At 48.6% G+C, this 66,653-nt stretch overlaps 1 protein-coding gene and 1 long non-coding RNA gene across 2 annotated transcripts; both read right to left on the bottom strand.

The window, feature by feature from the left end:
• Positions 1 to 11,488: 11,488 nt before the first annotated feature.
• Positions 11,489 to 16,611, bottom strand: LOC112952710. Its single transcript, XR_003250457.1, has 2 exons — positions 15,782 to 16,611; positions 11,489 to 15,680 (listed from the first exon to the last, which is right to left on the bottom strand). It is a non-coding gene; the product is annotated as an uncharacterized LOC112952710 (long non-coding RNA).
• Positions 16,612 to 16,876: 265 nt separating this feature from the next.
• Positions 16,877 to 63,559, bottom strand: DAGLA (diacylglycerol lipase alpha). Its single transcript, XM_026045610.1, has 20 exons — positions 63,341 to 63,559; positions 46,768 to 46,906; positions 46,010 to 46,221; positions 43,741 to 43,842; positions 43,069 to 43,207; positions 40,257 to 40,344; positions 36,481 to 36,615; positions 35,767 to 35,844; positions 34,020 to 34,144; positions 32,516 to 32,672; positions 32,142 to 32,225; positions 31,934 to 32,011; positions 27,779 to 27,859; positions 26,119 to 26,261; positions 24,442 to 24,510; positions 23,274 to 23,346; positions 22,220 to 22,416; positions 21,849 to 21,978; positions 21,061 to 21,242; positions 16,877 to 18,795 (listed from the first exon to the last, which is right to left on the bottom strand). Exons 2-20 carry the CDS (start codon positions 46,860 to 46,862, stop codon positions 17,868 to 17,870), a joined length of 3,096 nt encoding a protein of 1,031 aa, XP_025901395.1. The 5' UTR covers positions 46,863 to 46,906; positions 63,341 to 63,559; the 3' UTR covers positions 16,877 to 17,867.
• Positions 63,560 to 66,653: the final 3,094 nt, after the last annotated feature.

Genomic DNA, 66,653 nt, shown 5'->3' with positions numbered 1-66,653 from the left:
CTCCGCCCCGCCGTCCCGGTCCCGCTCCGCCCCGCCGTCCCGCTCCGCGCCCCGGCAGCGCCGGGCGAGGCTCCCCCCGCCAAAACGCCCCGCGTTTCGCCCAGCAAACGTGAGCCCCGAAGGGGGAACGGGAGCGCAAACACTGTCCTTAAAACGTGCCCCCTTTTCCGCTAGAAGAGGAGGGAAAAAACCCACCCCGGCGGCGGGGGGAGGACAGGCAGTTGTGTTTCCTTCCCCAGATGTGGCCACAATCAATAATAATGCCTTAAAAAAAATAACAGTACAGTATCTAAATGAAGTTACAGTTATCTCACCACAGTTAACCAAGCGCAGAGCCCCTGCCAGCCCCACACTGTGGGGCCATTCTCTTCGGGGCAGATAAAGCGCACAATGAGGTTTTGTCCATCCCCACAAACCAATTCAGAAGGGCAGATTCTCTTATATATATAAATATATTTTTCTCTCTCACACAGCTGTGCAGTGACCAATTCTTCTCTGGGGAGGGGAACGGGGAGAGGAGGGGGCTGATGTTTGGGATAGTAATAGGTCTATTATTTCAGGGTTGGAAAGAAAGAGCTCAACAGCCTTTTCTTCTTCTCCCTCTCTCTCCCTCCCTCTCTTTCTATTAAGACAATTGTTATTCTCTGTTACCCCACACCCCCGTCCCTACATACATATATCACATACACACACGCTCATCTTCCCCAGCCCCCCAGCTTCAGACACAAGCTRGGAAGGAAGCAAAACATCTCTCCGCTGAGATTTATCTTCGCCGTGGAGCCTGTAGCTAAGCCAGGTCTAAATCTGGTCAGTTCCTTTGTCTTTGTTAGATATTAGGCCTCTATCCCACAGTTAAACTCTCCCAAACGCAATAAGAAGCCAGGGCAGAATCCAAACATAACCAGGGCTAACTCTGAGGACTGTGTTTCTCTCCTCCTGCGGAGTGTGCCCAGGCATCCGGGGGAACTATTGATAAGTTTAGGAACACATTGCCCAGAGAGGTATGGAGTTTCCTTCTCTAGCGATACTCAAGCCCACGCAGACATCATCCCGTGCAATGTGCTCTAGGTGGCCCTGCTTGTGCAGGCGGGATGGACTAGCTGATCTCCACAGGTCCCTCCCAATCTCAGCCCTTCCGTGACTCTGGGATTATCCGCAGAAAAGGCCCTCTTGCCCCCCTGCCGGTCCAGCAGGGTTAGTCAGGGGACACCAGGGAAGTGGAAGCCATTCTTCAAGTCATAGGAGGAAACATAAAATTCTTTGGTGTTCCAGGGATGCAAAAAATCCGAAGATAGGTGTTAGGAGAGGGAATATCAGCCTGATCAGGCTGCCGCATTGCACTTCCACGCTCCAGGTCCTACCACGAGCGAGGCTAGGCTTGTGTTGTCTGTTCACACACACAGAAGCACACACGTGTAACGGGTATATGAGACTGGGCGCACACACCAACACGGACAAACATACTCAGCACTCCCACAMCCTGTTCCAGTGACCCTATCCTGCTGCCCTCTCTGGTTGATCAGGGGAAGGCCTGTCAGTGGRACATACATATACGCTTATGTGCAATGTGGGGCCCTCTGCTAGCTGGGCTTAGACACACTTAGTCTTCCCAGTAGCTGGTCCCTGCATCCTGCGTCTCCCTCACCCAAGTTCACARGATGGCTGAGGTTGGAAGGGACCTCTAGGGATCATCCAGTCCAACCCCCTGCTCCAGCAGGGACACCCAGAGCACGGGCCACAGGGTGACATCCAGGCRGGTTTGGAGACCTCCAGAGGAGGAGCCTCCCCAGCCTCCCTGGGCAGTCYGTGCCAGGGCTCGGGCACCCTCACAGCCAAGTTGAGCCCCTGGACGCCCGCAGCCCCACACGTGGCTGGGACCGGCCTCCTCACGGCCTCCCCTCCACCCCACAGCCTCTCAGGTCTCATTGCACCTCCCAAACAAACCTTGTCATCTCGGGCAGTTGKGCAGGAATCCCCCGATCCCACCAGTAGCCTCTAACCAGCAGCCCGACTCCAGGCTCAGGATGCTGGCGCTCAGACACACCTGCACGCAGGAAAGACTCTTTCMCACAGGAAAACAGAAGAGGAATCTGATAAGAAGGCAGAACAGACTGCGCTGATCAGGCACAGGGCCAGTCCAGCTTATTGGCCAGCGACCTGTTTAYAAGTGACAGGCCCTTTCATCCCCCTTTTGCTGTTTTCCCACATTCTTTCTTCCCCTAAGCTTGATCTCCCATTCTCCCCCTCTTGGCTTCTTCCCCCAAACATCCCATAATAGGTCAAGCAATAACTCGCTGTCTTTGGGCGACAGCACTAGGCTGGCCAGATGTATGTGCCCAGCACATCCACACGTAGGCTTGAAATGCTTCTATCCGTGTACACGTCTGACACCTTTGCCATGGTATCAGGCATTTCAGATTGCTCACAGATGTCACTCCCAAGCAGCATTCCTGCTTGTCCAAATCCGAGCAAGCCGCCTGGGAATCCCGTGCCAYGCTTCCTGCTCCCAAGCCAGTGCCCGGTGACTTAGAACAAGCCTCTTCCCTAGGCTGGGTTTATCATCTCCGTTCTTTCCCTAGTATCTGAATCAAGCCAGGTACAGATCTCCTTTGTCCCTTTCACCTTACTTGTCTTAATACATGTTTGTCTTCCTGGAATACAGCTCAGATCTCTGTCCCRAAGAGCTGGTGTTTCTGTTTCTGGACCTAATTAAGGAAGAAAGGATTGACTGGGAATACACTCCTGATGGGTGTGAGGTATGCACCCACCTCCATGCCTTTTGGACTGAAAGAGGACATTTGGTCCCTTATTGAAACCACTGCAGCAGTTAGATTTGTATAATCCCACCGCAGYGCCCTATTTGCGCCCCTTTTCCTTGTGACGTCTCCGTGCTGCCATTCCCGCTGCCTCTCTTCCTCTGGCCCCATCCTCCCCATTCCCCTCGTCTCTCCCCCGGCACACACTCACTCCCTTCCTCACTTCCCCGGGTCCCGCTCCCTGCAAACAACGACTCTCTCCGCACCGTGCGGCCAGCCGGGAGCGCGAGCCAGGGAGGGCGTGGAGGAGCATTACTCACGGAAGGTGTGGGTGCTGCTCCCTCCGGCGCTCAATTTCAAAGTCCATTTTAAAATAACAACAAAATAATTGCACTGTTCTCCCTTGCCAGCCCCAAAACCCAGCCCCCGGGCACAGTTAGGCTTTTGAGACACAGCGGTGAGACTGGTTGTTGCCTTTTTATCTTCTTGGCACCAACTGTGGACACCCCAGTCCCTGCACCAACGGGACTCCCTGGTAACTGGGAGTCGGACACCATATCCCATGGGATACTCCCAGAAAAGCTAACCCTATTCCAAGCTGGGCGAGAGGAACTAGATCTACCAAGCCAAGCCCATGTAGACACATGCACCCGCGGAGAGACTCCTGGGCTTCGCTTTTACCTACAAGCGAGGCCGGATTGTGAGAGCTGCTGAAAACAGGCAGTGGGAAAAAGAGATGATGTTTCCCTGACAGGGACCTGCTGTCCACGGATCTGGGCACACAAGTACAATTCATCCTATTTCAAACAAAACGTCTCATTAATGTGGCTAGCATGAGATTCAGCTGAGCAGAGCACAGGGGTCAAAAGATTGCTCCCAATGTGACTCTGCATTGAGCTGACCAACAGGCTGCTTATTAGTTTTTGGAGATCTGGCAATACTGAATATCTTGTATTAATAGTTTGTACAGATTATATTTTCTTAGTGTTCAAAGATATATTTCTTAGGGATCCTAAGCACATATCAGTTTAGATTTTGATCCGCAGCCCATTAAGGTCACTAGAAATTATCATTTACCTGAATTTCACTATTGTGGAAAACAAGGTGCAGCTAGGGTTTAAGCGTCCATATCAAAGGTAGCTTTACATCAGCAGTCTTCATTGCTATTCTTTGGTTTTCGCCTGTTTTCTTCAGGAAACGATGCTTACAGAATCACACTGTGCGTGCAGCTGTGCCTCGCTATCAAACTTCGGGCTGCTCTAGCCAGTCTCCTCTGCGTTTAACACAGGGGCAGGCATCTGAAAGACGCTTTTCAGAAACTCAGTTCCTAAAAGGTTTGTGAAAACAGAGGGAAGGACAAGATGATCACTGTCTCGTGAAGGCAGAAGTCATGGTGTCAGCTTCACCTCTAGCAGGCACCGAGCACTTCCCACTGCAGCAATCGGCACTACACCAGTGAGGATCTCTGCCTTTTCAATTCAACCAGGACTTGGACTTCCACCACTCCCATAACTTTCTGGGACAACTGCGTAGGGGTGAACTCACCGAAAACCCTGCAACCAATAACACCCTAAGGGACAYGGGTCCTCACAAGCTGCCGGTGTGAAGATGGACAAGGACCTGAAGGGAACATCCACAGCAGCCGGAGTGGCTCGTTTCTGCAAGGAAAAAATGCAAATGTGGGCTTGAATCTTCCCAGGGTCAATAGAAAAGACTTCTATTGTCTTTTCCTTTCTATTGCTTATACCTATTTGCTTATATATTGATATATTGCTTATATCAGCTTATACCTGTCCCAGGGTTTGTAGTCAGCTCATTCTCAGAGCTGATATATTCTGCTTAAGTGCAGAACTTGCATATTGCCCATTATTCTGCTACACAGGGCTACGAGGAAGCTTCTTTCCTTGACTCCACCCGACTTCCTTGGAAGAGTCGATGGTCTTATCTAGTGCGACAGTGCTCCTCCGAGCCTGCCCCTGACCTCAGCACGAACACGCAGGGAGCAAAAAGTCTGCAGCGAAAGCTGAAGTTCCTATGAGTAACTCCATGGGAATGCAGTCAGTGACACCGGTTAGTCAATGGTTAGGTGAGCGCTGCCTGAGGGACAGCAAGAACTTGCAGACCTTGGGGCTCCGCTGTCCAAAGTCAGCCTTGAACTTGGATTGCAAACCAGCTCCAGCAGTCACCCGTTCACAGCAGCGCCTGCAGCTCCAGCTGCTGCCACCAAGCAGAGCGCAGCACCCACAAACCATCACAAACCCTCACAAACTGAGCAGGTATGCCACAAAGACAGTGCTGTGCATTGAGCAAGGCCTACTCATACGTGACAGAGGGAGGACACTCTTACCTCAGCTGCATTTCCTAGTTCTGAAARTGTTGAGTATGTTATGGTGAATTTTATGGTGAATGAATCACCTTAATTCGGGGCAGCCCAGCTTGCTACTAAATTTAACCTTTGGGGGAGAAACGAGGTAYGTTAGCAAATTTGACCAACATCTGCAACTGAAATACATTCAAGTCACGTGTATACAACCGTGGCATGCAAATACATAGGACACTAGAACAATAAAGAGAAACTATTTGGAAACTATTCTTGTAACTGGGCTTCATCTGAGGACACAGAAAGGCAGAGGGAGAGCTGAGGGGACTGGGTAGAGGTAACATCAGAGCARCGTAAAGGAGACTGTCATTCACGCCTAGGTCATTGGCCTTGCTAGCTTCAACTCACTGTTATCACTTGTGCGTAAGGTACGTGCTAGATTGCTCTCTTCCTGCGCACTGGGAACAGCCTGCCCAGCGGGGACACTCGGAATGGGAAGCAAATTATCTTCTTCTATAGCCTCAGTTGGGCACCTGCTGCTGGCGCTAGAGCTATTCTGGTTTTGCCCCCTTGCAAGATCTGCCTCACCTCGTTGCCTGTGCATCCCAGCTGCGAAAATCCCTCCCTGTTGGCACACCGAGSGAACGACGGATGAAGCCTTGGCAAGAGGAACCAGTCCACTTTCTACATGAGCATTTCTCATCCACAAGCAGTCCTCCCCTTTGTGATGGGCAATGAGGATATAACTGGGTTTAGTAAGCGTAAATATAGACAAAAACTCAAGGCTTGTACTTTGCATTCGTACAAATATTCTTTCCCGTTGGACTCTTCCTCCTCATCCTCCATCTTCCCCTGTCCTCAGACAGCGTGCCCACCTCTCCGTATCCCTCAGCARTCAGCAGGCAATCTAACAAAACGGAGGTGCGTTTCATTCCTCCCCGGCTCCCATGCGCATCCTCCTCCTCCTCGCTGTGGCTCTCTCTCACTAGGCTGCCTGATGGGTTTCCTCTTCGCTTTGGGCCATCCCCTCTTTGGGCCAGCTCCCAAGCTGCCTGCTTGGGCTGCCCTCTCACTGCAGGTGAATCCAGCCCGTTTCCTGGCAAATGAGAGTCCAGGCAGCCCTTGCTGGGAGCCTCTTCCTCAGCTTCAGCAACAYAGACCACCAGAACAGACTCCTTGCACAAGCCTTCTGTGCGACACCACCAGGGCCAACTCCGAGAGATGAGGCGGGCAAAGCCCCTTCAGGCCACGCTGGCCTGTTCTTACCAGCCCTGTCCTTAGGATAGCTGCTTTGGCTGTGAACTTGCTTGCACGGAGCCCGGCAGCCTCCCGAGCGCCGGGCAGAGGCAGCGGAGGATGCGAGCGCCTCCCGCTCCCGCACGGCCGCAGGCGGACGCGGTCCCSCCGTGAGCTCACGCTCTTATCTCTCCTTGGCAAAAGCAGCCCTGCGCTGACAAACTTCTTGCCGGTTRTTCATTAACCGCAAGAGGCTTGTTCCCGAGAGGGAGACAGCCCCACCACGGATTTACATAAGGGCACGGGCAGCTTGCCTGCACGGGAACCCGCTCCTGTTCTTGGAGGCAGGCTGYGGGCAGAGGCGCGGGGACCGGGACCCGCAGCTCTGCGGTTCAGAGCAAGCACAAYGTGGGACAGCGGTGTTTCCCCGTGCCAAACTCCCGTGACTCCTGCGGATCCCAAAGGGWGGAGCTGCCTTTGCGCTCACCAGTGTTCTCAGGGAAGGAGATGTCCCAAGGGCCACAGACACAGCTCCCCCATGCTGCTGTGGGGCCAGTTTCTCAGCTCTCTCCACAGAGCTCGTGCCAGTTCACGGGATACGGGAGGCCTTCCAGCAGCAAGGTCCCAGTGCACCCAGCCCATCACATGCTGCTCATCCACGCATCATTCCACACATTATTCCACRCAGCTTCTCTTTTTTTTCCCATTAGTGGAAGCTAAATAAACCTTTATCAAACCACTGAGAGCTAGATATTGCTCAGATAAAAAGCCCTTTCCATCTGTAAATTATTTTTATTTCCTTTGAGCTTAACACTGGTATCAAGAAATATCCCTTGGTCAAGTGAAATTTTGCGTAATAAAACTCACCAAATCAATACTTCTTCTAATAAGCATAGATGCCAATGAAATAACTGCTGACTCTTTCTTGGCATTCTTTTTTAAAGAATAATCTCTGTACACTCACCTCTAAGCTGTCATTTCCTAACCTTTCCTTTTCCTTTGTAACTGAAGGACTTGTTTTCTTGGGGAGAATAGGTTGGAAAAAATATATGTTCCTTAGTAAACGAGGAAATTCTCCTGCAGCCACCACCAAGTCAGACATTCTTCCTAAAAAAGGCAGCTACATCCCTGGCCACATTCATTAGCTAAGGCCCTTGGTAGCAAGAGAGGCTTTAAAGCAACAGCCAGACTGCCTGCTATGTCCACATTCGTATACTTTCACCTTAGTAATTCTATTAAAACAGTCACTCAGTCCTCAGCATGGATTATTTTATGTTTACACAAAGGCAGTGTCCAGAGATTTGTTGCTGTTTTCTTTTTAGCTGGAGAAAGTGTTTATAGAAGAAGCAATAGCCTTTTATCAGACTAACTGATATGGTTATGGAGGGGCAGGAGAAAAGAGAGGGCAAATAATCCCCGAAGCATCAGACAAGCATTTACACATACCAGCACTTTCTCTGGAGGTTTTTATAGGGACTCAGCAGTTCAGCCACTTTGTAGCTCTTAATTCCACGTCAGGACTAAGTTTGCTCAGGAACAACCATTAAAAAAACCACCACTGATCCACGCAGCCATTAGCAGGACTGTTTTCTCCTAGATATCCCTTCTCCCTGCCCGTATTTCTGAGAGCTCCTGTACTAGCCCAGCCCACTGGCTTCCCTTGCTCTCCCTGACACTCTGTCCAGGCACTCCAGTTATTGTAGTGACCACGCTTTGCAAAGGGGAAAGCACAAACAGCAGCTGGGTGCATCAACTGCACCGAATGCTCGTGTCCTGCTTTACAAACCCACACTAACACGTGTCCATTGCTCYCAAGGGTGCCTGCTGCCAGATTCCTAGGAAATTCCGCTTACCAGTTGAACTTACTTGCTTCTTCACGGATGGATCTCAGCGTCGTTTTCKCTCCACGAGGCGGATTTTCACACTCATCTTGCTTTCTTTGCATTATTACTTTGTTATTTCTTTCTTTGCATTCAGTCCCTGCCCTCTCCCTATAGCTTTGCCGAAGATCCCCTCTTAGCCACCACTTTTGCACTAACGCCCTTCTTCTCACAGTGGCATGCTAAATTCAAATACCTGGTAGCTACGAGTGCCAAGCTGCCTCCTCTCTCTTCTTTACCACAGAGAAAGGAGCTGGAGCTTGCTCCAAGCTGAGGCTCTTGCAGTTTGCACACCTGGTTTCCTAGGGCAAGCGTCAGGTTAGCTGCAAGGGGCAGCGATGTTCCCCGAAGTTTTTCTCCCAATCCATGGAAGGGTGAGACACAGACCAGASAGGGCTACCGAGGGGACATGCGGCCTCCAGCAGCACCCGAGCAGTTCCACAGAACCCTTCAGGCAGCTGCAGAGATCAAGTGGCCCCATCGTCTTCCTCGTCGCCCTGCAGCAAGGGTTACAACAATGCAGCTTCTTCCAACTTTCAAGCACACACAGTCCTTTGGGACAGGTCCTCAGGCAAATCCCATTACCACCATTCTCCAGGTCAGGCTCGGGAACAGTCACATACACCAGTCATGCTTCTACATCCAGTTTATACATAGTGCCATACAATATACAGAAGTTTTTATATACATATATCTTTATATAATATGCTATATTAATCTGTATCTTTCTTTACAGCAATATTAGTTTAGATCTTCATACGTAGGTACAAAAAGTCACATGAGAATGGCACATGAAGAGTGCTTGAGTTTCCTTAGAGTCTTCATGCTGGGGCAGCTCGGAGCAGGGATCCAGAGGGCAGCATTCCTGGGAAAAGCAGGGACCTTGAGCATGGGGGACASAAGTTCCTTGGTGCTTCCCCACTCATTGCATATGAAAGTGCTCTAAACCCAGAACAGCTCAGAGCTCTCCAGAATTTCTTTTTCCCCACATATGCAAAAGGCTTTAGCTATAAGGAGACAGTTGGGRTGAAAGAGTTAATTTAGTAGCTACCTAATCGGAGTTGCCCCAGCACATGATGTGGAATAGGTGACAGAGGCAGGCAAAAGGGCTTTTCCCATAGAGGCATCAGTGTCTGCTGAGAGAGAGAGGTGTGGGAGGTAAGGGAGCTATTCCATGGGGAGCAGCTCCTTCGAAATACAGCAGCTGGGACCCTGCAGCAGGGAGGTCATCCAGCTGGGACCCCCCAAAACAGCTGGCAGCAAGGAACAACAAAAAGGAAAATTTAGAAGAAAAATGAAAAAAAAAAAACCACAGAGAAGCAGCTACTGCCCAGCTTCTGCAACCTCTGCTCGGGCAGAAGAGGCAGTACTAGGGGCTGCAGAGGGAAGGAGGACGCAGCAGCAGACAGCTGAAGGAACGGAAAGGGTCTTAAAGTGCAGAGTGCTCCTCTCGTGCTGCCCCATGCGCGCAGACGGCGAGGTGGAACTCGTCACCAATAACCCCTGCACTGACACCAGTAATAACGTTGGGCGGTAGGACAGGAACTGGGGCCCGTTCCCTCCACCGCCCGCTGCAGCATTTGTGGAGGGGGAGCTGGAAAGTGGCAGCCTCGGTAGTTGCAAACGATGCCGTTTCCCCACGGACGCGGCGGGGATGCTGAGAAAGGAGCTCAGACCCAAGGAGGTTGTGGTAGTGGTCTAGCAAACCCACAGGAACGGGATCATTTTTGGAGGCACGGCACCTCCCAAGGTCCCATTAAGACAGASTGTAGAGGCAAGTGCCACTGAAGAAGCCCAAGTGCTGAGCAACATGCACGCTGCTTTGGCTTGTTCCCCCCTCATCTTGGTACTGCTACGTGTATCCCACCACTCTGATATCTCAACCAGCATCAGGACAGCCTGTGACAGACAGCAGGGCAGCGGAGTGCCCAGGAAACCCAAAAATGAGGGCTCATTTTCGTGCTGATGTTACAGAAATAAGCGAGTAGCCTGATAGAGGTCCCCTTGTCATATAGATGTGAAGTCTAGATGGAATACTTCATCTTCAGCAGTTCAGCAAGGGAAAAACAAAGCAAGAGATGAAGTGGTGAAGTCATCAGGGTCTCAAACGCAGTAATGACAACAGCAAAAACGCCCGACTCCCTAACAAGAGCGCTTGCCTTTGGAAGCTATTCTAAAGCCAATCCCAAAACTGTCACTACACCAAAACTGCAGGGAGCAGCTTAGAATACGCCAAGGTCCTTCCACATACACCAAAGGGGAAAAAAACGGTGGGGAGAGTCCTCCCTTCCTCCCGTGCATCAACCTTGCCTTGGCACGGGCAGGTTTGGGCCTGCAGCGGGATGGCGGGGTGGCCGTGGGGCAGGGGTGAACAAGCAGCCTGCTCAAAAGTCAGACCTGCAACGTGCGAGAAGTCAGACGTCGCTATCGGCACTTGGAGATAAGCTGAAGGAGCGGGGGACAGCAGGGAAACCTGGCGAGGCCTAACTGAGGAGGGAACACGGGGACCCACAGGCAGAAAAGCGCCGAGCCAGTCTTTACCAAAGCTCCTTCCTTGCACTCGGACTCCGGAGGAGAGAGCCAGTGTGTACCAGTGGGAAGGGAAGCTGGAAGATGTACGATCCCAAGCACACGGCTCAAGCTGACGGGAAACCAAGGCACAGTTCCCGTGAGCTGAAGAAAACAAGCACGAAGCAACCCAAAACATCCATGACMGAGTCAGCAAAGCCCTCGAAGGCAAGCACACACACCTCCTTTGAGGAAYGCCAGGACTTACATGCTCTGATTATTGTCAGCTGGCAAGATTTCTCTCGCATGAGGAAAGCTGACAGTCTTGTTGCCCTGCAGAACATGCCACGCGCCACACCATGCACAACAAAATATCTCCTTCCTAAAGCATTTCTTAATTCTAATGACACAGAGCTTACAAATGAGCAGGGTTGGGTTTGCAGCCCACCTCAGCAGTGAGGAAGGCCCTGACCCTCGGGGAGGGACTGTAAAAACCTGGCTTGAAGCAAACAACCTGCAGCTTCTCACTACAAGGAGCACTGGCTCCTCCCTTCAAGGGAACAGAGCGGGCACTGAGGAGCTGGGAAGGTTGTCACTTAATACCAATATCCATTTCTCACACCTCTCTCGTWCTTCTCCAGCAATATTAGCTGTACRTCTGCCTTACCAGCAGGCAAAAGCCACCCAAACTAAGTCCTACCTCTCAGTTCCAGACCCTCTCTCTTCCCTTCTCTCCATGACCCATCCCATCTGCAAAGAAGGAGCAATGCAGAACACCCCATGAGCCAGGGCCCCATGCAGGAGRAGCAGCGTGGAGCGGGGCCCTTTGGCACAAAACATGTGGTTCATCCCCAAATCCAGCTCTGCAGTTCTGTACTGAACARCCTCCAGGAAGGATGTGCAAAAAGCCCGGGTGACGCAGTGCCCCCTTCGTGCACTGCTGCCCAAAGCTAATAGCAACAAGAGCCATTCCTGTTAAGCCTGCCTTGGGCTTTCACATGGAGCTTTCAGGTCCGGCACGCTCAACATTTGATCCATTTTCCTCTCGCTCCCCTTTCCTTTTGTAACTCATTCCTTCTGTTGCTACGGAGCTCGAACAAGGCAGCATTTAGCCAACCAATATTTACTCACCTTAGGCTTTTCTGATTAGAAAGAAGAGGATCACAGTCCTGTGCGTGTGCTGGCAGCAGCACAATTATATAACAGCTCTCAGCAAAAATCCAGCTGCAGCTGGGGATAATTTAAACACAAGAGGGGATAACAAGTATATGACAGCATGGAAGGATTTTCAGCAAAAAGAATCCCAGATTCCGCTTATCTGAGCAGAGAGATGTAAATGCACTGCTACAGACTCAAAAAAGGCTCAAGGAATTCTTTAGCAAACAAGGCTGCTACTTTTGCTAAGGGTTACTTTAAATACCTGCCAGTATTTCTGCAGTGCATTTAAAGCCCTGTAAGCCCCTYTATAAGCAAATTACTGGCATATGTGACTTAACGCAGGCAGTAATTGCAACCTTCATCCTTAAAAAAAAGGGAGATGGAATGCCATGGCTAACCTGGCTGCAAACTGAGCAAAGCTGCTGCAGACAGAGCGTTCTCATACTGCTGAGAGAAGAGAATATCCAAGCTGTGGGTCTGCACAAGCACACAGTGAGACTCAGTATCCAGCAGATCTCCAGCTCAGCTGATTCCCAAGGCAGATACAGAAATGCCTCTGTTGACCGTGGAAATGAGACAGAGCAGACTAGAATGCCTTCCAGTGTCACAGTTAGGCTGGACTTGGATAGAGCAGGCAGCATTTGTAAGTATAGGCAGTTCTTACGTGTGCATATGATCTATTCACTGGCAGAAACAGGGAGGCAGCTCGCAAACGAGCAGCTAAGTTTTAAGATGCCCCAATGAATTTCACGATATCTGGAAATACATCTGCCCAGCTTGTAAAACCTGCCGAAGAAGCCAGGCACACTTTGCATAGATGATCCRTATCTTGTTTTTCTCCCAGAAAGATGTGACAGCTGTTCTAGGAAAGGGGGCAAGTATAAGGTTGTCGATACACCAGCAGATGACCAAGACATGTATTTTTAACTAAGATCGAAGCTGCTTCCAGGCTTCTCTATACATAGATGGCTGTAAAAGGCAAACTGCAAACCCAAAACAACTGCATTTCAGCAGTGATCAACACAGGGCCATTGTCAARGAAAAATTTTCATCACTCCTATGCTCCAAGCTCTAAATTTAGTTGGGTGGCTGTGTGGGCAGTTCAAGGAAAACATTGGTCCTTGCCCACCCACAGACTARAAGAAAAATCACACATGAGGAAAACATCCAAAGGACTGAAGAAYAGATTACAAGAGGCCATTTTACAGATCAGCAAGATGCTCGCAGACATGTACAGATCCTATCATGCAGTCTGAGAGCAGAACACAGCAACATTAAAATGATTTTTAGAATGGGAAGGAGAAATAGTCAAAACCACGGAAAAGCTCCACAAAGCCGGGCAACATGCAGTGAGAGCGGGAACAAATCAGAAAGACCCCAGAAAGAAACAAAACTGCTGAAAGTAGAGGTTTAATGCCCCTCTAATTAGCCCCTTATCACAAACACACAGCGAAACTCAGGGGATGTGCAGCTTATTTGGAGGTGATAACCACAAAAAGAATCCCTCRGCAATGTAGTTGGCTGGGCTTGCCATCATTTGCCCCCTACTCTGTTCCCTTTGGCAGGAAGGACACGCTAATTCAGGCCGGGCAATACATCAGCTCCAAAGAGCGCATCCCCCGGCCGTCCACGGGCTTTCCTCCTTCTCGAGCTCCTTGGTTCATCAACAGCTCTAAACCCCGTTCCCGTTTGGCATYTTCAGCTGTTAGTGCAATCTACAGTAATGCATTCAATATCCTAAAAGCACAGAGATGGAGTTGGTGGATTGTTATATCTACCCTCACAACGAGCTTTCCCATCTCATTTCTCTGTACAGAACAGAATATCCCATATAACTCCTGTTCACTTTAAAGAATAAATTCCTTTAAGAAAATGCAGAAGCTGGGAATGACCATGGAAAATCCTGACKGGACACAAGAGAGGCAAAAGCACCTGCATCTAAGAGCACTTCAGTGCCAACAATTCTGTGACCTTTCAAGACACCCTCATCYGCCACAGAAAGCAACAGCTCTCAAGTAAAACAAGACAAGAGCTCAAAGAGGATAGAAAATGACTGGAAACCCATTCCAGTGTGTCTGCTGCAAATGCCTCCTGCATTGCCCCAAATGTTCCAAGGCCTCGGGATGACCTTCCACAGCAGCCTGATGATGCTGTCACCACCAAACACGTGAGGACAACTGCCCCATCCCACCCTTACACTTAACCAAGAGCTGCCTACCTGGAGGGCTGGGGAAGGAACAGTAAAAGCCTCACAAGAGTCTTTGACCACGGTGCATCAGAATACAAGGTTTCGTTTACTATGCTTTAATTTTAAGGCGCACAAAGCCCAGTCTCTGTCCCCCAGAGGCCGGATGCCCTCAGCTCCACTCCTTTATCCAGGAGCTCTGAACTGTGATTTGAGGATATGCCAAAGAACYGAGTGAACTGTTGGTGGTTTAGGTGAGGACCAGCGTGTCGAACACCACAAGTGCACTTGCAGCACGGCCTCTGTGGGATGCAACACCCCATGGAAATATTAAGGGAACATCTAGACATTACAAGGCACAAAGTGGCTGCAACACACCTTGAGAGTAGCAACTGGCAGCCAAGTGGTTAAGAAAAATGAAGAGGCTCCACGTTTTCAAAGACACATTGCAGTGGAGGAAGGGCAGAGAACGTAGGCAATAGTAGCAGTRTGAATCAAAGAGGTAGCTACATCCTAGCACTTAGTTTTAACTTTTCAGATAGGCTCTTCCAGGATGGAATGGAACACCAGCTTGTGCGAATGCTCCTACGGCACAGAAATTACGAGGATGAAGACCCCCAGAAAGACAACTTAGAGCAGAAATGCAAAGAACACGGGGTTAGGTTGTGAGGGGCAGCAACTGGAAAGGGTCTGTCAGGACRCAAGAGTGGCAAATGGTGACTATCCCTAATATGATGCAATAAGAACCTCAACGGAAAGGGTTCTTCTGCACCTTTCCTGCCTTGGTCTWTGGCAAGGTGGGTCACTAGCAGAAGGCAATTCGAGGCTTCTCAGAAGCAGCCTAACAGGCAGAGTGCAAACACAGCAAACAACCGCATGCCAGGCTGCCTCCCGATACAGCTGGAAGGGTAGGTAGCCACATTCCCCCGGATCCAGTCCCAGCGGCACAGAGGAGGGAACCAGTCACGCGCAGGATCGTGCATGCCAGGAAATAAAGGGGCTGCACGCAGATTGGAAATGACTTTCTAGTGCAATAGTGCTGTCTGGTAAACACAATCAGGTCACTCCTGAAACGCTACTTTCGTTACTTTGAAAGTAACGCTACTTTGAAAGTAAGACTTTTGAGCAGGGAGGAATCCACCTTCCTTGCTGAGTCGGCTCCCAGCTCCCTTGGGATGGTCACCAAGGGATGGTCACCAGCAGCTCCAGCTAGGCTCGGAGTGGGTGATCTCCTCATAACTGCCAGGGATCGAGATGCTTCTTACRTGAATGTTTGTAAAGTGCTTTGTAGAGATCAAGCTCTACCTAAGTGCCAAATTACTACTCACTTTCTGCCAAGGTTTAAAGCAGAAATGAACTCATTTTCCTTACTACCAAAATGTCAGGAAGTATGTGAGACAGCTTGTCAGTCTCGATCTTTAAACTACCTTTTCTCCCTCAAAAACTACCCAGCTTATTGTTTGCTTTCCTAGCCACCACCTTCTCAGTCTTTTTTGGATATCTGCAGCAATTCAGCCTTCTCCTGTGTCTGCAACAGTGCATGAGCTGATGGCACTTACACGGCTGTTCTACACAAGTTCCTGAACCACAGAAGCTCTCAGCAGGGGAATTCAACACCCTGTTCTTTTCTGATGGACCTGCCAAAAAGAAAAAAAAAGGTTTTTTTTTTTTTTTTTTTTTTTTGTTACTCAAAATAAAATACATTTTCTTTTACAAAGAATGCAGAGGGGCTTATTACCTTCAGTTCATGAAGTTATAGGTCACACTTTGAATCTGAACCACAGAGCATGGTTTCAGCATGGTTTTGAGTATGGTTTTGACCATGGTTTGCTTCCTGTTTGACAAAGCCCCTGCACTCCTAAAGGCCCTGTGAGGAGCTGAGGATACAGGATCCTAACTTGAATTGCTGCCAGGGACATCAAGACTCGGACACACAGCCCAGTTCAGCGTTTCCGTGCACTTGCTGAAGACTGTCAATGGACAGGGGTATAAAGTGCAACTGCTCTGGTGTGATGGCATCTGATCCCACTCTTGCTCTGCTTGTACAGCACCCGGGACACCGGAGTGCAGGTCCACGGCCAGAACTAGGAGTTACTTTTTGATGAACACAGCTAGATGTTATGGATGACAGGACCCCAGGCAGTGCTCAGGAAAAGTTCCACTGAGCTCATGGGAAGTACAGCATCTTCCCACGATGGAAATACCACAGCAAAGGAGGAGGGAAGAGGACAGTAACATGGGCACAAAACAAAAGTTAATTAGGAATTCCTTTTCCATGAGGCTGATTGGCAATTCTGCTGAGCTTTGAGCGTGTTTTGTTAGTTAAGGGATTTCTGYGGGTCACGGTATATTTAACTTCCCAGCTAGACGGTTCCTCTCCCGTCYCTGTCATCAGAACATTCCTACCATAGGAGAGCTCTGCTAGGCTGAGCTCTGCTCACAGAGGCTCCCTGCACAGCAGCACCTGGATAGCTTTTCCAGCTCTGCTAAAAYAAGGTATGGTTGGGCTATGCAATGCATTATCATGCATGGGGAGGCCGAGAGGGGAGGCCAGGTGAGAGACGCATGCAGCTTCCCCCGGGCTTAAATGCAAGGGGCTCTCAGGTCACCTTAGCCCTGCTTTAGAAACAATCGTACCAACGTCTGCCCATCCTCTCTCCCCTAAATTCCCAGAGGGAAATGGCACAGGAAGGAGAGAACGAACATGCTCTTTGTTTCGGGAAAACYTTCCTCTTTGCTTAATAAATACCTTCCAAAAAGCTTAGCAGCTCTGTAAACATACAAGAGATTTCAATACTTAGGAGAAGTTCAACTTTTCCCTGAACTCTCAGCGACAGAGGCCAGCACTGATGTGCAAGCACCGCGGGCAGGTGGGGTGAGGACCCCGCGGGTCCTGCCGAGGCTCCCAGGCTCTGCAGGGGCCCGGCACACGACGGTGAAGCTGATCCATCCACGCAGCTCTGAGATGAACATCCTGCCAGTCCCGCGGGAGCGACGCCAGCTCAGAGCGGTCCAGGAAACCGTGAGGTGACGACGGTGGCATCCAGGAGGGCTCCTTCTGGCACAGAAGGGGACGTGACAAAGGGCTCTGGCTCTCCAGAACAGAGTTCCCTGTCCTCTCAGAAGGTGGCTGGTGGTCACTGAGCACAGAAATACTCAGGGGAGAGAAAACACAGTGCCAGCCTGACTCTTGCTGTGCCTGGCCAGGGAAGGGGAGACTGCATTTAGGGAGAATACAGTCCCAATGGCTTTAAAATGGGAGAGTGTCCTACAAAAACAATCCCCATGGAAGTGTGACGAATTGGATCTTGGGCCAGAYCCAACATGTTAGTGCAATAGGGCCCAAAGTCTCAATCCGCTCATTTTCCAGACCATTGGAAATAGTACCGGGGGGGTGACCTGGTCCCCTTGCTTCTGCCTGTGCAACCCTTGAGCTTCAGAGAATCCACTCCTCCATCCCAGAGGATTCCCTGAAGCAGTACATCTCACTCCCACACCTCGGCAGGTGCCCTGGGGCAAGGAATCTGCCTCTTAATAGAAACCAGGCATGCTAAGGCAGGGGACTTGCATCTACCTTTAGAGACTTAGGCCCGCTTTGTGTAGTGGGCATCGAGAGGCAACGCTTCTTCTCCCAAATCAAAGCATGGGACCCAAGCACAATCCATCCTCCAGACACCACTGTGCTGCCACTGTGGCATCCCAGGAGGAAATGTTTCCAGGTGTCTCTTCTGACCTGAACTGCCCAATGATCAGCTTTTCCAAGCATTATCCCAGCACTCTGCCTACGGGATCAGCTCGCAGAGCCAAGCCCCTGTACCCTTGCACTAGAGGGCAGAAATCATGAGGTCCTCCTGCTTTGCAGGGCTGGTTACATGCCCRGAGGGGGTGGAAGTCCGGATTTTGTCAGTGGCCAGGCACTCCTGGCTGCTCACGCCTGTGGGAGTGATATCCATGAGTTCTCCGGACGAGCTAAGGGGGAAGGAGGGTGAGACAGAGATGCCCGACGAAGGATCTGTTGAACCTGCAAACAACCTCGGGGGCTTTGGGACTAAGTTGGGCTCGTATTGGGCCCTTAACAGGATCTCCTGATCACTGACAGACTTGGGCATCTCTGCAAAGTCACTGGAGCTGTCCGACACCATCATGCAGTAGATGTCCTGGAAGGAGCTGCTTTTGCTATCCAGATTAAAGAGGCTGTCTATGAACTCAGCAAACTCCAGCACCTGGGGACTGGGAACGTCAGCGAGCCGCCCGTTCTGGAGCGCCAGCTCCTCCCGCGGGGCTAAAGAAACGCGGTCCCCGTCGCTGCCGGCGCCCGCCTCGCTGCAGCGGCGCTGCGGGGTGGTTCCCCCGCTGCTGAGCACGGTGTCCGGGGCCTGAGTCTCCTGGGAGTGTTTGGAAAGGCTGTCAGCAGCCAGCAGCTCTGTCCGCGAGCTGAGCGAGGGGTTCTCCTCCGGGATAGCGGGGTCTATGTAAAAGCAGTGCGTCTCGTCCTTCTCCATGACCGCGTGGAGACTGGGGGAGCCCCGGATGCTCCGAAAGCCAGAGGAGCGCCTGGAATCGAAGCTGTAGAGGGATTCGTTGTCAGAGAGGCTCTCCATGGTCGCGAGAGGGGCGCGGCGGTCCTGCAGCTCCACAGACAGACGTTCCTTTGTATCCAGGAGGAGAAGCTCCACAGGGTCCTTCTGCACAGGGGAAAGTGCCTTTGTCTCATAAAATCCCTCCAGGCTAATTTCCGAATGGGACTTGCTCCTGCAAAGACAAACAGGGACAACGTGAGTTCACATCACCCCTTAGAGAACCACAAGCTGACRGAACGGCCACAAGAACCGAGGCTTGGCTACAGAGCCCCACGCATGCTGAGGGCGCTCTGGCCTWGTGCGAGGCCACCTCATACAGCCACAGGAGACATCTCCTTCCCTTCTCCCTCTTCCCAGCCGAAAGCTAACCCCCCACCCAACACCTTTACATCCACACTCCTCCCTGAACCTTACATTAGGAGTTAGGATAGAGAGACTTCAGGTAGGAGACATTAAAGGCCAGGTGTACAGCTAACCTACAACTATCTTCTCACTCTCYGAACCACTTCTGTCTCATGCTTTCCTCTCCTTCTCCCTGCTGGCAGTCCCTACCTTGCTGTCAAAAAGAGACTATTTTACACCACRATCCGTGACAGTTCAGCTACCATCTCCAATGGCAGGCTTTACACCRGGTAAAGAGCAATTTACTCAGTCTGTGTAAGGGAGGTAAAGATCTTGAGGAATACTTGAGGAACACAAAGAYTTTTACGGATCAGGCAGGTTCCTCCTGACACAGGGTCAAAGATCTGGGAAAAGAGCCTACACAAAACTGGAGAATACTGGCAGTCAGCAAATGACTGCCCTAAAACCAGAAACATCTGGCACAAGAACCCCGGGCTTAGCAAAGGACTGCTGGAGCTGTCCAAAGGCACGGGACAACCGATGTCCAGGGAAAGGCTTTCAACAATATTTGATGCAAGTGTTATTTCAATGGAGCAGACTGYGGCATGCGCATAGCTGGCTTTGCTAATGTGCATGAATAGGCTTCAAGTACCCTTGAAAGAGGTAAAGAGGGAATCCGACACAGTAATGGATCTTGAATTAAACACAGTCAAATCATAAATCTTCCTCCCTTACTGCTTTCCCAAAGCCTCTTTGCCCTCTGTCTCTCCTCCTTCCCCTTTCACACCTCTCAAGAATCGCCCCCTGCTTTACTCACCTCCAGATGAAGCAGTTCTCTAGACTGTTTCACTCCAGGGTTTGCTCTGGCTATGACAGGGAAATCACTCTCCTCCTCCCTGCTGCTTGACCTAATCCATCTTCTTGGATTTATTAACACGAGTTGCTCCCTCCTCTTGCAGTTTCAGTGCTGTCATTCTGCTCCTGTCTAAGCTCTCCTTGGCTGTCTGGCCATCATTCACTCTCTCTGTGACAAGAACCTTATCATTTTCATATTATTGACTGTCTTCTCTCTCATCTTCCCTTTAAATTTACACCTCGCTCATCTCATCTCACGGACACTCAGCTGCGTATCGCCTCCAGCACAGATCATCTCATTCCACCTCTTCCCACATCCTAATCACACATCACACAGCTTTTCTTTCAGTCTACTTACTCAAAACCTCCAAAGCAGAAGATTCCCTTGAAAAGAAACAAGCCTCTCTCAACATAGTGCCATCTTCTGTTTCCACCTACGAAGCCCATTTACTGTCTCCAGCTACGGACCATCTTCCTTCTCATCTTCTCACCTCTGTTGTGTTTGTAACTTTGCCTTACGTAGTGCATTTCTGTGCTGCAAGTCAGGTGCTCCATCTTAAAATGCTGAGACGTATCTTTGTCCATACTTTTATATTTATTTTGTAGGTCTTTTGCAAATCTTTGGTCCCCTTCAGCACCTCAAGCTCTATTTGAAAACATGCAAGGAGCCTTTCTGCCGTTTGGAGAGGAGAGCTGCTTATACCAACCGGAAAGAATGAGCTCRTCCTCACACCAAACCCTTGCAACATCCACTAGATGTACTGCTCAGCCGCTACCTTATGGTCGTTGCCAGTATGTTTATGGCTCAACCAGTCAGTTTTCATAACATAATCCCTGCAGGAGCATTTTTCAGAACACACCTTTCTCCCTTGCTTGCCTTTCCCTAGCCCGAGCTAGGGCTCTTCTCCTTCGGGCTCTTCTCCTTCACGAACACCACCAATTGCTTTCCCTTCACATCGGCATTGCCTTCTTTCTTATCCCATCCTGCTGGCCCAGAGACCTGTATCTGTGTTCCCATAAACTCCTGTTTATAATATTCCACAAGTTACATACCATAAAGAAACATTACGTGCCTTTTTTCTGGTAAGCTTATGGCAACCACAGCTTGCTAAGTAGAAGTCCTACACAGGCAGGCCGTGGATCTGTCCTTCCCACAAATGTTGATCACAATGACCCAAGAGGAAGAGGACCCACACTGAGAGCTAGTAAACCTCTTAAGAAATCAAAGATATGTCCTTACTTAGTACTGCTGTTTCTTCTGTCCACTGTTATGGCTCCAGTTCCAATCTGTATTGTGGGTCCACTAGGCAAGGGCTGACTCTGGAAGATCAACTCTGGGGTTAGATCCACTTCTGTAGGACTCACCATTACTTTGGCTGCAGATAGTAAAGCTGTTTTCCCCTTGTTGTAATTCTCCAGGACCTATACAAGGTAAGCAAAGAAACAGCAGTGYTTTACTGAGTGCCCTACCAGAAAATCAGCTCTGAGGAGGTGACTCAAGTTGCTGCCAGAAGCAGCCTTGAGGCTACATCTACAAGGCAGAGCTGCATGGCTGAGAACTGCAGTTCGGGGGCAAAGATCTTCCTGCAAGCACTATACATAAGCTCAGCCCACCCCACAGTGTAACACAGGGGCTGCAGCAGCAGCCTGTAAGGTTTTTGAACCCTCCCATTCCACCCTCACATATCACAGAGAGGCCCAGTTCCAAAGCAGCTCACTAGATACCACCTGAAGCACAACCTGAAGTGAGCAGGTGCTGAGAGAAGCAATGAAACACCAGCCAACCTCTCTCAYAAGTGTGGCATGGTATTTGGAAAAAGGGCCCAGTTTAGCACACTGCTGTTGGGATGAAGGTCTACATTCAATTTCCAGATCCTTCTTCATATGTGACTATAAACTCACCACATCAGCACTGCCATGTCAAGCTTCTCCTGGCCAAACCAGGGCCTCTGGTGYATTCTGGTCCAAGCCCCTGTTGTCCCACTAAATGGTCCCTCCCAACCTCTTGTCCCCCGTTCRCAGTGTTACCTTGTTGAGTCCTTCCATGACCACATATGGGAGGTGTTCATGCAGCATCGCTGGCGAGATGATCACTTCATTAAACGCCTTGTTGTCACCCCAGATAGCAAAATAAGTGGGATCCTCTTGCTCACAGCAACTAAAAGAGGAATTGGAATCCAAACAGAGCAGAAAATAGGGAGCAGGGGATGAAAGAGTAGGCAAGTATTTTGGTATACAAAAGTGAGAAACAAGAGGTTACAGAGAGGGGAAAGCAACAGGAGGAAAAAGACAGAAAGGAGAACTCCCTCGTAGACGGACTCATCTACTGGGGGATCTTCTTCAAAAGTAACTTTTCCCTGCCAGCCGCAGCCTGGCTTCAAAGCTCTGCACCCACTCACCAGCACTGCTCTGCAGGATGGTTGTGCACCACGTGGATGATGCGGCCGGGCGGGTAGAGCGGGGTGCTTGCAGACAGGGCAATGGTGAGATCACTGGGATGGGTCCAGAGGCGATTACTGGTTACCGAATTTTCCTCTGTCTCTTCAGGGAGCTCTGACTTCGGGATGCACTTGGTGGCACCCACAATGATTCGCCACTGTCCGCCACAAGAAAGGAGAGAAATGAAAGGAAAAAAAGGGAAGGAGTCAGAGAGAAGCAAAACTGTATTACCAGAGATTGTTAGGCAGGTTTATTTAAAAGGAAAACCTGAAAAGAATGGGGCTTGTGTCCCTGGTTCCTTAATCACGTACCCAAAGATGGAGGTGACCCTGCCCTGAAAGAAAAGTTGCTCCTTCCTCTCCCAATTTTGACCCTAAAGACAGCAAAATCTTGTCTTTCCTTCTATTGCCAGAAGTTTTCTTAGAGCTAGGAATCCAGAGCAAGGACATTTTTGTCTCCCAAATGATAACATACCAAACCTTCTAAAATAAATAAAAAGTGGAGAAAATGTTAAAATCTTCCAGCTTCTCTGTCTCAATGTGACAGTCAAGAAGCCTGGGTAGGAACAACCCTACATACATACCTCCAAACTGCAGACAGGCTGCTTAGCTTGGAACAGCATTATCCAGGCAGCACACAGGCTGTGTCCATAGAAACTCACAACTCACTTCCAAGACTGCTACCAACAAGCAAAAGCTACAGCTTTTTGTCTGCAGCACAGACTTCTCAACAAATTCGGGTGAGAAACTGCCTTAGTTCTGCGACACTGAACTCACGRCATGGGATCCAGAATCATGACACAGGGCTACAACCCTTGGACTACCCTGCACTCTGAGCACTCCAGCTGCCTCACAGCTCTCGGCCTCACTCCTGTGGCTACCTAGGCAGTAGTCACAGTGGAGCTGAGGAGATCTGGGGGCAGACAAGTCTGCAGTATTGCTGTGTTACACTAAGAGAACCTACCCTCACTGTTCAAAGATTTATATTCTGGTGTGTGTCCCCCTTCATTCCTACCTTTGGTTTGTTACTTCGCTGGAGAACATCAAGCAGTTGCCGGCGAAACCCCTCTAGTTGTGAGAGCCCAATCCTGAAAGAGAGAGGAAGAAAGTTCCTGCTTCGTTTGCCAGAAAGCTGCTGGCAGGTAACAGGGGACAGTAGCGATACTATAGGAATGAGACACTACAGGACACTACAGGAATGAAACAATGCCATAATGCAGCTGGCTGCAGAGAGGAGGCATCTCCCAGCACCAGGAAAAAGAGGCTGCAAGAAAMCAGTGCCACAAACACACACAAAAGGCAGCAACAGGACCAGAGGAGTGAACACAGGTATGGCTGAGGTCGAGGCGTAGATAAAGAAGGAGATGACACAAATGTGTAATCACAGAAAAAAAAGCAAGTGGAAATGATTCAATGACAGGAGGCCACTGAGCAGATAGAAGAGGAAGATGGAAGACAGCTAGATACACATAAATATAACATATATAAGACACCACTAAACAGATTACCGGATGGGCAAGATTTTGTCGTACAGGTTACCGAAAGGCACAATCAAGCAGTACTCAAGTAGTACTGTAGTACTTTTCCTTCACTGAATTCTACATGCCTAAGAAATGGCACAATTTATCTGAGGTCATGCAACARGGCAGAGGTGAAAATAATATCCAGGTTGCCTGGCTCCTAGTTCAATGCCCCATTAAGGATCAATATCCCGGGAGATGATGAAAGGTGAGAAATGTCAAGACACGGGAAATTAGGGAGCTGGTTCAGAGATGTGAGATGATGGGCAGCACGTGATGAGGGGCAAACAGTAAAACCACGAGCTGACAGCATGGGTTGGGGCAGAGCGTRAAAGGGCTGACCACACAGGCAACCAGAGAGGCTGCAGAGCCATGGCAGACACTACAACACACATATTTACAGAGACAGGACATTCACTGCGTTCTTCCTTACAGAAAGCTGAGATACAGGGGAGGGACATGCTCACACAAAGGTGCAGGAAACACCTCTATAAGTGTCCRTGTAAAAGATACAGCAATTCAGGTAACTAGGCAGACAAGAAAGAAGCACACGAGGAGAGGGAAATGAAACTGGACAGAGATGATCTGAGGGTTTCTGAGAGGAAACAGGTGATTTTAGTATAGAAAAGTAGGACGAAGGAATTCAGAGGCTTCTCAACTTGCCTGGGCACTAGATCTTTGCCAAGTACGACTGCAGTCACAAATTCTTTTGAATACTCCATGGCATCCTCACTGGAAGAGAAACAGGACCAAGAAGCAGCAAATAGGGTTTCACTGGCAGCAAGCTGCACTCCGTGCACAATTTCTGTCGCTGGTCTCTGAGAGACTTTCAGACATTGTACCTGGTCATACAAACAATCTGAACTGTTCAAGGCCTGTGGGACTGGCACCTTATCAAGGCAAGGCTGAAATCCACATCCTGTGCCCCAAGAAACATTCCTCCTTAATGGTATAGTGAGCCCTTCCTACAGCTGGAATAGCTCCTTCCTTACTTATTTCCTTGCATTTGACTCTGATATACCTAGGAAAGGAAGTACTGACAATCTATGCTTCATAATGATATCCCAAAAGTCTGGGAATAGGCAGGACACAAGAAAAAATCCAACACGTTCTTGAGACTACTCTGAAAAGACAGTKTGGGACTCAGATGGCTGCTTTCTGCAGTAACCTTAGCACCAAGACAAGAAGGAATGAAGTCTTCCATTCTATGATCTGGTTCTTCTCCAAACAACTCCCTTCCTAGAGACCTTCCTCAAGAGCAACCACAGGTAGAGGCCTGTGGCTTTAGGTGATTATTTAGGTGATTATTATAGGTGATCCTGGGCAGGACGTAGAGCACCACAAAGATCGGATGTGTGGCAGCCAGAGGAACCTCCCTGAGCTCGGAGGCAACTGAGGTGCACAAGGATCTCAGGAGGAGAAGCCCTGAACAGAAAACTGGCAACTTCTACGGGAACATTCTACAGAACAACTTCTCGACAGCCACAGATGATTGCGGATTGCTGTTATAACAGGGCATGCTAATGGCCAAATTAATTAGCAGGATGGTTAAAATACCCYGGCTGATGCAGGCACATATGCAGTAGCCATCACAACGGGCCTCTCACAACACATATCTGCTTTTAAGTGCTCCCCTGGTGTCTGGCATGATTAGAACGACTTTAATCTCACTCCAGGGCCGTCAAGAGGGATGTTTTTACTGGCTGCTATGGAATTAATATAATTGACAGGTCTGCTCCAATTCACAATAGGAGGAATTCATTGTACCTCTGTGTAGAGGTACATCTACCTGACGTAATCACCCTAGATTTCTCCAACAGCCAAAGGAGAGAAATAAAGAGCAGGAATTACAATCCATCTGACTTATATTAGGCACCCACTTTGTGCGTAGGATAAAAGAAATCACATCCTGAAAGRGCCCGTTTCTTTCTGCCAGCTGCAAAAGGAGTCCAAACAACTAGATCCACTGGAGACATCTATTTCTGGTCCCACACCTCCCATCCTGCCTTCCATGCGCAGCAGAGGGCACACTGTGCAGGGAATGATGAGAGAGGAAATCAAAGGCTGTCGCTCAGCTTGCATTTTCCACTCATCGGGGTAAAATTAGAGCTTTAGCCCCAGAGGACTGAGTGACAAACCTGAACGCTTGGATTCACAAACACGGTAACTCAAACTCCAGACTACAACACAGAACAAAGACTGGCAACAACCTTCTCAGGTCCTACAACTTGTGACTCTCCTATACGCAAAGACTACCCAAGAAAGAAGCAAAACCGGGATCTGATCCCGGTGCAGCACCTACGCACCCTCCCTCACCAGCCCTCCTGCACCACCACTCACCTCAGCAGCCCGCCTGGGGGGGAATACGCAAAGCACTTCAGTGACGGGTACTGTGGGCGCAAAAGGAAGGACAGGATTGCAGCCGTGCCAGCCCCTAGGGAATGACCAACCACAATCAGGCCATAGTGTTTTGTCCCTCTGCCCTGAAAACAAAAAGCAAAAGGAGAAATCGAGATCAGACTGAAAGCAAAATCCACACTAAACCCYCAAGCTAGTCCCTTCCTCTAAGCCGGAGATGTTTGCTCAGACTTAGTTATTTGGGAATTGAAAAAAACTTCTGATAAAACCTGAGTCCAGGTTCACAAATCTGAGCTCTCTTTGGTTCTAGAAATGATGATTCATTTCTGAAATTTCCTGGAGCATGCTGAAAACCAGAAATCTTGCAGTTTGAACAGGAATCATCTGAAGTCGAGATGTCCTCAGCAGTCAGCAGACCTACTCAGCTAACTCAGGGACAACACCGACCTCTCCGCACCCATCAAAATCTCTAAAGTAAAATATTATTCTTGATATTCAGAGTCTGGGGTGTTAGGCACAGCTCAAACCCAGAGGTCTACTGCAGTGTTTCCAAAGTCTGAGGCCTTCTCTGTGAGATCACAGCGCTTTTCTTCTCAAGGCATCTCTCAGTTGCCCTAACACCTATTACAGTCAGTGAGGTTAACACCAGGGGAGAAGTATGCTATATAAACCTCTGCTAATTTTTGCCCGAATATCTGCTGCTGGCAACTGTCAGAATCAATGTACTAGGTTAGCCAAAGCTGCACCACCTGCAATGCTAGCTTTGACCAGAACGCAGCACACACTGTCGCACACACAAAAGGAAGCAGGTCTTGTGTGTGTGTGACACTGTGTCACTATGTCCTCACCACTCAGCCAGCAACGAGCTCTGGGGCACATCAGGAAAAATTCCGTATATGTAACTGCCCACTCAGTAGTTTTTGTTTTCTGGGCAGAGAAGAATAAAGCACCATCTAAACAAGTCAGATGTCTATGTTTCTCTCCGTACACTCACCCAACATAACAAGCTGGACACTTTGGTGTTAATTTCAGACCCATTTCAGGCTGTTTATCCCACTTACCCTTTTCCCTCACCCGTTTGTTATTGCTAATTTGCTCTAGGCACTGCTCAGGCTAAGGTGTTTTTCAGGCACAAGAAAATGAACCAGTCAGTTCAGAAAAGGCCTCTCCAAGCAGGCACAGACTGCACCACTACTGACACGCAAGCGAAGGCGAGCTTCTCCAGAACATCTCTCCTGGGCTCTTTGATAGTGCTCTCAATCACAAGAAACATAGTCAGCGTGGAATCCCATTAGCGTCTCCAGAAAGAATCTCTCTAGATACTGGATTTTTGCTCCTGTTGATTTGTTTTTACTGTTCCCTACAACACCATTGCCACCAGAGGGGAGTTGTTGTAGCTTTGCCTGAGAACAAACACAGCAGCTCCACGGGACTTTTGGGCATAAGGCTTCAAAATAGAAAAAGCCCTGGAGGAATAAGTAACTAGCTGTTCCCTGGCAATCAAGAACAGTAGGAACCAGAAGAAAGCTTTGAGAAATTGGTATGACAAATTTAGGGACGCAGAGGTGGCGTTTAAACATGGGTGCTTTAGGGAAATCTCATTGTGTGTGGACTGCAAGGCTAAAAGAAAACTAATGCTCACCAGGTCCCGTCCAAAGGCTTGAGAGAGCACCATCTCCTGTTCCAATTTCTTCTTAATGTACTCAGCAGATAGCACCATTCCCTGGGAATAGACACCAAGATGGAGAAMAAATTGCGAACAGTTTCATGTCAGGCCCAACCTAGCACCATACCTGCACGCTGTGCAAGCTCTGGAGTGCCACACAGGACGTGCCAGAACTGCGCAAGGACGCCTGCCCCGTGCGGCACGTGGCTYGGCTCATCTCTGAGCAGAGCCAGGAACTACTCAGGAGTGACAAGAGTTGAAAGCTACGGCAATACTCAAAGGCCCTATACCTGGACTGACTGCATAGCCTGAAAAAAAAAATCACTTCTTAAACAAAAGATTGTGTATCTGACGGTTCAGTTCATGCGGGGAGCTGTAGTAGAGCAGGGAACTTGGATTTTTGGCAGCATCTCAGTCTTAACTACAAAGCTCTACACTCTGATTTAAATCTGTGAATGAAAACATGAACTAGCCTAACACATTTACAGAGAAACAACACAAACATTACTTGTGAAAACGCTACTTGGAAGAAGTGGCAGAACTACTTGAATAGGAAAGAGTCCCTGGTACCTGGAGCAGGCAGAAGAGTAAGTGCATTCAGCTGGCCATGGACCCTGTTGCAAATTACTGGAGGTATTTCTTTCAAAGAAACAAGAACTGATAAGAAACTAAGACCTGATGGGAAAGGAACTGAGAGCCTGTTTTTAAACACCTGTCACCTCTCTGGTGTTCGCTGCATTTGMAGAGTGTTTCCCACCCTAAGTACAGCAATTACTGATGCAGCTGATCTCTGTTATAGATAAGCGACTAGGATTTGGTCTGTGGCACAAATTCGTGGTTAAACCTTTGTCATAGTTTAATTCAGTGGTAGGAAAGCCCGAACTCCAAAGGATAAAGACAGGTAGTCAGAAATCAGCTAATGGCCATTTGCTCAATTGGGACTTCAAGTCATACACCCTGCCTGGGTTGGCCAAAGAACAGGGAGCTTCATCTGCTCTGCTCTTTTCCATTATACCTCTCCAGGAAAACAGTTTACATACTAAATGAACATTACTGAGCACTGCTGAATCTCTGGCATACATAAAAGGAATTCACGAGCCTCACGACAGGCCAAGAAATGGGTGACTTTCAAAGTTCTCAGTATCAAACGTAGCASCAACCCAGTGTGACGACTGAAGAAAAACAGCAGAACACGGCTGACTCTGCTGAGCCTGGAAATGGGACATTTGTAAYGCTAGCATTGCTATCAAAAAGCAGATGTCACAACATTTCACGTCTGAAATAGACCTTTCAGGAGTTAGTCAGCCTCAGCTTCATTTACAACAGGCTCCATTTCCAACTCTAATAAGAAATGAAAGGAAGACTTCTTACATACACTTCTAACATGGATTCAGCATTCTATTTTTGTAAAGCACGCCCTAAATCCACGGTGATGTTACTAGATCATGGTGATGATACCTTGATAATACATTATAATATAAACAGTGACTTTAAAATCATAGAGTTTCAGCACTGCAAATTTGCACTTCAGCTCTCCCTTCACGTGGATGCTGTTTTATAAGTTGCCAAAGGAAAAAAAAATCTGGGTGTAATTTTAAAACCTGAAATGTAAACGACCAGAGGAATTGGAGATCTATGGAAAGCAAGAAGGAAGTATTCTGTATTGTTTTGCAGTTAAAAGACACAGCACTTCTTTGCAATATTCAGAAACTAAAGCTACAGCCTTCTTTTTGTATAATATCACTTCAGTCTTTTCTTGCACAGAGGCGTGAATACCCACAGAGGGCTCTATTTGGAAGAGAGAACTAGAAAAAAATCCAAAGTTATTACGAGTTACTGCTATTACTAACTGTCATATCAGAAGGGTGAAAGCGGTGACCATGACGGGGCTTTAGGGCACCCTTTTATAGCAGTCACTTGCTGTCACCTTGGCTGGTTCCCTGCCACAAAATAAACCTCCATCACGTAATCATTTCAGTAGTTTAGTCCGGTACAAATTCAATAGAACTAAGCATGAGTTCGGGCCCTGGACTTACAATTACTTTCAAATTAACTCTGTTTAAAAGAAATTCATTGATTTTTCCAAACAGCGATGCTGAAGTTTGACCTCATAAATATTAACYGAGGCATTCACGTTAAACACTCCAACATTTCCCTCTGCAGTAGCAGCGGAGTGACACGTTGTCTCCTGTAATGGAAGCATCACCAGTTTTGTTTTAATTTGCAGACTGTCTGATCAACCCTGAAAGCAGCACAAGGCCAGGCTGGCCCCGCAGGTGGAGTGAACAGCTTTCAGCTTGCTGGGTAGGCAGGACATCTCATTTATTTTTGTATTAATAATGCATATCTTTAATGTCCATAAGCCAATAAAGACAGGCATTTTGGAATGCTGCTATCTCCATTAGTCTCCTTTGGGAATTAGAAGTACGTTATTTTCTAGTGATTAATATTCACAACACTTTAAAACAGGCTGTATTTGCATAGTGGTAACAACGGAAAAAACACATAATGAAATGAAAACTCAGTACAGAACAAAGGGGAACAATCTAATAATGCGCTTCAGACAAATTACTGGCATATGAATATTTCCATTTAAAAAGCAAATCTTCCATTCMAAAGAAAATGTTTAACTTCTACAAGTATCACTTACTAGCTTTTGTACACATYAAAAATACAATTGTCTCCTCTTACTTTCCTTTGGTTTGTCTTTACCTTTTTTAGTTCATACAAGCTGTTTATTGTAATGACTGTGCAAAGGCCTTTTGAATAAAAGTAAACAGTTCAAAATAAGTGACATTAGCTTTGACAGTTGAGAGTACTCCAAAAGTATTTAAAAGAAATAAAGGTTTACATATCTAAATATAAATTCTGTGATAAAAAATCTGCTCCATTTATCTCTGTTTCCTTACTATGTCCTATTTAACTGCTACACYGATTCATTCAGGAGGAGATATAAAAGAGATGCTAATCGTCCCAACAGAAGGAACTCAACGTGATTTTAAAGAAGGGCCYGCTCTGGAAGACTGTCTGAGAGCAAAGCTCTTCAAGACACAACCAACAATAACRGATAGTCTCCGTGGTCAGGGTTGTTTGTCCTCAAAAGTAACCACTTCTTTATGAAGCCCCCCACAGCATGTGGTCATCCATCAGCTGCTAATGCAGCCCAGAGGCTGCAGGCAGCATCTGGAGGAACATCACGAATGAAGCAGGAGCTCCCAGCTCGTGGTTCCCGCTGCATTACGAGCTCCAAGCCTTGCCCTGGAGGCTCCTTGGCCAGATGATCTGCAGCATCTTGTCTGCAGCATTGCCCAGCTGGTGCTAAGCACTTCCTGACATACGGAAGCTCCAGTTGCCATTTTCCTTTCCCAACAGGACACAGCAGCTTTGAGACGCCATCAAACTCCTGGTAAACTTAAAACTCAGCACGTGTGCTTGAGCAGGAGGATTGGACTAGATCATCTCCAGAGGTCCCTTCCAACCTCAACCATTCTGTGATGCTGTGTTATCACTTTGCTGCGCTGGGACAAAGATGACTTTGCTGGCCTGGGGCAAAAGCGAGGGAGTGGGGAGAATGGGGCCGGCCTCTTTTCCGTGGTGGCCATAGATAGAACTAGAGGAAATGGTCACAAACGGAAGCATCAAAAGTTCTGCAGCAACTTAAGGAAAAATTTCTTAACAGTGAGGGCAACAGAGCCCTGGAACAGGCTGTCAAGCGAGGCTGTGGAGTCTCCTTCTCTGGGGATCTGTTGCCTTTTAAGAGGTTCAATGACCATCCCATTGCAACAGATTTTTCTTAAACATATTGTCAGCATATTATTGCAAATTCTGAAAAGGTTGTCAGAAGAAAAAGTAATTTCACAGTGAGTTTGTTCTAGGACTCTAGAAATTCCTTTTGCAGTTCTTTTTTTCACTCGTTTCTTTACTCTTTTTGTGTGTTTGCTCTACTTAAGGGTGTAATGGTTTTAACTGTTTCAATTTAAGGATTTTTCAAAGAACATTATAGCCATTTCACTGCAATCATGTAACATCCTTCACAAGAGCACCTCAAGCAATTAAGACTGTCTTTTCTCTTCTTTTGGTTGTTTGGTCTATGTCTAAGAAGTCAAGACATAAGAAGTGGTTTCTACTTACTTTGTGTCCCAGCCATGTTCCATGGTGACCCTCAACTGGAAGCCGTTCTGCATCCCCAGTTAGGTCAGTCAAGGCATCCTGGGAAAAAGAATTTACCACATTTTGGACAACCAGCCAAAGACCAGGAGCAAATCAGGAAGGTCTCAGATTATTCCCAAAGGTTGCTAAGGGCCCAGGGTAATTTGAGGCCACTGTGCAGTGCACCTACTTTTGGAGACAGAGTTCCTCGGATACTGATGACCACCTTCTTCTTATCGTGGTCCACAGCAACGTAGAAAGGAGTTTCATAAACCTGGAAAAGATCAACTGTTGCAACATGCTGATGAGGCCTTCCAGCTGAGTTCTTCTCCTACCCAGGGAGGATGCAGGCAGGGCAGCGTGACAAGCTATGCCTTAATACAGAAGAATAAAGAAGTTTCTGTCCAAACGACAGAATTTCTTGGCAGAAAGACTGGAAATTTGGCTCTAGGGTCAGGAAAAGACTTAGGTTTCCTTATGGGTACCACTGCATCTGAGAGCAGAGAGATCAAAAAGGAGAGGCCAGAGAAGACCCCATATGAAGGGGCTTGCAGATCTCCTCACCGCATCGTGACAAGAAGTGTAAACAATGTCCACCGAGGTCATATTCTCATCCAAGAAGTGCCGCCGGATGGCGATGGCATTGCAGCCACAGCAGTTGTCCTCCTCAATGGTGACACCGGGTGCATAGCGGGGACGGGAAGGACACAGACAGCAACACCTGCAAAAGGGAASGAGAAAGAAAAAAAGGAAAAAGGGTTTTGTGGAAAAGAGAGGAATGTAGAAGAAGCTACAGCTTTATAGAGGAAATGTCCAGAAAGAGGAAGGGGAAAAGAAGAGACCCTGCATGCCACATACAGGCTTTATTTTGACATCAGTGATTTGCCCTACTTGTAGGTGTTCTCATCAAAAAAATAGAACATACACACAAAAATAAAAATAAAAATAAAAATAAAAATAAAAATAAAAAATAAAATAAAATAAAAATAAAAAATAAAATAAAATAAAATAAAATAAAATAAAATAAAATAAAATAAAATAAAATAAAATAAAATAAAATAAAATAAAATAAAATAAAATAAAGCTGTAGTTTTCCTTCTGAGCACCAGAGAGAGCTACAGTGCAACAAGTCTCAGGGAATCGCTGCATGATGGGGTTGGGATCCCTCCTCATGGGATGCTATGCTTAGTAGCACAGTCCTGAATAGCTTCAGCACATAAAGCAGCTAACATTTATTGAGCTCTACATCTATCTTTTTAACATGTTACAACGAARCAGTTCCAGAATCATCCCAGGAACAAAAAGGAACCTTAGATTTTCTTTTCTATTTCCTTCATGAGACATTTCCTCCATAAAAGCATCTCAAAAGGTAGCACACTCCTCCTAAAATACGAGCAACTTCTCTGCTGAATCCGGTTGTAAAAAAATCAGTCCCAAACAGGCTCTGGTGGCAGAATYATCACAGCTGCAGGCAAACATTTGAAATGACAGTGCAATCCTGAAAGGAATTACAGTATTGCTACCATAAGGTAAGCAATATATAGCACGGCAGAGAGGACACGGCACAAAATGCAGCCAAGTCTTGCTGACACTCTAATAAAGACCCAAATGTCAACTCCCTGCACATCTGGGCTTGCTGATAAATCTGATTACTGAGCACCAAGCAGCTCCGTTGACTCACTGTGAATATAGTCTTATGCTAGATGAGTTTTTCCTCTGCTGGCTGTTCAAATCGTATGGGACTGGCATGATCTTTAGTGCACCAGAGAGGACAGAGCATAAAATGGCTTGGTTTACTTAACAGGGTAAGCAGGTAAGCAACCGTGAGAAAGAAGGACTGGGGAAAAAGACAGGGGAGGAGGAAAGGCTTGGAAAGTGACTGAGCGAGACAGAGGGAAAGAAGGAGAAAGGAAAAAGAGAAAGAGGGGGGAAAAAAGAGAGGAAAGGAAGAAAAAGTGGGATTAAAAGAGAGTAAACTGATGGAAGATAATTCTAAAGCAGGGGAAAACAGAAGGGAAAAGGGACAAAGTAAGAGCAGGCCGAGCAAACAGACAGGACAGCCACTCACGAGCAGGATCTGGCCAGGCGACAGAGTCCACATGTGGGCTTCCTCATCAGGTACATGGGCCAGCCATAGGCAGCCAGGGCAAACAGCATGTAGTAACACACCTCTTTATAGCGCTGCATCTCTTGCTGAAAGAAACAGGAGACTCGCTAAAGGCCTGGTACGCTTTGAAATGGCGATTTTTTTCCTACTGTTTCCCTTTTCCCATCACAGTTAGAGAAGTGCACGCTCCTTTTAGCTGGAAGTCATCCTTCTCTCTCACCACCATGAGGACAGCAAGCACTGACTGCATTTCCAGGCGACTACTGGAGAGCAAGCTGCTTAATTCGAGCTAAATCCTCCCTCTCCTAAGAAGAGCTATGCCAAATTCCGTGGGGGGAAGATAAAGAGACATTCTCTGCTTCACATCAAACAACACTGTGTAAGGGAAGGCCATGCTCTCAGGGATTGTTTTACCCTACCCTACTTGAGGAGAGGAGAACTAGTTTAAGCCTGGAGGAGCTCTCCAAAATAAACTGCTTCCACAGCGTTGCAGGCCATAAGATGTCCAGGGAGAGGCCGCTGGGACCATCCAGGGCCATAAGCCTCAGCACTGACTCCTAAGAGCCAGGTTGACATCTCAGTCCCACACACCTACTCAGCATGACAGACTATCTGAACAGAAGCAGCACGTTAGCATCAAACACAGCACAGGAGGGCACAGCCACGAGAAGGTGAATTTGGAAGTCACCTCAGATCAGAGATGCTGGGACTTGGTCAGCCTCGCTCTCGCAACCGTTAATGTCTAATCAAGGGAAATGGGAAGAAGTTTGCCCATGAAGGGCTGCRATGGCAACACGGAGCCAGGAGAAAATCCATGTTTAATCTGCAGCGAACGAGACAGACTGCAGCCACTGTCATCTTCAGAACTGCTGACAGAAGCAGCACYACAGAGGAAGGCCCCATCACACTCCAGGCAGCTCCCTGCTCTAACCAAGAGGGCACCCAGGATGTCCGGCTTCATGGGCCCTGCTGGTGGCAGCTCCATATGACGTTCCTAGCTGCAGCACTAAACTCGTATCTCCAGCTCTGGAGAACCATCCCTTTCTGAGAAGAAATACTACTACCTTCCTCAGAGTGGAGGACAGGGACAAAAATGCTGTAGAAGTGCTCTCAAGTCCAAAAAAACCCCACGCTCTCCCGGAGAACTAGCATTCAGTCCATTCAGAACAGTTATCAGAATCTGTTGTTCCAGTCACTGAATGGTTAAGGTTGGAAGGGACCTCTAGGGATCATCTAGTTCAACCCCTGCTCCARCAGGGACACCCAGAGCACGGGGCACAGGGTGACATCCAGGTGGGTTTTGGAGACCTCCAAAGAAGGAGCCTCCCTGGGCAGCGTGTGCCAGGGCTCTGTCACCCTCACAGTAAAGAAGTTCCTCCTCACATGGAGATGGAGCTGCCTGCGTTGCAACTTGTCCCCATTGCCCCTTGTCCTGTCACTGGCCACCACTGAGAAGAGCTTGGTCCACTCCTCCCTACATCCTCCCCTCAGGTACTCATACATATTGATCAAACTCCTCTCAATCTTCTCTAGGCTAAACAGGCCCAGCTCACTTTGTCTTTCCTCGTAAGGCAGATGTTCTTTCACTGCTTTAACTACAGAAAGAGGCAGGGGCAGAGAGGAGAAAAAGAGAAAACACTGAGGAAGAAGATGACAGGCCACGTGCGGAAGCATGGGGAGCTTGCAGCATCCCAGGCCAGTGACTTACCGCATTTTTCAGGTCCAGATACTTAGTGTTCCTGGTCACCGGCATCCCAGACAGAAAAGCTAAAATGTCATTGTTTGCCTGCAAGTCACAAACACACATCAAAATTCTCCTCCAYGCCATCAAGACACAAAACCTATGCCTGAAAACCAGAAAGCACTATGCAGCCTGGCACAATACAGCTTGCAAGTATCTTGACTTGGTTACTGATCTAGTCCTGATTTCCACAGCATCTGATCACTGGTGTCTAAACCCCACTTCTGAATAGAACCTTTTCTACTGGGTTGGTAATTTGCAATCTCAGTGCCAGTAATTGCTTGGAGAATTATGTTTTTTTCCCTAAAGCTCCTCCAGTAGCTTCATCCCGATGATGGAGCCGTCTCTACATAAGYACATGGGGGAGGCACAATCGTTCACTTTCAAGCAACTGCCCTCCTCCTGAAGGGTGTTGCCCAGTTGGGGTCAAGAACACCATTGATATGCACAGCCCATCGAGGAAAAAGGACAGGTTCCTTTGCAAGTCTCAGAAAAGCTTCTTAAAAATAAAACAAGCAGTATTTTTCCTCCACAGCTTTGTGAGTGGCAAGAGCCCATCGCACAACAGAAACAAGGTGGGCAGAGACATGCAGTTCTCACCCGGTGAGTCACGCAAGAGGAGCAGGTAAGCGAGCGGGCAAAGGAGAGCCCCGGTGCCTCGGGCCGAGCCCCGCCACCCACCTCATCCAGCACGGCGTTGCGTTTCGCCCTTTGCCGCTGGCGCAGGAGAACCAGGCCCGCAATGATGTCGGACGGGACGATGTCCAGGTCTCGGAAGAACTCCGCGAAAAGGTAGGCGATCTCAGAGTAGGCATCCTGCAAAATCCGGRTAGATCGGGGCTTAGGAGGAGGAGGTTGGTTGTGGGCAGCCTCCAGACAGGACACGGAACGAGAATCGATGGCCTCATCTCTGTAGCTCGGTCTCCAAAACATCCAAGAGATTCCTTCAGGGAACACCTTTTCTGGTCTAATCGTATTAATGTATCTTATTTTATATAGTCACGCTCAGAGGCCTGAGACTCAGCTTAAACCATACTGGGTGCTTCTGCGTGTATAAGCAGACAAACACTACATCAAAACAGAAAGGACAGACAAAAAGGGAGAGAAAGGAGCTATTTTCACCTCCACACTGCAAATAAGACAGAGGGAGAAAGCAGAGAACTCAACACAAATCCCAGTCATCTTTAATTGTCCTCTTAGAGTCCTTCCTCCTCAAAAGCAATTTCATTGGAACAACAGCTATTTAGAAGGGAAAAAAGAGACAGAAACATTAAATAGCACACAGTCTGTCCTATTTAATAATCTCTTTAGTTCTGTAACTCAGTCCTGACATCATCTTTCCCATACTTAAGCCAGCTCCACTGTCCCAGGCACATGACTGAGAAAGTGGGGGCTGTTTGAAGCCTGTCACCGGATAGTCACTGTAGCTGTTGATTTTTCACCATCACCACACACCGGTATTACAAGTGGCAGAGAACTCGACAGAGTGAGCAGGCTTTGACAAGCTGGTCCTCATCTATGCCCAGCTTCGTCCAGACTCCAGCAAAATTACCCGAAGAGAACGGCTTGGAAGGATGGAGACTGAACAGACTGTAGACAAAGCCTGTGGTCACCGCTTGGACCAGCGCGTTTTAAGGACAAAGGTGACCCAGAGGTTGGATCCCCCAAAAGTGGGACTGAGCAAGTGCAATAGCACAGACCTGCTCACTAGTTTGACTGCTACCACCAGCCACCTCTGAGCATCCTTCACTCAGCACCTTAAGTCACAAACAGGTCTGTACAGGTGACTGGAGTCCGGGCTGTGCAGCAGAAGACAGGTCTTCAGGGCAGGTTACCTCTATCTCTCCCTTTGACAAGCTTTGAAGAAAGTAAATTTGTTCTTTTCCTAGATGAGCCTTGGATGAAATGAGCTGCATTCTTCTATCTGACAAAATCCTGGARTGCAAGAATATTTCCTGCCATTTTTTTCGCTTGTTTACACTGGCAAGCAGAATCCTCATTAAGAATGGGGCTTCAGATGTCCATACTGTGGGTTGCCATCCCAGCTACAGCTTTGAAGAGCAAGCTGACTGACATTAGCCTCTTATATAATATTGCAGCTGCACTACCCTCAAAGTACCGACCCCTGTAAATGACACCACTTAATAATCTGTTCAAAGTGAAGGCCAGAAAACTCAAATCACAGAAAGAATGTGCATTTCCTCCTTGGAAGGAAGAATCCCTGCTCAAGCTCCTGATATTTAGATAGTGATAGATTGACTGTGATATTCTGGTGCTGACCCTGGAGACTCTGGGGCCTGGCAGAACCTATGGGGACAGAGCACTGCTGGTCACTCCAAACACGTAACAAGAGATTCCTGCCCTGCTGTCACGTCTGCTCTGCAGAATTCTCTTTGATGACCACAGGAATGATCATCCTCTGCTAGAACATGCTTTTTTTCCCCAGGAATCCTGGGAGAAGCAGCACTGGATTCATTTCTGATCCATTACACACGCATTCACTGCACATACTGCCATGTCAGGACACACCGAGTTCAGACTCCCGTTTTCTCACAGAAAAGAGCCTGGAAATTGCTTGAGCTGAATTTAAAGTGCAAATTCAGTGGCAAACAGAAGTTGGAGATTCTGGGATCTGCTTTAATCCTGAACCATTAAAAAATGAGAGAGGGAAACACACTCACTGCAGAATGCAAAATTTGTTTTAAATTAAAAAAAAAAGTTCAATACAAAGTGAAATATTTTTGCCTTCATGGATGAAATAGTTTGAAGGTGGTTCAGAATCTGGGCAACACTGGTGCCTCTCAGGACTTACTTTTGGGGTGCCCATATTCTCCTTRCGAGGCTCCTGAGCCAGGCTACAATTGCCCATGGTGCACTTAGAGGAAACATCTCTGGAGATGTGGACAAGGCACCTGGAAGGCACCTCTCTGGTGAGGCAGCACAGGGACACAGGAAGTAACCACCAAGGGAATATTGCTGCTTCAGCTGCACAAAATGGTCTTTTTGCTTCAGTTTTCCAGGTGGATTTTCCCAACCAGCTCTAGTAGACGATTTGGCGAAGCCATGCAAACTACTCCTGGACTATTACCTCTCAGCAGGATGACAGGTTGGCACTAGGAAATTCCCTGGAAAAGTGGGAAAGTTTCATCCAGTTCTCCGGGGCAAGCAATCCAGAAGATGAGCATGCCACCACTTGTAGCTACATTTCCACCAAAGGGCTATCATGACTCCTGCASCTATTCACTCTTTGGAAACTGCAGCCCATGCACCGCTGCCCAAGAGCCACTTTGCAACTCGCCTTCCACGATAAACACAAACGTGCAGGTAGGCTTCACSTGAATCTCCATCATTTTACACAGATCTTCATTTTATTGCACTTCTCACTGCTGAGACTCCAACCCAAGCTCATTTCTCTTCCTACACAGCTYCACATCCCTTCTGTCTGCTCCTTCTTCTGCTGCATCTTTAAGGAAACCAAACCTCATACTGCATTTAGTGAGCATGTATCACCTACGTGGTCAGCCCCTTAACATTTTCTGTAGCATTTTCTGTGCCCTTCTACTGAAGCCTTTCAGGCTCAGTAGAAGAGATGTCTTTTTTGAGGTGTCCTTGATAACTCCTAGCTCTTTTCCTGAGAGGCTGTAACTAATTCAGAAGCAATGAGTGGACATAAGTAATTTAAACTGTGCTTCAGATGTGCCTYATCTCACCCTCCTGTATCACGACTTTCCTCTAGAATTGGTTACATTTCCCTGCTTCTGCCTGGTCCTTCAGAAGGAGTTCTCAGAATTAGCAGCATTTGACCAATCTAAATATTACTAAGTCATCATCCGAACTTGACACCTCCTATGTACTTCTCCAGCAGGTTATCAGGAGTCCTGTTGAACACCATCCTAGGACACAATCCTGCTCCTAGTGCCTTCATACAAAGGCACTGCTAACTTTTGTGGAAGCAAATCAAGCCCTTGAGCCTGCTCTGTTGCATAGATACCTGCATGGGAAATCCTGACCGTAGCACATGAAAATTTCAGAGCAACAACCTGCATTTCGATCCATGGATTAAGCAGCAGCCTTTGCTGGCTGGCAGCCTAGGAGGAGTCTTGCCTATTCCGACAGGTTTATGTTTTCCTCCTTTCCCTCTGAGACTGGCAAAGAAAGAGCTACTTAAGCTGACTATCTGCTAAGAGAGAAACGTGGTGAAGCTGCCCACAAAAAGGGCTGTCAGAAGCTGAGTATAAACATGCTTTAACCAAAACAAACTTAAAAATTCACTGTGGCAGCAAGGTAAAAAGGAACTTTGGGGGAAGCGAGAGCTTAAACCCCAAAGCGCTGCTTTTCAGGGCTACTAATGTTCCCTCCAGAGAGAGTCCTGTAGCATTAGCTGCTCTGCCGTGTTCCAGGTATCGCCTGCCATGCAYGGAGCTGGCTCTCCACGAGGAAACACGCTCGGGACCTACCGACTGGGAGTCCTTGGTGCGCGTGCAGCAAAGGAAAACCTTGAGCCGCCGTGTCCAGCTGCTGGCTTGCCCTTCCTCCAGGCGGTGCCTGCAAGAAAGACAGAGAGGAACCCCTTGCAGCCTCTTCTCCTGCACCAGGAGCGCGCGTGAGAACCCGTGCTCTCATTTAGGCCGCCCTGGCAGAGCCAAGGCGACAGCCCATAGGCCAGAACGTGGTTCACAGCACAGGGAAATAAGGTCATTTCACCTTATTTCACCCACCCCTCCAGATGGAAGGAGGAGAAACAAGCAAAAGTTTCACTTTTTTTTTTTTTTTAAAGGTGAAAGAACTCTGAGCACAACAGGTTCAACCCATTTCAATTTCAGCTGCAGAATTAGCTGATGGAACAATGTTATTAATAGGGCCTGCAGGTGAGTTCACTCCACTGTGTGAGCTTATCCTTGTTACTACATTGGCAGGGTAATATTACCTTATTTTTGACTGCTCTACCTGCAGCCCACAGCTCCCCTAATGCAGGGTCTTTTTTTTTTTTTAACAGCCACACAGACCAATTTAACATGGGACAGACCATTTAAAACAACCAACAAACAAAAACCCTTCCATTTTAGGTCATCTGATCACATAAGGAAAAGACCAAGAACAGAGAGTGAGAAGAAAACCTGCTATGAAATGAGTATCCACCTGCAATTTAAGGTCAAGCTTCTGCTGTGCACTCCATCTGCTCACATCTGAACAAGAGATGTGGTTTAAAACCACAGCGATGCAAGTGAGATTCAAAGATTGGAAGAGGAATGTCCCTGTCCTAAGACAAAACTGTCAGTGATCAGTTTGCCCTGCAAGTGCCAAAGCACTCGGGCAGCAGTGCCAAAAACTTCACACAGAGGTTGAGAAAGCAAGTGTGCTTTGAGCCATCCTCACTCCGAGTTTTCCTTCTTCTTTTTTTTTCCAGTCCTGAACTTCCACATTTAGTTTGGGCCTTAAAGCAACTCTCTTAGAAAAGCATCAGCAGAATAAGCTGAACCTTTCTTTGTCTGGATTTTGGGTTTCGTCCCGCAAGAGCATAAAAAGCCCACACATATCAAGGCACCACTAGAAAAGGAAAACAACTGCCCGAGGAGCTACAATGGTACCACGAAAAGGAAGCCACCAAAATGCCATGTCTTCCTAATGAGACAAACAAGTCAGGTTCTTTCACGAGTTAAGACAGAGGAAACATAGCTCCAATTTTAAGTGCAACACAAAGTCAGGTTATTGCCATACATCAAAAGGGGGACATCGCTGCAAACCAAGGGACCTCAACAGCAATGGGCGGCCTTCAGCATCGTTCTCCAGAGATAGGCGGAGAATTACGAACTATTCCCTTTGGAAATGATTGCACTGAATGCAAAGTACCAGCTTATGTTTCCATCTCACATCATACCCCACAGTGTGTTGGTTATTAACAGCTGTGAGCACTACATTTCTGGGGTGGAAGTCCACAAACAGCAGGCACAAGCTCATTGAGATGCTCCAGGCCTGGAGGAGAAAATCTGGGCAGGGCCAAAGGGACAAACACCTCAAGTAACTTTTCTGGGGTCTCAAAAATCTGCACAGAGAAGGTGACTTGGTTTTGGTTTGTGTTTTAGCTCCTCAGGCAGAAAGAACTTTGCAACCTGCAATGCTCAGTTTCCTCCATGGAYTGAGTCAAAGGGCTCTGTTTAACAGGGGGTCCTGGTTGCACAGTATTTTAGCACAGAATTCCCTGGGAATGTCCCAATTACAACACAACAACTGCACGCATTAGGTTAATGGGGTGCTAATCCCAAGCATTCGAGACTAGCGACTAGCATTGGTGCTATATTCAGGTCATCCCACTGCAAGAAGAAACAGGTTCCTTCAAACATAGCAGCAACACTTGCTGTGTTGTCTCCAGAAGAGCCTGAAGATTTTTCCTCTCRCAAAGGCAATGTGAGGAACCTCCTTTCGGAACACTGGAGGACTGGAGGATTGAATATCGGTTCCTAAAGAAAAATGCATGACTTCCAGAATATCTTTGAAGAGCCTCATTTCTTCATTCAAAATGCTCTCAGCCCTACAAGGCCACATTCTTTGCTGACAGCTACACATGCCAGGCCTGCGTAAGGAAACAAAGCCTGTTTGTGCTGCCCCAGAGCTTGGCGGGAGGGAGAAACCCAAAACAACCCCCCAACCCCAACAACAGTTAAAAAGCAACAAACTTCTGAAAAATGCCTTGCTCGGTGAAAAAAACCTTTCATATGCCCATCTGGGGAGCGCACAAAGATGCTATTAATTCTTGATTGAAATATCTAACTGCCAACACAAAAGAAACTGCTTCCTAGCTAACATCATGCATGAGACATTTCAGGCCAGAAGGCTGTATTTTGAAGAAGATGTTCTGAAGAAATAGAAGAAGAAAGAGGCTTTGGAAGAAGATCCTATCTTGACCTGAGTGAAGTCTAAGTACTACCTCRCTGTTACTCTGCAAAACACAATGGCACAGGGTGGACAAACAAGCTGCTGTGACCAGGAACTGTGGCACAAAGGACTTAAAAAGATTTATAAATCCACTAACTAACTAAYGTTAGTGAGTATTTGTTAGACTAATGTCTGATCCCAGCAGATCTCATGTTGCTTTGCCTCCTTGGGGTACAGATGCCCACAGAGAGCACCCRGCACCTGGACTGCATTCTTCCAAAAGGCCCCAAAATGCAAAGAGGGAAGCAGCTCTTGAAGCCGAACGTTCCCTGGGTTAGGCCAGGAAGATTGCAGAGGAAGAAGCAGGCAGGGGCCCCGGCAGAAAGGCCGTGTTACCGCAGGTTGTAGGTCCTCAGGTTGCGCTGCCGGCGCTTCGTGGCACGCAGCTTGACAAAGGTCCTCCCCGTGGGGTCGAAGACGCACAGGACAGTGATGCAGACGCTCAGGATGACGACCCAGTTGCACACCACCATCCCTGCAAAGGAAGAGGAGTCAGGGGCCCTGCTCCGGGCGAGCTGGCAGTGCCCTCYGCAAAAGAAAAGTCTCTGAGAAGGCTTCTGAGCACAGCTGAGTTCTCCAGCTCTTTTAGGACAGCACCCATGTCCTAAATTATTACCCATTACTGAAGAATCTAACGGTGCTGTTGAGTACCTAAGGGGACTACGGGAGGATCATTGGGTGCCCCCAGGAGACTGACTGAGATTCAAAAGCAATTCTAGGAAAGCAGTAAAAGTCATTGGGAACCAAAGGGCAACCAGGGCTTTCACATTCACCAGGCAGATCCCTCCACAGAAACACGGACTCAACAAAACTGCACTCAGTAAATAAATACATCAACAAACAACCGTTCTGAATTGCATCATCTCAAGGTAACAAACAGCCCATCTACCGCTACAGACAACTCCCAAATTCCCATATGCTGGAATGGACTTGCTCTCCGAGACAAGGGGATATCTGGAATACACAGGGAAGGCGTATGCCAACACACCCCACATTCCAAATACTTACCCAAAGTGACGCTCTTGGCAGTGACATCGTTGCACGACGCGTAGTACTGCGTTAGCCAAATGATGCCCACGATGGCGTACACAAATTCGATCACCAAGATAGCTGAAACAAAAGGAACACAATGGAGAGTAGCAGCCTCATACTGTCCATCCTCATCTTCTGTGGAGGATGCATGAGAACACTGTGTAGAGCACCAACTGTTGGCAGCCAAATATTCCCTGAGACAGGTTCTTTATCCTAGCAGGACAGTGGCACAGAATTAACTACTGAGGAACTGGACGTTGGTGCTTTGGAGGGCAATCTTCAAGAAAATCAGCCAGATAAATGTAATTTCTCCCTCACATTCACTGGGGTGATGCAAGGACCATGTACCCACAGAGCTGCAAGCGCCCTAGGCTGCATCACAGGCTCGAATCCAACAGGCATTTCTTCCACTCACTAGAGTAGAAATATTTCCCCCTGTTGCAAGCAGCAACATGCAACCACATCTAGGTCTTGACTACCTCAAACAGCTGGCTGGATTCCAAACAAGGTTAAATGATAGGAAAGAGCCTATATTCCGGATTACTTCTGCTTACTACACTTTGCAACTTCTCACAGAACCTCCACCCTTCGCAGTCCCTGCAGCAACAGCTCCCCTCAAGGGGCACAGGCCCTTTATTCACCTTCAGTTCTCCAAGTTAGGCTCCTAAAAAAGAATTTGAGGGTTGACAGTGTCAACGGACACTGACAGACACATAAAAAAAAACAGAAAATGTTTGGAAATACTACTTCAAGGTGCTCATCATTCCACCTTCCCAGCGCATCACAAGCCCCAAGTTTATAGGGTGCATAATAATAAGGTCCAGGGAAGGTAATTAGCTCACTTAGTAATGTATTTGAGATGTATTTGTAACTACTTAAAATGGAACTTAAACTGGAACGGTCGTATGGACCTTGTCTACTATAGGGTCACACTCCTGTGTCCAGTCTAAAAGGAGCAATCAAAACTCTGCAGCTCAAAACAAAACTAACACAAAAATACACAGAATATAAATCTATGTAAGACCCAAGTGTAAATAAAGACCCTGAAGCCAGGTATAGTTTAAGGCAGAAAAGGATGTTATTTGGGTAGGAAAATGGCTCTCCTTCCCTTGCCTCATTTGGTCTGGTTTTGCCACACCGCTACTCAAACCACCAGGCTCTCCAGGCTTCCYGAGGGAGACTCCAGCATGAGCAAGAGAAAGCGATAGAGATTCGTTTGCTTCTCATGTTAATGCATCTACTTAACACTCAAAGACCAAAATGTCTCTCAGGCAGAGCTCTCAAGCAAGGGTAGGCAGATTTTAATAAATTCTGCCTGAAAACATAATAGCAAAAACAGAACAGGCCCTGAGATGCTTCGTTTGGAACGGGTTTGACCATCTCTGTATAAGATTTATCTTCAGAGTCTCCCAAGTTCCCTCTCCTCAGCTCCAGAAAAAAATCCATCAGTCAATAAAGCAAAAACAAAAAGAACACAAGCCTCCCATTCAGGAGAGAAAAGTCTGATCACATTTCCATACCTGGAAGAAAGGAAAGAGAGGAGGAGGGAAAAGCCAAAAGGGAAACCATATACGAGAAATAAAGGAAAAATCTTTTCTGATTCTGATCTTGAAAGTTCAAGCTGGCTGGATAAGACAGGACCTGTTTTTAGGAAGACGAAACAAACAGCTAGGAGGGAAAATGCAGCGAGTGAGCAGGYGGTACCTATTTAACTCACAGTACCCAAAGGTAAAGTATCAAAGTGCACGTTGTGGATGGAGAGACGCCTCACACATGTCAGTCAAGAGGTCAAGGACATATCTCAAGGTAGACATGTGCAGTCTTAAGTGTTCATGTGGCATGTGATGACATGCACATGCCACAGAGTAGGAACTACCGCCATAATATGCACAGCATATCCTGCATTAGAGAGATCTTGTGTTCTCCTAGGTGGGAGAAGATGTCTGTTGCAAAGGCAGAAGGGGAGCGTGTGTTGTCAGGGGAAAGTGATGTGCCTGCATCACAACGAGGGTGACAAGTTAAAGGTTTAGTCGGAAGATATTTGGGACATTGCATGAGAGCCTTACAGCACTGACAGGGTGCGGTATACGTGACGTATTCAGATGCATATCACATACAAGTGGCCATCTGGATGTCTTGCGGGAGCTGCGTGCTTGTCAGGGTGTAGGGAGACAAGTTCTTTCGCGAKAGCAGATGGCAGCGTGGAGGCTGAGTCACTGGAAGGCCTCAGGCCGCTGCCTCTTACCTAGTCTGACATAGAGCACATACTGCATCGAGTCGCGGGGCTCCGTGTACAGGATGCTGCCTCGCATGCTGAGCCAGATGATTGCCACCTCTGCGATCATACAGCTGAGCAGGATGCCCAGGTAGCCTCTGCCGTGGTCCACCAGGTTAAGAGAGCACGTCTCGTTGGGGTTGTACACCAGCCCGAAGAGCACCACGGAGAGGATCACAAACCTGCCCATCACAAACCAGCTAGTTACMAACAGCAAGCTAGGCAAAGCCGCAGGTAACATCCCCTGCCCATTCCCACAGCGTTCCTGAAGACCCCTGCACATTCCCTGATAACTCAGCTGCTTACAGCCTATATTAATTTSTTCTGGAGCTCTCCTCCCCACAAGCCATGCCAAAGCCTTGCTGCCCTAGTCGGAAGAACTTGTTGACCTTCGTTGAGCCACGTTATTCAATGGGATCTAGCGCTCCGATGGTTTTCCCTGACCCCTTGTACAGAAACAAGGCCCCAAATTACAGTGGACAACTCTGGATAGCACAGGAGGATTCCAGGTACCCTAGTGAGACTTCCTCCCTGACCCTGTAACCGGTACTTAAATAGCACAGACCCAAAGAGCCATACACTGGTATTTGTCAGAAGCGTCCCGTGCAAGCACTCCAGCCGCAAGCACAAGCACAGGAAGCATCCCAGCTGCAGCAAACAGCAGTTGGAAGCAGACAGAATTCCGGAGACCATTCCAAGTGCCCTTCGCACCCGCTCTCCTCGCTTACCAGGTGGTATGAAGGAGGAAAAGAAAGACAGCCGGCAAAACGAGGTCATCGCTGCCCACAGACCAGCGCCGGCGGAACACGACAATTCCTGGCATGGCTAGCGGGTCCGGGGAGGTTCAGCAGGCACGACACTCACCTCCTGCAAAAGAAAGATGATTTTAAAGTCAAAGACGGTGCTGAGCTCTCCCGGGCACAGGGAGGGAGCTGCAAGCAGGCGCCGGCAGCAGGACCTCGCCTGYGGGCTGTGGGGTTTTGTGCCGCGGGGAGCAGAGCTCTTGGCTAGCACCAGGGGCACTGGATGCTCGAGCGGAGAGCAAAGGGAGACGCTGCCAAAAGAGCTCACCCATCCTTGGTGTTCACGCTGCCGACCTGCACAACCTCCCGTGTTACTTCTCGGAAGGAGGAACTGCTCCGCATGCTGAGCTGGGAATTTGCCATTGAGTTCACAGAGGCAAAACTGAATATCTTTGTTGCTGGGACATAATCCGGGTTTCCATCAGCATTTCAGAGGGGGAGTCACCTGCTGTACCTCACGCCCCATATAYTAACAACTGCAACTTAAATTACGTATGCAACTCCAGTGCTCTGGGTAACAAAGTGTAAAGAGCACACACGCTTAAACTAATATGTACCTTCAAACCCAAATAAATGTTGGTTTTATGACAGACACAAACTGCATCCCAGCACAGTTAATACCCCGAGACACTTCCAGTCTGTTACTCACTTCTGTGAGTAACTCGCTTCTATCTTCCACCAGCAAGGCAAAACATGACACCGCAGCAGCATTGGGATTCACCTCTCCTCAGCACATAATAACCAGAGCACTCAGCACCTTGCAGCTTTGCCTTCAAACTGGCCTCTCCTGGGGCCATAGGGCAATTAGTGTTTGCCTTGCCACGGATAACCTGACTGTCTGTGATGCAGCACCTTGCATGCTGAATACAGGTATCTTGCATCTCACAAGCACCTCCCCTGCACGGCAGAACTTGCATCTCATATGTCGAACCCTCGGCGCAGGTGGACCTGCTTTTCAGCACATTCATTACTCTGCTGCTGCCCACAGCGGCGCCCCTCACTCTGCCCTGGCTTTCAGCGCACAATTCCCACCAGCCCTTGGCTCATGGCTGAATCCCACGGGTGCACTTTCCACAACTCCTAGGCCTGTAGAAATGCCAGTGATGTGCTCTGCTTTTACTACCTTCTAGCAGCTCAAGCAGCAGCGTATCTACAAGAGCAAACTAAAGTAAACGCCTCGGCCAGAGCTACAAATGGGGCCAGAGGAGAAGAGCCTGTCGCTCCCCATCTGACATGAGAAGGATGGTGGGACTGTCACGCCGAGCAGTTCTTTCCAGGCTCTGGGTCCACCACCACCACTTCTAACTGGTTTCATCACTTCAGAACGTGAGCCAGGACGTCTGACGCCCTGCCCACTGCTTGGGAGCAAGAGAGATGATAGGAGGCCTGTGACTATAAGCCATCCTCGCTCACTCCAAAAAAAGTTAATCCTCTTAACGTGAGGACTCCTCAGCTTCACCCCAGGGTACAAGATCTTCACAGTTATGCTTTAAGAAACATGAAGAGAGGATCTAAGAGAGGAACAGGGAGGAAGAAGTGCAAGGTGAGAGTGCAAGCAGCCCTGAGACCACTGTCCCCCCTCAGCGAGGACCTTCTAAAATGACTGCACACAAGAGTGAAAAACACTTGAAGCCTGAACCCTGGTGCAAAACGTGGCAAGCTCCCAGCACCCGAAGGAGGGAGAAGCACATGCAGGCAACAAGCTCYGAATGGAAGGAGCCCTGACCCCTGAGCTTAGAGGGAGGTATAGAGGAAAGAAGGTCTTACACGCCATGGTCCACGCRGTGCACGTTCTTCTCTCCCGCAAGCGCGTTTCAGGAGCGGCGCTCTCCATGGAGGCAGGCATCACAAGTGWCGGAGGGAAGAGCAAACTCCTCTCGCAGCCATGGGAGGTTCCAGTCAGGAACGGGAGGGAGGCCGCGGGGCGCGCGTGCCGACAAAGCCGGGCACTCTCCTCGCGGGGAGCCCTTCCCTCCGAGACAGCCGCCGCGCTTCACCAACTGGGGCTGCTCGCAGCRAGCCAGGGGTCGCGACTCCCCCCCCTCTCCCCACTTGGAAGGAAGTGACATCATCCTTATTCTGAGGAGATTGTCCGTGAATTGTGGGAAGGAAGACTGGGAAGAGATCCGCGCGCCCCGCCAGCCGTCCCCCCGGGAAGCGGGAGGCGGCGAGTGCYGCAGCGGGAGCCGGGAAGGGCCCGGAGCCCCGCGGGAAGCCCAGCCCCGCACGGCATCCCAGGCGGGAGCGCTGCCGGAGCGGCCACGGCGCTGCTCCCGTCCCCTGGCACGCGCTGACTGGTCAGGGGGAAGGCGCGCGGAGCGGGCACAAAAGGGGCACACAAGAAGGGGCACGGAGAGGGGAGGCTGTTCCCAAGGAGCGGCCTCTGCCGGGCCTTTTCAGCCCGTAATTCCCTGTGACATGCGACATGCTCTGCGGCTACGGCAGGATGTGGGGGAAGGGGGAGATTAGCTGTCTGAAGGGGAAGGCTTAGAGAAAAGAGCAAAGGAGAAGAAAAAACGCTGCAGCGAGACAAGATTGCAGCTAAACCTCGGCGCCTCAGTCTAATCCTACACCCTCCCATGCCTGTCATCAGCCTCAGAAGGCGGGCGGGCGGGCAAACAGAGCCGGGCTGAGCCGCAGCCGAAGGAAAAGAGCCCTCGGTGGCTGCTCCTGCAGGGCCACCACCCCCGGCAGCTCCCAAGCCAGCACAGAGCTGCCTCCTCCTCGCCACCCCAACACAGCAGCAGCAGCGCCTGCTGCCAAGCTCCCCGCACGGCCCCGCGGGCACCCGCGGGCGCCCGGCACCCACGCAGCCCGCGGAGGTGTTGCCACCGGCGCGACACCCGCGCGGGGCGGCACGGGCATCGCTGCCTGGCTCGGAGCCTCGCCAGGAGAGCGCACACACCKCAAGGAGAGGTCTTGAGGGCGACGTCTGAACCAAAGTACTTAATCAGAAGTGACCTCCCAAAAGGTCTTCTCCCTCCTGCAGCACAGCGTGACAACTGCGGACCCTCTCCTCCACGCTATATTCACGTGGTGGCGGGGCTCCCCGTGTCACACGGAACACGCTTCGTACCTTAGCTGTGTGTTTGCATTTCCTCTCCTCAAATTCTTTGTTAGGGTAARAGAAGCTCTCTCTGTCTCTTCAAGATGCTAAATGAAGAGTTGTTATACTGAAGAAAATCAAAGAAAAAAAAAAAAGAAATCGCAACAACGTTTAAAAATAGCCACATTTGTCAAATTTGAGCAAGCGAAAGCTGGTCTGATGAGCATGTCCAACCACACYGTCAGGGACCCTCACCTATCTGCAGGTTCACAAAACATCACCCCTTCCCCTGAATGATCCATCGCTCATGCCAAGGGTTGAGCCCCATTAAGGCTGCCCCTACCTGGGCACCCACGTGCCTGTTGTTCTCCCAAGCCTGGCCCACACCAGGTCTCCGGTTGGGTCATGCCCACCACAGCCTACAGCTCACCATGAAGTTATGTTTTCCTGTGAACATTTCCTGCTCTTGACGGAAATCAGCAGTTGGAACTTGGAGCAAAGTTACTTCACCAATCTTTAGGCAGCTATTTTTAAGGTCTTAAATGGCGCTCTTCCTGCTCCAGAGCTTGAAGTCTTACAATAGGGGAATTGTTCTTCCCTGGCAGGGAAAGGAGGGGATGTGACTTCTTTCTTACAGTGTCCTCAAGTTTGTCAGGAGTTAATTTGCTTGCACTGGAAAAAAGGGAAGAGATGAAGTCAAGATCATAGAAAACTGCCCCTCCAGGATGGGAAGATCTTGGAGTATCTCTGTGACAGAGGTGGACACCTACATGACATAGGAGATGGAAGACAGGTTCATAGRATAACAGGGAGGGCATTTCCAAATCACCAAAGGAGCATCCAAAATAGGGCCACCTTTTGCAATTGGCAGGATACACTGCGAGTGATATCTGCAAGAACTATAAGCAAAGACTATTTATTATATGTAATATCTAGGAGCTGTATTTACATCCAAGTCACAGATTCTCACCATGGGCATGAAGTTCTGGTACAGTCAGTGGGGGCTCTAATTTTGGCATACAACTTTCACACCTATTTTTAAGATCTCCTTTACAATCTCCCATTTTTCACGCAGAAAGAAATGAAATGAGACAGTGCTAGAGTCATGCGACTGAGCCACCACTTTTCAGGTTGGAGAAGGGAAAGGTTCAGAAAGCCTCTTGCGGCTTGGCACATTTCAGGCTCAGCTCCCCCAGGAGAAGGCCACTGCACCACAACAAGCTTCCTCCAATGTCACCAATTCAGAACCGATGTGATTTGGTCAGATCTGGCACCACGATGCTGCCCACTGACACAAATACCCCAAATATATTTTGGAGTATCAAGTGACCTTCAAACCCCTAGAGACAAGCGCTTACCTATACGCCCATCCAGCTCAAGCTGTAAATGCTGGCAAAAACACATCCTTGGAAATGGAACAGTGAAGGGCACAAGAATATATCGATAGTAACAAGAAGAGACTGGCCAGCTGGCCCAGTACACTGGCCCCTCTCCAACTCAGCTGATTCCTCCCTACTATTTTTTTCACAAAAACCCTTTCCTCAGGCTACAGAAGTACATGGAGATGTTTTCCGGCTGCATATGTTCCTTGCTTAAATTCATCCCCTTCACTCTCCCTTTACAGGCAAGATGGGGCAAYGGGAGAGCTACAAGGACAGGGTAAGAAGCTCAAGTCGGGATACATCCAGTAGGAACATGGAGAAGAAGTCCTGGATATGACTGTGCTGGGGAAGAACGTCCTGGATGTGACTATGGGAGCGTCCTCTCATGTCTCTTGTGAGAAACMTGCAGGCCTGACTACCTCCGTAAAACGCGTGCTGCCACTGCGCACGGCATAGGGAATAAACAGCTCCAGAGAGAGGGTGGGATCATTGACGCGACCGCAGTGCTGTCATGGGGGACTAGGTGCTTTTTAGGAAAGACAGGCCAGGAAGGCAGAGCTGAGAATCTGTGGGTAAGGATTAAGTGGCAGACTAACATGGGAGACACTATTGTGGRTGTTTACTACACGCTACCTGATCAGGAGAAGTAAGTTGATGAGACCTTCTATGGACGGCTGGAGGTGGCCTCATGATCCCCGGCCCTGGTTCTCCTAGAGGGCTTCAACCACCCTGGTACCTGCTGGAAAGACAACCCAATGTGCGCAAACTGTCCCAGAGGTTCCTGTAGAGCATTGATGATAACTCTTTGGCACAGGTGGTGGAGCGGTCAATGAGGAGAGGTGCTACTGGACCTGGTCCTAACAGATAAAGAAGGACTGGTTGGAGATGGTAAAGGTCAAGGGTAGCTGCGGCTGCCTCTTCAGAGRCCTACTTAGAGGAACCCCATGGATCGGGCGCTAGAAGGAACGGGGCGCAAAGGAGCTGGTCAGTATGCAAACACCACTCATGCCCAACTCAGGATGGGTTTGGCCTCCCTGAGAGCAAGAAAACAGGCAGAGAGGGCAGGAGACCTGCACGAACGAGCAAGGAGCTCCTGCCAAAACTTCAACAGAGGAAGAAAGTATAGAGAGTGTGGGAAAGACAGCAGGCCCTTTGGGATGAATTTAGGAATGTTCTCAGGGTATGCAGGAATGGGACGAGGATGGCTAAGGTGCGTTTGGAGTCAATTCCTGTAAGAGATGTCTAGGAAGGCAAGAAGGGCGCCTTCAACTACATCAGCAGCAAAAGGAAGACCAGGGAAAACAGGGGTCTGCTGCTGAACGGGGTGGATGCCCTGGTTATGAAAGACCCAGAAGAGGCAGAGCTCCTGAATGGCTCATACAGCCGAGGGCTGTGCTTGCATTCAGAGGGGTCTGGCCACACTGGAGAGATGGGTGCAGGGGAACCTCATGAAGTCCAACAAAGGGAAGGGCAGAGTCCCCCAGCTAGGGAGGAGTCATCCCACGCACCAGAACAGGCTGCGGATTGACGTGCTGGAGAGCAGCTCCGCAGAGCGGGACCTGGGCATCCTGGTGACCACCAAGGTGACCGTGACCAGCAGCCTGCCCAGAAAGCAAGCGGCAGCCTGGGCYGTCCTGGTGCCTCTTTGCGTATATCTCAAATAAGGCAGTGAATCTGCCTGGTATCTGCTTGCTCAGCCCCACTGCACGCTGCCCCTGCAAGGATATCCTGGCAACATCTGCAGCTTGTTTTTCGTTAACCAGTAAACATTACCAGTAAGTGCGTTTAATAGGTGTATTTGCCAACGGTGCTGCCTGTGTTCTTTGTTGTAATTAGTAGAATGTGTACGGAAATAGGAAAAAAAAACCCAAAGCAAACAACAAACAAAAAAAACACACTTAAGAATCAAAGTGTCCTTTTTTTCCAGACTGACACACTCCATAGCCAGGATCCTGGGCAGCAAGGAACAGGTTTGTATGCAAAACTGCCACCCTCTTGTTAAAAGCTTCTGCAAATGCCAACTTAGATTGTGAAGATAATGATCACTTTGAATGTCCAAAATAAAGGAAGAACCGTGTTTTAAGAAACTGGAAACAACCTTCAAGTACGTTCACTCCACAGTCCTAAACATACTTGGACTTCTTTTCCCCTTGACCTCAGTAGGAGCAGAATTGACCTGCAAGCTTCATGGTTGGCCAACTACAAGAAAATGTCAAAAGAAAAAAGTCTTTATGAGAGTGAAGAACCAACAAAGGGCCATGAAAACGAGCCACTCATGAAAGCAAGGAGTGGAGAAACAAGAACAACCCAAATGTGCTAACATTTTTTTGGACTAAATTAAAGCCCAACACCCAAGTGTTGCATCCATGCCGACATATCTGCAACCACCTACATTTTGTGCTAGCAAAGCTCACAATCTCAGCTTTCTGACAATCCCAAGCTTGAGTGCAAATAATATCCAAATTGCTGGGGGGGAGAGGAGGAATGTATAAGAAAGTGAAACTATTTTTGTGTTTTTAATAGAACTTACTGTTCTAGAGGGTAATATAGTCTGCTGACGCTTAATAGACAGCAAYGCACAGCGAGAAAAGCTTGGCTTGAATGGGGTGGGGAAAAGATGCTGYGAGAAGAACCACTAGCATGAGCCAATGCAAGTCAGAAGATGCAGCAGGCACCTCAGTTTCAAAAACGGGCACCCCAAATCCACGGGACATCAACCAGAACACCTAGACTCTTACCTAGCCCCGCTCACGGGTGGGATATTCTGATGGCTGCCCAGAAATAGCTCGTTTTTCCTGGACGGAGCTAYTGGGGGCTGAAGTTCTCTCTTTCTGCTGTAATGTCCCGCGGCTGCATCCGAAGTTTCCTAATGYCTGGCTGTAAATCACTGAGCTAGGAACCTGTCCGTAGGAAGGATGACGAACGCTGGGTTAACTCAGCCAGGGCTGGCTGAAGTGGTAATCGCTCCTTCTGTCCACTCGACCGCCTCATTTCTTCAGGCAAGCTGCTTGCTCCCTGCAATACTGCTAAATTCAAATTTGGCAGCGTTATTCCACCCTGGAATTCTCCTCAGATCAGCCACTTTACAATCCGGATTTAAAAAAAAAAAGAAATTAAAAACCAGGAGTACATTTCAAGGTGAAAATTAAAACCCTGCTATTAGGAAAGCGCAGGACAAGCCCAGCCACAATAAAAACTAATTGCTTCCCTACTGCCCTGTGGCCAAGCTCCCTGGCTCTAGCAAGCGGGCAAATAGTTTCCCCGCTATCTTGACTCACTGAGGAGGGAAATCCCTAGCTGATGAGTCACGTTACAGGGAAAGCCAGCAGCCATTCTCCTGGAGACAAACAGCCCCACCGCCACCGASGAGGAAGGAAAGAGGGGGGGAAGGGGAGCTGGGCACCAGACGTGGGCAAATTGGGCGGTCGAGAGCCCTGGGGCATCCTCGGCTGCTCCCCTCGCAGCGCTGAGACTGCTGAGCCCGAGAGGAGCTCAGGAGCATCCTGCAGTCGTGGGGATGCAGGAGGAAGGGGCTGCTTCCCCTCGCGTGCCCCGGCCACACGGGAGAGGAAGGCAAGGTGGATGGGGAAGAGGCTGGGGAATTAAAACAGTTCCTCCTCTTTGTCCCCTCCCTTGGGAACGATACCRACCAGGGGGTCAAGAAGGGGCCGGTGCAGTTTCAGAGCCTCTCACCCCAGCTGCTCCCCTCGTGTCGCAGGCCGCTCTCTTCGTTTCTGCATCACCACCCCCAAGGACTTGGGACGTTTCCTGCTTGCACGGGTCAGCGCTCGCTGATCTGGCAGGTACGGGCCTGACTGCGAGGCAAAAATCACCAGCAATCAGTGCCACACGGAGAGCTCTTGGGCAGATTCTCCCWCCCCTGGTTTTTGGGCTAACCGCTGCATTTCCAATAAAACATTTGCCCCTCAGGCAGTTTCTCTGTTTTACATTTGCAATGAAGTGGAGCAACTGTGGGTCAGCCCGGACACCTTGAGCCACTCCTGACTTCCAGGTTGCTTCTTTTGCTTCGTTTTCTGTATTTGGGAAAGAAGGACATACAGGTATTTTGCACTGAAAAGACTGAGTCACCAGTGCCATACACTCCAAGTGCCGTGCACATGATATTATGCTCTTAAATAACCCCAGATAAGACCTGAATTTAAGAAYTCTCTCCACTTTGTTGCAAAAGACTCCAGGCAATTAAGCTCRTCCTATTTTCCCGCGGGAGGTTTTCCCAGCCCCTGGGATTGCTTTTCACCACTCGCAGTAAAACTTCAGCCAAGGGCTGAATTATCTCCTTGCCTCTGCCCTCCCACCAGCTGCTCCTCCAACACCACGAAGCCATCTCCTCATAACCATCTTTTAGGAAGTCCCTGTGGAACAACCGAGTTCTAAGTGCCCTTTGCCGGTTCTTTGAGGCTCTCCAAGTTTTTCCTGCCAAAGTTCTAGCAAAGTTCCCAGCAAGTTCAGCAGCCTGCAGCCACTAGCTCAACAGGCTCTCCTCATTCTCCAGCACAGCACAAGTTTCCCTCTCATCAGTTCTTGAGACGCCCCGTCTCAGCTGCCCGGGACGTCTCAGCCGCCCCATGACATAATTCCCAATACTGCTGCTGTATTTCACTCCTAGCGCATGTAAACCTGCCTTTCTATCCTCCTCCTCAGGCACTCCGTGGTTTCTTGCTTTCCATGTTTCCTCCTTCCAACGTTTTCTTCCTGCTGAGAGCATCAGTCTGAACTCCAGCGAGCAGAATCTCTGTTACTGCTTGCTCAGAGCTGTGCATCTCTTAGAGCCTTCACCGCAACTTAACCCAATGCTAGGATATGCTGCAAGCAGTAATTTCATTTATTCTTGMAAAGACATTTAATAAAACAGAGGCCAGTCAATATTTTTGGTATCCTATTTGGAAACCTAATTCTCTRTTACCATCCTTCTTCCTCGTCAGCATAACTTTGGCTCCACAGAAGGAGCCTGAAGTAGTTTCCACGGGAGGGCTTTTTGGGGCACTAATCCAGGCCATGTGCCAGCATCATGCGGTATATCCAGTTTCCCTGGAATGTTTTTCCTAGGGCACTGAAGCAGCAATGATCAAACAGCAAAGTAAAAGGAGCCCTATGCGATGAAGGACGTATGTGTGTCACTGAATATACATGAGTGTTTGCAGGCTCGTTTGCACCAGTACAACGCTCTGCTCAGCCCTGACCGCCTTTCTGTACATATCACATAGCCCAAACACTGTACATATCACATAGCCCAAATACCACCTCGTATCGCCTTAAATCTAGTTACAGAGAACCGTAATTTCAACTGAAAAATCCCCTCGCCTTGAATAACACCAGCCCTATCACACATGCAAAATGCAAGGGACCCTACAGCATGTGAGGAGAGATCCCGGCCGCCATCAGGTGCCACAGGAACACAGATCCTCACCCTTCTTCCTGTACACTGACCCTTCGCTGCTTGCAAACACTCACTTATACTTGTGCACGTTGCATAACCTTTATTAGATTTTACAGGAAAAAGACGTTCCAGGTAACTGCCAATAAAATTACTTTATATTGACTATTGGGCTTTTCTCATCCTGGAGCAGCCAAAATTAACACAGATGAATATAATAATAARACAGGCTTTTTATTATACCAAGATACAAAGGGCACATTTAGAAGCCTGGCTGTGAATTCTCAGGGCAGACTTTTGTTGCTGGGACTTCAGAAGAAACCCGTGGATCCATCGCTCCCTTCTTGTGGCTTCCACCTCTGCGTGAGCAGAACAGTCCTTGAAACAAAACAAAGGAACAGGCTAAATATTCCCAGCAGAAAAACCTCTCCTCATTCCCGCCTGGAGAACACAGGCTTCTAAAAAAGCTGCCAGCTCTGACCCAGCTCGTCTAAAGCCTGCTAATTACAGCGAAAATCTGAAGCAAGCAGGGAGGGAGGGAGGGAGGGAGAGGCAGACTCCGGCTCCCTGGCTCACACAAATGACAGCTTGAGCAAAGTTGTCCTGCTATAAATAACGCGCTCCGGGGCTCGCGGCTGCGGCAGCCCAACCTGCCGAGCGGGGCGCGGAGACCCCGGAACCTGGGCCCGCTCCGGCCTCCTGCCAGAGCCCTGCACACCCCGGGCCCTTCCCCTCCCTCCTGGAGTCACCTCCCGGGAGCGACGGTGCAGAACAGTCCTGCTCTCGCCAACACGCGCTTTCCTAAAAGCCTCCTTCCGCTCTTCATCCCAGCCTCCCAGCTCGGGGCATCTTTCCCCCCACCCTCGGCAAGCTACTCCTCCACATGCTGCCATTCTCGCCCTTTATTCCCTTTCCTTTTTCAGCCTCCACGTGTTCTATGGCTTCCCTTCATGGCGCTGCCTTACAGCTCTTCATCTATTTTCTCTTTTTATTTTCCCTGTCTAAGAGTCCCCAAAACATCCTGATCCAGGCAGGGCTCTTCCTGCYGGTTGCTCACAGCTGTTCTTGAGGCTGAAAAGCCCATTCTCCGGGGAAAAGAGATCACGGAGAGGAGCACAGYGTGCCTGCAGAGAGGGAAACCAGAGGCTGCCCAGCGCAGGCAGCTCTAACTCTCCCGGTTTGGGGAATTAAACGCACAATTCACACCAAGGGAAAGCAAACCTGGGCAGTTTCCCCTGCGACCCACTCCCCGTGGCTGCTGCTGCAGACGCTGTGCCGCCAGGCGCTGCCTCGCCGCCCGCGCAAGCCGGCGGCTCCTCCCGCCACGTCCCCTGTCCGTGCGGCGCTCCCCGGKGCACAGCTCGAGGCCGGGACGCCGCACAGCTGGCCCGCGCCTCGCCGACCTGCACGTGGATCCCCACGTCTCCGTCACCAAGGGGCACCCAGAGGCGGCGGCTTCCCGCGCTCCCAAATGCGGGCTCCACAGCAACAACGGGTTAATCAGCCAACCTCGTTCGGGTAGACCTCCTACCCCAGCGCCGAAATCCCTCAGTTTTCCACCTGGGAGTCTTCTGATGCTTCGCGCTGTGCCTAGTGCRTGTTTGTTCCAAGTTTTTTCCTGTTCTGGCCCTCATCACAAACTTCCTCTGACACTTGATTTTTCCTCCGCAGGTTAGCAAAAATCTCGTTCTCCAGGCAAACTAGGCTATTTCTGGTTTCCTAACTCTATTACGCTAAAAGAAGTCAAACATTTAGAAACAGAGAGCAAAACACAAGCATTTAATTTGCARCAAGTACCATCCCTTCCAAGCCTGGAGTTGGAGCGGCTTAACAAACACCAACTTTTTAAGCCTTTCACAAACTGGGTGCTACAGGTCACTCGGCCTCATTCTCCTCTTTCAGGTCAGGACACTCCACATCTCCCTCTTGCACCATCTGTATTTTTTCTACATTGACTTCCTAAATCAGCATTCCTTGCAATAGGAATAGCCGGGGGTAAAACGCTCCCTGCTCTCCAGCTCTTGCGCTGGGCTGGGATTAGAAGCGGCTCCTCCCGGGCCTGACGACTGCAGGCTGCCTGTGCAGGAGGAAAGTCGGGAATTCCTTTTCCTCATGCTAACGGGACATCKGAAACACGGGCACGTAGCAGGAGCCCTGGTGTTGCGGGCGGCAACGACTGCAGCRGGAAGTACAAAAAAGCAGCGGGAAACTATTCAAAACATGCATCAAAATGAGCTTGCTAAAATACAGGGAGGAGGAGCAGGAAAGCAGGATGACAAAAGGAGCAGACACCACGTAAGAAGAAACTGGGAACAGCTGGAGATCTTCTCCCTGCCAAAGGGAAAGGCTAGAATTTGGCTACTCTTGATCTAYAGTAAAATGTGAGTTCTGCTGGTAACCCAGCAGAAAACCCTTGGTAAAAGGAAGGGAGGCAAAAACCCCCTTCCATGAGCAGGAGATCAACAGGAGCGAACTCAAAAGTTGCCTGGAGAACCTACCGATATAGGAATGAGAGGAGCAACACTCAAGCTGTTCCGAAAAAGATGCTTTTTTAAATGGCTTTCCACAAGAAAAACCAAGGCCCTTTGCTCTAGTCTGCTAAATGACTCTTCACACTTGAATGTAAAAACTAAACAGGATTAAAAGGACACAAAACCAACGCTGCTTATTCAGATTCACTCCAGGCCAAGTGACTGGTTCGGCGCCAACGAGCAGAAAGACAGTTTTAGGCTATTAGACAGCAAGTAGCTTCTCTCACACTGCAGGCAATATATCATTATCCTTGTAATTACATTTAGTGCAAGGCTTTCTGCAGGTCTTACCTAGCTTTGCACTTTCTTCCCTTTCCTTTGGTGACATTGCAATTAACCATAAAGTGGCCACTCATCTACAGGGCTTTTTCATTCGACTCTTTGTTTTAGACCGGGGCTCAGAGGCAAAAGCCTAAGAGGTTTTTTGGTAGGAATGCAATGAGAATCTTGGAACAAGTCAGGATCTAAAGGCAAGATCTGATAGGGTTTTTGTTATTATTTGTTGCACGTTTCAAACCTTGTTAAAATCATCTTTTTTTTTCAGATATAGCACCCRAGTACTCAATAACAGATCACATTCCACAGTTACACTGAGCTATCAAGCAGTTCTTAGGTATTAAGCTTGGTCAAGTGTTCATCAGCTTCCAACCTTCCCCCAGGAGCTGCACGTAGCTCTCCCTCCATTCCTTTTGCTGCATTCCTTCCTTGAAGCCTAAAGCACTGGGGGYACATACCAAGAAGTGCACAGTAATAGAAATTTTACCAAAATACTGCAGTATTTTTATCGTGTGAGGAATGTATTGTCAGAACRGGTGACTAGTTTATGGTTGGAAGCATAAGCACTAAGAACTCCTATTTTAGCCATATTAGCCTAATTACTATTGTTCATACCTATTGTTTTTGCAAACCTTAGGATGCTCAACGTCCCTTAYAGCCCGGGGCAGAAGTTTGCACAGATAAATTCACTTCTATTTCCATCGCCAAGAGGAAGACAGCAGCAGCAGACAGATCCCGCAAGCAGAGCCCAGCTTGAGGCAATCACTTGGCCAGGACGAGCTGCAATTTTGTCCTCTTTAAAGTGGAAAAAATGAATGTCCGCAGGCTCCCTCCTTGCTCTGCTTCGCTCTCCCGAGCCACAGCGYGGATGCCAGCGGAGCCAGCACCCGTGCGGAGTGTTCAGCTCCGTACAAAAGGAACTGCACCGACAGGAGCGAGGGAACGATGCCGGCAGGAGGTCACTAGCGATGCTTAACCCTCCACTCGGGAGGCTGCCCTTTCCTAAGGGCTCTGCAGGGAGCACTGTGTGTGGGAGGCCTAAGTGCATCCCAGGGGACTGCCAGGATGGATCCTGGAGTGCAGGGGTCCTGGGATGCGCCTGGAACCGCAGTGCATCTCCGAGGAAGAGCCTGCTGGGGAAAGGAGGCGAGGGCACCTCTGGGGCCACCGGCTGGAGCCGGGCACGCAGAGCTGCAGCTCCCTCCTCTTGGGGACGGCATCCTGCAGCCTGGGACAAAACGGACACGACCACCCTGTTTAACAGCGCCTGAGAAAGGGTAACGGACCAGGAGGAAAACAAGGAGCCCCGGGAAAGGCGCCGGAGACAGCGAGTGCCCACAGCAAGAGGCTGTCCCTTTAACACCCCTCCCTTGGCTAGCAGCACGGGGAACACATCCCACTCCAGGTTGCCAGCAAGGGCTGCAGTGACCTTTGCACGGCTCATCTCTGCAGAGCACACACGAGTCCTGTTCCCAAAGCACACAATTAACACTCTTTTTGAGGGGTTTTTTTCCCCCAGTTTGCACAAGTTTAGTTTCTCCTGATTTTTTAAAAAGTCTTTTTGCTGTGTGATTTTTGCAGTCAAAATTGAAGATTCATGACAAACATTTGGGGGATGAAGCTCTTTTTCCCCTCTCCACAAGCAAGCTCCGCACTCTCTGAGTAGTTCCAAGTCATCATTAACCATCCTCCATTCAAAGGCTACATCAGCCTCGAAAAAAAAGTCCTTTACATCCTTAAATGATATCATTTCCATCGACCACAAGAGAGTTTTTAAGTACCTGGCAGGTATCATATTTAATGGCCAGCTAACAACTAACTGCGGACACCTCCGTTTGGGGGAACAGAGAAACCTGGATAGAGCAGCTACTCCTTCATAATAAAACCAGAAATAGGAGCTTACAGACAAGGAAACCCAGACACACAGCCCAGTGTCTGTGCATCTACAGTGGCAGAAATGGAATGGGAACCTCCCGCAAGGAAAAGCTCCGGAGTGCAACTGCTCAGGCAGAAACTCAGTATAGGGAGAATTAAGTTATATGAAGTCGGTTAATCCCTGCAGGAAGAGAGGCCTATTAAGCAGGACTTGCAATGGGCRAAGTCCACTAGCCAGAAATCTATCCAGGGAAACCAATATTTACTAGGAAGTGCCTTTAACACCAGGCTATAGTTCTGTGCAGCAGAAACAAGAAATGGGATGTCTCTGCCTTCAACATCTTCCCAAAAAGTGTATTATTTCAAAGAGTGCATTGAGATACACTTTTATACTTGTTTGCAGCACTGAGTCAAAATCTGTAACTAGTCCTACCCCACAGAGTCCCAGTATTAAAAGGAATAAAGTTCTCCAGCACAATAAGGGCAGCATCAGGAGCCAAGTGGGGAGAAAATGAAGATGAGTTTCCCACATAAATCAAAGGCCGTATCTTTCTCCCACCTTTCTTGATAAATTCCCTTATAGTTAAGGATTCGAGCCTTTGCATCTACTAGCTGTTCCCATAGGAACGTTACAGAACCACAACTGCTCCCAACCTCATCTCCTTTCCTAATGGCAGAAATGCCTAATGAAGTCTTGCTCCTGCGCAGCAGGGCCATTACACACGTTTGGAGAGGTGATAAAGGGAACATTTCTTCTTCATTTCTTCTACTCTTGCTCCTTACAGAGATTGGACGGCAAGGAACTCTGCTCTCCTACACTCTGGTCCATCGAAAGGCTTAAGCTTCCCGATGCAAAGGAGGAAGATCAGTCTGGAATTCCTACTGTCAACACCAAAGCTGACACCTGGTGACACTGGCGAGATGGAAACAGTCCAGAAGACAACAGAATAGGAAAACAGGGTTTACTCACATCCCCACCCAAAGGATTTACTTCCTCAAATATTAATTCAAATTTACTACCGAAACCTCATACAGCGAAAGGGCAAAAAGCTCACGTAACTTCAGGAGCATTCAGTGTAAATCAGAGGCTTAAGAGTTGTGTTTTCTCACGCTAGTCAGCAATGGGAGTGTTTYGGCCTAACACCAGCTACCTTGCAGCCAGATGATTTGTAAAGCCAATCTATAATGAGGTTTTTCATGTCACAGAGCAGGTAATTGGAAGTGAAAAGGCTCCTGTTTGCCTTAACCACACCCTTTGGGGCATATGCATTCAAGGCACTTCATTTCACAGGCACAACAGGCAGGGCAGTGACACAAAAAGCAGAATCTCTGCAGCTGCAACAACGGGAGCAAGGACAACTTCTTCCCTTTCTGTGAAACCATTATTTTGCAAGCAGCACGCCTCCTTCCCTAGCCACACGCCCGTAGGATGAAAGGCCCCTTCCTCACGCACACATTCAGGCGGGAAGCAAGACTAGAGCTTTCTGCCACGTGCTGGCTGTTGTCGAGTCAAACCCCAGACACTGCCCTGCTTTCAGGTCCTTTCTTCCTTGCAGTCCCCGTCGTCGTTTACAACACAGAGAGGGCAGCAGAAAGAGATGAGCAGAGCAACTGGAGGAGCAGCTGGCTCTGCCCCTTTATTTGGCCAACTTACCTTGGAGACGCTACCGACAGCGGCGCACACACAGCAGTAGGTCTGGCATGAATTACCTTAATATCCTTTCACTTATTTTAGCACACACTTTAAAACCTAATACTTTATTAACTTCATTAGCTTTATTTATTGACATGCATACTCTAATTCCAGAGAATAAACAAAGCCACGTCCTTCCACGCTCCACAAACAACTCCATCAGCTCTGAAATATGTAAAACACCAATTTTAACTCAAGAAATATTTTTGGTTTAGAAGTCCTTACACATGCCATTCCACCTCCCTTTCTCAGCCTAATCTCACAATGCAGAGCAACAGCAAGTCCTTATCAGTCTCTCACCTCAGAAGTTCAGGTCCCACAAAGACGAGCTTCTCCTGGTTGCTGATGTTGGCCTTTGTCTTCATTAATTAGTTCAATTTACTTCTACATAATTCATATTGTCTTGAGTCAGTCATTTAACCGCACCCAACCTTCTCAAGCTCCTCAGTCGGCAGGTGCACACAAAAACAATGAAGAACAGTTCTGTCAGCCAAAAGACAGCTCACATCATGGGGCTGAATTCCTCTGCTGTTCCCACTCCCAGTAGGATGAAAACTAAGATTACTATGAATGTGATGTTAAAATCTTCTTTGGTGCCCGACCATCACCAAGCAGGTCCCGCACATCCCAAAGAGCAAAGCTCAAAGACGCAACACGCTTCACAGCCCCGACCCAACCGGAGGCTCTCAGGCCACTGCAAGCAAGGAAGGCAGCCCACAGTCACCCTCCCGGGCCAGCCTGCGAGCTCACGCACCACACGCCCAGATCGCACAAACTCTGCAAATAGAGCAGCATTCTCCTACAGGGCTCTGCACACACCGCTCTCTTACTCAGCTCTCAGAACAAGCATTTCTTTCTGCAGCATCCCACATGGCTCCCACCTCCAAAATATGCCTGTACTGCTTCTTCCACCCGCATCCAAGACGAAGACAAAGTCATACGATGGCCTCAGAGAGTCAAGTTCTTGAAAACCATCAGAAAGGTGCAGTTCTACACAGCAATGTGGAAAATTTATCAGCTAAGTGCAGCCACCAACGGCCCTTATCTAAGCTCACCCAGGCCTGTAACATCTGAAGACATCCAGGGCAAAACTGCATTTGTGCATCGCTCAGTTTCCACATTGAGGTCAATTTGATTACAGCCCCTGTTTGAGGTATTCAGAAGGGCTTGCTTTAGAGATTGGGAAGAATATGAGGCCTTTCCTGTTGTCCCCCAAAATCAATGAGGACAGAAGGCAGGTTAACACAAGTAAAATATTGATCCAGGATTAGGCATAAGATTCAGAGGGAAAAGAGTTTCTGGGGAAAAATACAACGGCTTTCTGGGGAAAAAGAGAATAGAATGAAAACTGAACAACACGTTCACCCCAAAACATCCCGCCCTGCAGACCTCTAACACCCCTGACACTCGAGGAAAGCTCTAGTCCTGCAGGTAGCTGTGTTTCAGACCATGAGCATAACACCCCGGGAAAGGCAGCTCTCTCCTCCTGCACATGCGCTCCATTATTAATGTGCCAAGTAATTTTAGCCACTTATTAACCTGGAAAAGAAGACTTGAAAGAGCAGCCTCTTGCTCTGCTAGAAACTGACTGAAAATGGCAAAGGTGAGGGCAAGAGCAAAGCCGCAGCAAATACAATTTAGCATTTCAGAAATCCGACATTATTGTTCAGGAGGCCTCTCCAGGGAAGAAAAGGACGAACTGCTACAGTAGTGTCTTTGGGAACAGTAGAGAGAAAAGACGTTCCAAATTCAGGTTTCTTGATTTTCTTTCAAGGAAGGAACTTAGGCGCCATCCAGGAGAACACATGGGATGTTTTTCACCTCCTCTGCCGAGGGGCCATGGGCGCATGTTACCCCAGTAAGTAAAAAATGAAGAGGTTTCCAGCAGAAAGTTCCTATTCAGCGATGTGGTTTTCACCAGCAGAGGTTTGGATGCCATGGAGATGGCGACAAACATCGGAATCAACACAACAACGTAACATAAAGGGCAATGCAGTTTAAAAGGTTAAATAGAGTTGGCAGACGGCGCAGTCACCCAGAGCACTGGAAACAGAAGGACACATGGCTGCGGTGGGGATCTCCAGGAGCAAACGGGACCAACCATCCTGGCAAAACGACCCGCCGGTAATCGAGATTTAGCTCCATTCTCTCGGGTCCAGCAACAGCTGAGCAACACAAAGTGGCCCCCTTACTCTTCCAGAACTCATTCAGTTAGGCAAACTGCACCAAGTTCACTTCATTTCTCACATCTGAATTTTCTATGATGTCGAACACTGGAATCCGAGTTGTGCTTCAACATTTTGGACATGAAATGTAAAAAACAAAAGTTGTGTGATGGTACTAGTTTACTTTTGAAAGCATGTTTGAAAGGTCTCGGTATGATTAAGAAGGAAATATGGCTAATCCTAATAACCATAAACACTGGCTAAAAGCATCTCATGTCTTCACAGGAGGAAGGGAATCTCATGCAATAAATTTCAGTGTTCAAGGAAACGGATATGCAATTAGCAGCACAATTCCACATCCAAAAGCAGCAGAACACTAAGCTTCTTATGAAGCTGACAGTGGACATTTGGAAAACAAATACCAAACACAAACACACAAAACCCATTTTTCATTGCTCTATCTGCCATGCATTTCATAGCAACTCAGTGAAAATCTGCATATCAGGTTATGGAAGTGATTCCAGTTTAAACGACTGCTATCTAGGCAGCAAGCTGAAAAGTCAGCATGCTGATCTGTCAGGGGAAAAGCAGGTAGAGTTCTCAATGCAGAAGCTTCTTGTTCCAGATCTTATATAATAGAGCTTTGCTATCCAGGGAGAACATCTCAAACCTCCTTCACCCACCTGTTTTTTTTTTAAATGCTCCCAACTCACTGTTGTTTTAATGCAGGAAAGATTACAAGATCCTAGGCAGGCTTGTAGAAGACTGGGGGCACACAGACTATCCTCTCTGCAAGGTCAGGCAGTTGGCCAAGCATCCTGGAGTCACCCCTGTCAAACACTGGCATTCACGTGCTTCCTACAGGCATCCAGCTCATCCTGCCTGCGAAGGCAAAGTACCAATGGAAATTATACTCATATTTGAAGCTTTCTGCTTTACAAGTGTTTTCTAGGTTACAAAGCTTAGAACCAGCATATCAGTCTTGTTTGTAATTAAATAAACACCCCCAAAACAATCCATACAGTTTTATTCCAACCCTTTTTTTTTCCCCCCCRAGGGTCTATATCCAAATGAATTAATTCCTTGGACGAAGCTGCCGAAGGAAGCCTCTGCCTGCTCTGGAACATAAGGGGCAATACAGTTTAAAAGGTTAAACATGGCCAAGAGGCGAGGCAGCAGCACAGAACCCTGCCGCTTTCTATACTAGGCACTATAAAAGCCATTCAACAGCTTCACCTTTAGCATTCCAGGATTAAAACTACCATCACAAATACAGAAGCAATCTCTAATTCACATAGATCGTGTGCCAATCCCAGGCTGCTCCGCTCAGATCTGACCAGGAACTCCAAACTGTTCCACAGAGAGGAGAGCGCAGACAGGCTGGGCTGCACGGCTGTGAGTGTCTCCAGCTCCTGTAAGACGCAAGCACTGTTTCCCGGATAATATGA

This window comes from Nothoprocta perdicaria, unplaced genomic scaffold (assembly GCF_003342845.1).
Source record: "Nothoprocta perdicaria isolate Ctin4 unplaced genomic scaffold, notPer1 scaffold_405, whole genome shotgun sequence".
NCBI lineage: Eukaryota > Metazoa > Chordata > Aves > Tinamiformes > Tinamidae > Nothoprocta > Nothoprocta perdicaria.
The sequence above is the reverse complement of the archived record's forward strand: the minus strand, read 5'-3'. Positions and strand labels throughout refer to the sequence as shown.